Source organism: Carex rostrata, chromosome 14, assembly GCF_964058835.1.
Source record: "Carex rostrata chromosome 14, lpCarRost1.2, whole genome shotgun sequence".
NCBI classification, from domain to species: domain Eukaryota; kingdom Viridiplantae; phylum Streptophyta; class Magnoliopsida; order Poales; family Cyperaceae; genus Carex; species Carex rostrata.
The window spans coordinates 6,384,039-6,455,296 of record NC_135931.1 but is presented as its reverse complement, the minus strand read 5'-3'; the positions used below and the strand labels follow the sequence as shown (position 1 = coordinate 6,455,296).

The 71,258-nt window shown below is 35.5% G+C and overlaps 6 protein-coding genes and 2 long non-coding RNA genes across 16 annotated transcripts; 2 read left to right on the top strand and 6 right to left on the bottom strand.

Annotated features, from left to right (window-relative positions):
• Positions 1-2,898: 2,898 nt before the first annotated feature.
• Positions 2,899-7,032, bottom strand: LOC144565267 (putative carboxylesterase SOBER1-like). 2 transcript variants are annotated; one of them, XM_078314978.1, is made up of 6 exons: positions 6,692-7,025; positions 6,279-6,331; positions 5,912-6,035; positions 3,572-3,693; positions 3,161-3,268; positions 2,899-3,062 (listed from the first exon to the last, which is right to left on the bottom strand). In XM_078314978.1, exons 1-6 carry the CDS (start codon positions 6,834-6,836, stop codon positions 2,937-2,939), a joined length of 678 nt encoding a protein of 225 aa, XP_078171104.1. In that variant the 5' UTR covers positions 6,837-7,025; the 3' UTR covers positions 2,899-2,936. The 2 variants fall into 2 exon arrangements, with proteins under 2 accessions (XP_078171104.1, XP_078171105.1); XM_078314979.1 differs by lacking the exon at positions 6,279-6,331 and having other exon boundaries at positions 6,692-7,032.
• Positions 7,033-13,470: 6,438 nt separating this feature from the next.
• Positions 13,471-17,960, bottom strand: LOC144565062 (lipase 1). 3 transcript variants are annotated; one of them, XR_013514831.1, is made up of 9 exons: positions 17,734-17,960; positions 17,303-17,413; positions 16,699-16,839; positions 16,426-16,536; positions 16,018-16,161; positions 15,559-15,599; positions 15,320-15,399; positions 14,904-15,016; positions 13,471-13,961 (listed from the first exon to the last, which is right to left on the bottom strand). XR_013514831.1 is itself a non-coding variant. In XM_078314688.1 (9 exons), the coding sequence occupies exons 1-9, from the start codon at positions 17,905-17,907 to the stop codon at positions 13,636-13,638; spliced, it is 1,224 nt and encodes a 407-aa protein (XP_078170814.1). In that variant the 5' UTR covers positions 17,908-17,960; the 3' UTR covers positions 13,471-13,635. The 3 variants fall into 3 exon arrangements, 2 of the variants coding, with proteins under 2 accessions (XP_078170814.1, XP_078170815.1); XM_078314688.1 differs by having other exon boundaries at positions 14,904-14,999; XM_078314689.1 differs by lacking the exon at positions 16,018-16,161 and having other exon boundaries at positions 14,904-14,999.
• Positions 17,961-26,158: 8,198 nt separating this feature from the next.
• Positions 26,159-29,982, bottom strand: LOC144565662 (putative splicing factor 3A subunit 1). 3 transcript variants are annotated; one of them, XM_078315479.1, is made up of 3 exons: positions 27,713-29,982; positions 27,213-27,503; positions 26,159-26,599 (listed from the first exon to the last, which is right to left on the bottom strand). In XM_078315479.1, the coding sequence occupies exons 1-2, from the start codon at positions 29,234-29,236 to the stop codon at positions 27,234-27,236; spliced, it is 1,794 nt and encodes a 597-aa protein (XP_078171605.1). In that variant the 5' UTR covers positions 29,237-29,982; the 3' UTR covers positions 26,159-26,599; positions 27,213-27,233. The 3 variants fall into 3 exon arrangements, with proteins under 3 accessions (XP_078171605.1, XP_078171604.1, XP_078171603.1); XM_078315478.1 differs by having other exon boundaries at positions 26,159-26,586; positions 27,713-29,981; XM_078315477.1 differs by having other exon boundaries at positions 26,159-27,503.
• Positions 29,983-32,021: 2,039 nt separating this feature from the next.
• On the top strand, positions 32,022-33,464 carry LOC144565741 (uncharacterized). The gene is made up of 3 exons (XR_013514949.1): positions 32,022-32,373; positions 33,063-33,292; positions 33,372-33,464. It is a non-coding gene; the product is annotated as an uncharacterized LOC144565741 (long non-coding RNA).
• Positions 33,465-43,625: 10,161 nt separating this feature from the next.
• LOC144565614 (uncharacterized) lies at positions 43,626-46,406 on the bottom strand. Of its 4 annotated transcripts, none has more exons than XM_078315411.1 (5): positions 46,238-46,406; positions 45,461-45,522; positions 45,281-45,377; positions 45,115-45,202; positions 43,626-43,924 (listed from the first exon to the last, which is right to left on the bottom strand). In XM_078315411.1, the coding sequence occupies exons 1-4, from the start codon at positions 46,295-46,297 to the stop codon at positions 45,122-45,124; spliced, it is 300 nt and encodes a 99-aa protein (XP_078171537.1). In that variant the 5' UTR covers positions 46,298-46,406; the 3' UTR covers positions 43,626-43,924; positions 45,115-45,121. The 4 variants fall into 4 exon arrangements, with proteins under 4 accessions (XP_078171537.1, XP_078171538.1, XP_078171539.1 ...); XM_078315412.1 differs by having other exon boundaries at positions 45,115-45,193; positions 46,238-46,405; XM_078315413.1 differs by lacking the exon at positions 45,115-45,202 and having other exon boundaries at positions 45,281-45,387; positions 46,238-46,405.
• Positions 43,976-45,165, top strand: LOC144565616 (uncharacterized). The gene is made up of 3 exons (XR_013514919.1): positions 43,976-44,108; positions 44,167-44,268; positions 45,060-45,165. It is a non-coding gene; the product is annotated as an uncharacterized LOC144565616 (long non-coding RNA).
• A 487-nt stretch (positions 46,407-46,893) lies between the features above and the next one.
• Positions 46,894-49,242, bottom strand: LOC144565578 (uncharacterized). Its single transcript, XM_078315369.1, has one exon. The coding sequence runs from the start codon at positions 49,240-49,242 to the stop codon at positions 46,894-46,896; it is 2,349 nt and encodes a 782-aa protein (XP_078171495.1).
• Positions 49,243-59,717: 10,475 nt separating this feature from the next.
• On the bottom strand, positions 59,718-68,219 carry LOC144565861 (MADS-box transcription factor 51-like). The gene is made up of 5 exons (XM_078315704.1): positions 67,863-68,219; positions 61,311-61,404; positions 60,985-61,037; positions 60,807-60,903; positions 59,718-59,890 (listed from the first exon to the last, which is right to left on the bottom strand). Exons 1-5 carry the CDS (start codon positions 68,048-68,050, stop codon positions 59,831-59,833), a joined length of 492 nt encoding a protein of 163 aa, XP_078171830.1. The 5' UTR covers positions 68,051-68,219; the 3' UTR covers positions 59,718-59,830.
• Between the last annotated feature and the right edge of the window lie 3,039 nt (positions 68,220-71,258).

Below are 71,258 nucleotides of genomic sequence, written 5' to 3'. Positions count from 1 at the left end.
AGCAATCCAAGGCACACATGACTCATTCACACCGGATGACCTCTACGCACACTTCCGGAGCTTTGAAGAGAAACTACGACAATCCGGAGAGCTAAAACAAAACTCAAAGTCAAAAACCATAGCTTTCTCGGCACAAAACCGTAACTTTCCTAGCTCCTCAAACACCCGTCTCTCAAATGATCAATTTATAAACAAAATTGATCATGAATCATCCAAAGATGCTATTCTCTTATCCAAAATGTTCCAAGGGATGCTTGATTTTGAAAGAAAATACAACAAGGAACGAGAAGAGAAAAACAAAAGGGTAATGTGTTTTGCTTGCCATAGAGAGGGGCGTACTATCTAAACATGCTTCAAGCTATTTCCACAATTGAAGAATACGGATGGTGAAATGCAACAAGACCGAAAGTCAAGGCAAAAATATAAAGGGTACAAAAAGAAGAAAGCCAAAGCAATGCAAACCTTGTTTCCGGATAGCGAGGCAGAGCAATCTGACATGGAATCGGAGAATGAAGAAGAGACCAACCTTGCATTGATGACAAGTGTAGATGAAGGTCCTTCAAAAATTTACATGGACTCGATTATTGCAAGCAAGAACATCACTGATGAGACTACCATCAATTTCCTCATGGAGCTTGCTAAATCAAGGAATGCCAAGAAGGGAGATGATGAAGTCAAAACCTCAACAAACTCCGCTAATGAGGTACATTCAACTCTTAGTCTTGATGGTTATAAGACCGAACATGAATTCGTAAATGAGCATGATGGGTGAATTGAATTTCTTCTTGGGACTCCAAATCAAACAACTAGTGGATGACACCTTTGTGAGCCAAAACAAGTATGCAAAGGAGTTAATCAAGAAGTTTGGGATGACCGGGAGAAATACGAGCAAGATACCTATGGCAAAAAATGCAAATCTTGACTCGGATTCGAATGACACATCGGTGGACATCACTCAATGCCGAGCTATGATAGGTAGCCTACTCTATTAAACCGCTAGTAGACCTGATATAATGTTTGCGGTATGTCTATGTGCTAGGTATCAAGCAAATTCCAAAGAATTGTACATGAAAGCCGTTAAAAGAATTCTTAAATATGTCAAGGGTAGTTTAAATTTGAGATTATGATATGACAAACAATCAGATTTAGACTTAAAAGGATATGTTGATGCCGATTCTGCCGGAGACCATATGGATAAAAAAAGTACAAGTGGTACATGCCAATTCCTTGGTGGTTCACCTGTATCTTGGTCGAGCCGCAAACAAACCTCGGTTGCCCTTTCCACAACGGAAGCCGAGTATGTAGCGGCCGGTAGTTGTTGCACACAAATTCTTTGGATGGTCCAATCCCTAAATGATTATGAAATTCGCTTCTACAACGTACCAATTATGTGTGACAACACTAGTGCCATAATAATATCTAAAAATCTGGTTCTCCATTCTAGAACCAAGCACATAGAAATAAGGCATCATTTTATTAGGAATTATATTGAGAAAGGTGAAATTAAACTTATACATATTGACACCAAAGAACAAATTACCGATATTTTCACAAAACCCTTGAATACTCAATAACACAATGAATTAAGGTTTCAATTAGGCATGCTTGAACTTAGAGAATAAAGTATACAAATTTTCATGTCAAAATAACTCATAGCAATCAAAATAATTCATTTTAAAACTGATCTGCAAAAGCAAAACATTGAAAACGTTTATAAAACGTTATAATATTTTTATCAAATGTACTCAATAATCAGCTTAAACAGCTAAAACGTTGGTAACGTTTTGAAAACGTTAGTAATGTTTTAATTAAATTTTAAAAAATCTGAGAGTTCGATTGTTGCTCATTTTTTATAGGGCCAAACGTTATACAAACTGTGAAGTTATAAAAAAATCGATATATGCAATATGATAGATTTTAATAATATAATAATACCATTCACTGTTGTAGTTTTCTTAAAAAAAAATCTTAAAGATTCAATTAATGAAAATAAATATAGAATATTTATTATGTTAATCTAACTTCTAAGGAAATAAATCATATAATAACATATGACAGAGATATAGATTTTGAACAAAATAACTTTATAAAATATAACTTTTAAGGAAAAAAGTTGTGGTAATAGAGAGAGAATCAGTTTTTAATTAATGAAAATATTTAATGAAGGGTAAAAATATCTATATTGTAATATATATATTTTGATTATGTTGTGTTAATAAATTTTTTTGTTATTTTAATATCATCACCCAACAAGACCTTATTGCACTATACACATTACATAATAATTGAGAAGTGTTACTCAGATTAATTTTGTTTGCTCTACTGTATAAGAAAATTAATAAACAGAAACAAAATAATATGTCAACTGTATATGCTTATAAGTACTTGAATAAAATTTTAAAAAATAATAAATAAGTTAAACATCTACAAAATTACCGTCGTCCACCCAGTTCCATAATAGCATACAAACAGAATCCACACAAAATTAATTTTTACTTTTCGTAAAGAATACGGCAAAGATTAATCTTCAAAGCCAAGTCCAGAATGAGTGAACGAATCCACCACCAATAATTTTAGTATATAAAGAAATTTACTTCAATTTTGATCGATGCCACCGTATCTGACCCTATGAAATTATGAATGAACTTCCAAAACAATATTTTGAGTATCTCCATCGCAATTTGATACGGTAATTACTGTCATCTCCTTTGAATATGCAACATTTATCTCTTTAGAAACTTGCATACATTTTTACACACCTGAGAAAGCATCTCTTCCTTAGGTTTGCACCAGTTCCCTCCAGTCAACATAATTAATTTTTAACTCCACAATTATATTTAAGAAGAATGAAAAAAAAAAAAAAATAGAAGCATGAAGAAAGACTCAGTTTCAAAAACGAGAAAGAGCAAAATTTTCTTTCATCGGTTTAATGGTGATTACATTTGTGAACAGCAGCCTCTCTTGTGTTGAACAACTCCACCACTCAATAAACGGCTTCTAAGCCATGAAGAAAAATATTCCAATTCGTCATCCATCAAAGAATGACCAAGGCCAGGATAAGCCTAAAATTTCAGATCAATGTTATCCAAACAATGAATTCAGAAATACTGATTACATTAGCTAATATTGAAGAAGAAGAAAAAAAGGGGAGAAAGAGCACCTTAAACTCACAGCTCATGCCTAATTCTTGCAAGAACTTGCATCCGAATTCACCAGCCTCAAACAATACAATCTGGTCATCTGTACCATGTAGCCACAGTATGGGTGTCTGCATGGATCAAAATTTAAAAGTTTACATTCGATACAAGCAAATCAATAATTAATGTAATGAACATTATTACTGTGAGTAAAATTCTTTTCCTTACACTTAATTGGCATATTAATATAAAATACTCCTCGCATTAAATGTCTATGTTCATGATTTTTTGAACTAATTGTCTCTGGTCATGATCAAAGGATTTTGCAAATTATAGAAGCACAAAGTGTTAAAAGAAAAAGAGAACTTATTGTTGGATGGCAACAATATAATATCAAGTCGAGCAAATTTTGAAAATGAAAATTAAAGTAATGCCTTTGTGGCTTCAGTAACGACTTGTTCTTTGATAGATGGGTTTAGAGGCATAGATCCACTGAATATGATACCTCCTCCAAGCGTCCTCGGATAAAGCAGTACGCTTGCTATGGCCAAAGCTCCTGGCAAATAACAGCATACTTTTAAATACATGTTTCTCAAAGATAGATAGAAGAACCGAAAATTATTCTAGTAATTTCGGATATTCAAACAGGCTACTGTAGGGTAAAGGCAGTAAAGAAGTACAATGTGCTGCAGCAGGTCTTGGCATAGATCTATGATTACCAAGGTTCTAAATAGCGATTATAGCGGCATAGCGGGGAGATAAAAAAAAGGGAGAATTTCATGTATACCCCTCAAAACTTTGGAAATTACGTATTTCCCCCTCAAAAATTCATAATTACATATTTATCCTTCTGAACTTCAAAAACTCACAAATTTACCCATTTGAATATCTTTTCTATTATAATTCATTTTAAATTTATGAAGTACCTATTTTACCCTCTCTCTTTATCTGTTTGTGTCTTTGTTTGAGGCGTGGAAATTGGAAATTTGGTGTGCTTTTTTTTTTCTTTTTGGTTTCGCTGGCAAGAACTGATAAACCAGAAGCCCTCTTTTTTGTTGGTTGATTTCTGGTACAAAGGGTGAGAGAGGTGATTCTCGTCTGAGATGTGTTTTGTTTGTTTCTTGTATGAGATTTTTGCCTCTTTACCAGTATTTACTGGTTCTTCAGTTTACTGATGCCTTGCCCCTTTTTTGTTGTTGTTCCAGTTGACTGGTACGAGGGTTTTGTTATTTGTTCAGTGTCTGTCTTTGTGCAGCACTTGCTGGTACAAAGTGTGGATAAAATGAATAACATAATTAAGGCTTTAATTAAACTTAAGGAGCGAGGGAGAGAGAGGTGGGTTTGTACCGAACGACTCTTGTTCATTCAAATATCCCTGATCAACTGGATAATCCAAATTTTATCTAATAGGGTTCAAGACAGTTGCAATGAAACGACTATTATTTTCATCTTCCAAATGCATCATGATTCTGATGGAAGTTTCTGGAAAGAGAAAACTGATTTTGTTGATGCCTTTTTGTTTTTGTTTTTAAGCCTGGTGGCTTATGTGTAGAATTATTGAAATTAAATGAATAATAGCAATAGAGAGAGGGGGTATACATGAAGGGTAAAATGGGTAATTCATAAATTTAAAATGAGTTTTAATAGAAATGACATTGAAATGGGTACATTTGTGAGTTTTTGAAGTTTAGAAGGGTAAATATGATATTATGAATTTTAGAGGGGGAAATACGTAATTTCCAAGGTTTTGAGGGGTATACATGAAATTCCCCCTAAAAAAAAAAGCTATTGCGAATAGCGTAGCTATAGCGAAAGCTATCACACATAGCAATTTTTCCTTTTCAAACTATATATTCTATATTTCTACTAATTATCAACATAATCAATATTAGAGAATTGATGTAACAATTAAATGACAACTAATTTAAATCTATACTTTTTATCAATTACGCAAATAAGAAGGAAACAATCTAAAAAGTAACATTATTTAATAGTTTATACTTCATGGTATTACATATTATAATAGACAAAGAGCAATTAATTTTATAAAGTAAAGTAAGTCAATATACATATTTAAACATTTTATAATTATAATAATAATCAAAATCAGTTTTCAATTGAAACGAACGATAATAATTTTACAAATGAATACTATAAAAAGAGTAATCAAAATGAATAATTAGTATTTGAATATTTCTCGATATAGTAGAATAAATCACAAATAAAAATAGAAGTATATAGTTTGGTTTAGTATACTTATCGTAGAAGACCATGTAGCATTAGAAATAAGAATAGAACTACAGAAGTCCATATAAATTGCACAAAAAAAACCATGTAGCATAGCGGTAGCTATAGCGGATCTCATATAGCGGGTCTCATATAGTAGCAATAGCGGTCAGCTATTATAGCTATAGCGGTCGTAGCTGAGTTAGCGCAATTTTATCTCATAGCTTAGCGTTTATGGTCTGGAAAAGCTATAGCATAGCTATAGCGCCGCTATAGCTAGCTATTTAGAACCCTGATGATTACCATGCATTCTACCCAGAAGTACTACTGGCAGGCGATAGCAGTACCAGTTTAAGTTCTGATCATATTATTAGTTTTTTTTTTCTTTTAAATAAACCAATATGAAAATTTAGTATTAGTTGCAGCCCACATAAACTCACAGTTGCCAGGTAGGAGTACTGTGTCAGGTACTGAAACCCTTGTGGGTTATTATTGAAATCAACCAGAGTCAAGATAGTCTATGAATGAATAAGCCTTTCTTAATATACCTCCTTGGCTAAATCCACAGACAAATACATTATTTGGGTTGATGCCATTAGCTATCTGTTTGTCAATCATGCTATGTACATCCTTCACTGCTGAAAAAACCTCTTCGTCATGTCTGACACTTTTCTGTTAGCAATTAGAAAAGATTTAATTTATACACATATCATCAATTTGAGTTCCCTAAAATTGCAAATTATGTATTCTTTACTTTATTGCTTATTGTTTCTTTGAGGCAAGTACGACAATAATGAACTGGTACACTGCTGGTATAAAAATACTCTTTTTGTGGATTGAATCCATTATTGATTTATAGTGCAGTAAAACAATTTCACTCTTCACAAAAAGGGACATGGAGCAAATAAGACTTACCGAGGTAATAGGTACATCAGTAACATCAAACCATGCAGGCATTACAGCACCACCTAGTGCAAAGAAAATAAACATAAAACACAATATTTAAGATTATAACTTCTCAGGATAGTTACAGTGGGGCGTTGCGTTGGGGGTTTATGGGGAAGTTCAGATCCGATCAACTTGGACCGAAGGATCGAGGTAACTATATTTAGAGTTAAGGGATTTGGATATCAGGAAAGAATATAAGAGGACCAGAGACACCAGTTAAAGAAAAAAAAAAAAAGTAGCTTCGCAAATTTACCCTTTTAAGGTGGTTTATAAATGAAACCTTCTTCTCTGTGAAACCCACAGAATTTTTTTTTCTCGAAGAATAATCACACAAATGATAAAAGAAAGATTCAAAAGGTAAATTATAAAAGAAATCATACGGTTGACAGTAATGGGCCGAGAAGGGGCAGTTGGCAACCCCCATTTGGTGGTCTTAAAAACAGGATCCGTGAAGTGTTCTTTAATGGATTCATTTGCCGGACCCGAATCGCCTGACCCGTGAAGCCATAAAATGAAGCTAGCCATGGCTATGATTTAGACTTAGGAGGATTCTCAGTTGGCGAAGAAGGAGAAGACAGCACAAACTATTAAAAGAGATGTTAATTATTAAGGAGATCAGGAAATATTAGAGCGGGGTTAATGGAAAAAATAATGAATCAATGGATAATACAACGCGGATTTAAACGTGGCAAGAATGAAGGTGTGGTTGACTGTTTGAACGTGTGTACTTCAAACTACAGAGTTCAAACAAAAATAGAAAAACAACAACAGAGATTTCAGATATGTACTATAAACAGGAGCCATTAAATCTGTATAAATTTAATATTTTTGCGAAGATCATTTTTAATGAAAAAAAAAATTGGACAATTTTATAATCGTATCATTCCTTGCCAGTTGCCACTTGATTATTATTTTAGTTCGGATTCGTAACCGGTTACACCGGAGCAGTTGACCATAGCAAGCGGTCCCATCACAATTCACAACAACAGTTTTCTCTCTCAAATGAAATGTTTACAACAGTTACAATATTAAAAGATAAAATATAGAGAAAAGGTCTTTGTCCACTAATCTTTGTCCACCATTTGTCTACAGAGACTTATCTACTCCCGTTTAACTAATTTTAACGGACTCTACCTTCCTTTTATAAACCAGATTTTTTTTCTCCCAGATCTCTGCCTCTCTACTTTTTTCCTCTAGCAGCTTCTCTGTCTCTGCCTCTATCTCTCTCTCTCTCTCTCCCAAGTATCGAGATAATACTGCAATGCTATTCAGCTGAAAAATAGAGACGGGACGAGTTGAAGGTAAGGGTATGATTAGGGACATGGCGCGGAGATCAAGCCTTCAATTATTTTAATAGCATGGCCCGAGTGCCTCAGATTTTTGAAGGAGATTTCTAAGGAAACTGACATATGATTTTGTTTAGTTTTAGGATTCTAGAAATTAATATGGGTAATGTATTGGAGTTATTGTTGCATTTCTTTTCTAGATGTTTGAAAATTTGAATGACATTTTTTATAAGATTTGTTATTTAAGTTACAGCATTGAATGATGAATTTTACAGGATTGGTGCAAGTGAAATGACAGATTTTTTGTGTGGTGAACATATTTTTGTTGAACAGATGATGAATGTATGTATAGATTTAGAAATTTTACAGTATACATGATATTATTTTATGGTTTATATTTTGAAATTTTACAGTATACATGATTCTTTGCATGTTGTAGTTTAAGCTGGAATGTAGCATTTTTTATATTTTATCTTACAGTATACATGATATTATTTTATGGTTTAGATTTAGAAATTTTACAGTATACATGATTCAATTTTACAGTATACAAGATTCAATTGAAAATTTTACTGTATACAAGATTCAATTTTACAGTATACAAGATTCAATCGAAAATTTTACTGTATACAAGATTCAATTTTACAGTATACAAGATTCAATTTTAAAGTATATAAGATTCAACCCAGTGCAGACGCTAATAACTAACTCTAACTGCCAATAACCGCTAATAACTAACTCTAACTGCCAATAACTTCCTATAACTGCAATTTTTGAAAGTACAATTTGAAAGTACATTTCTTTTCTCGTTGCAATCTTTTTCTAACTATCATGGGACCACTTCAAATAGTTGCTGGATGTTTTGTGATTAACTGATATATTTTATGTGATATATTGTAGAATTATATAGCATGTAGAAGTAATTTTACAGTATTCACGTAAGTCAAAGCTGTGGACAAATGGTGGACAAAAGGCTGTGGACAATTAGACTCTTCCTAAAATATATACTTGACTCTTTTATCTTTTGGATGGTACTATTTCTTAGAGCAAGATTTTGATTATTGAGTTGAAAGAAAATTTTATCTCTTTATATTCAATTTATTCTTACACCTTTTTTTTAAATATGTTTTCACAATAAATTCACAACACACCAAATTAATAAAGAAAAATACAAGAAAATATATTGCAATGAGATACAAGTAAATGTATTTCATTATTTGTCCATCTTTAATAATGAATACTTAGTACTCTTTTATGCTCGCACTCATGCTTAGAAAAATAAAAATAAGAATACGAAAGTTAAGGACAATTTAGATATCCCCAATTTAAATTTGAAGAAAATGATAATTTAGATGTATATAGCAGTTGATTTATGAGTTTCAGTTCTCTATAAGAAAATATATTTTGTGATATAACAATTAACTCTTACTCTTTTTTTTGAAGATATTAACTCTTACTTAAATAGCAAATTAAAAATTTGAAATAAGTTTAGTAACGATTAGTATCATCATTCTCCATTGGCCAAAAATTAAATATAATTGAACATATTGTAAACATACAGAGAAAATAAAGTAAACTGAACACATTGTAAAATTCTTCTTGTGTATACTTACGTTTTGCATTGTAAACTATTTCCATTACGTTGTTTTTTTAGATGCATTTTTTTAATCTTGTTTAAACATATTTTGTTATTTCCTTTTGTACTGTCTATTTATTGTGCAAGATATAATATGGAAACAAATTGAAGGACAAATTAAGTACAGAGATAAAATTTTCTCTTATTTTTCCATTATTTTTTTTTGAATAATTATATGAAACCCCCCACTCCCATCCCCTCATTTTTCCCGCACTCTCTTTCTTCCTTAACTGTCATATATCCCCCCACTAATTTCGTTAAAAGTTTCTTTTTACCCCGCATTAAATTAGATTGTCATTTAATATCAATCCCCGCATTAATTATGCATTCCTCTAATGACAATTCCCGCATTAATTATGTTAGTTTGTAATAATCTAGAAGTCAATAATACGATAAATTATCATAAAGCTTTGTTCATGAATTGAATGTTTATTTATATATCATTTTGTTGCCTTGAGTATTATTGAATTTATGGATCATTTCGAGTTCATGACTGAAATTGTGAAACTCCATAATATAGATAATATATACTCTTAAAAGGTCACTGACCAAGGTAATTAGCAGGAACACTAATTACCGCGATAAGGTTAGTATGTGGATTAAAAGATGGTTAAGTTTTACAAACCACCTGACACGAGATGTCATTTTAATCACATAGATACATGTTCTAGGAACATGGTATTTGACAGACCCCGAATAAAACATTAAATAGAATTGTGTTCGTGTCATTTTATGTTTTCATTCAGTGTCAGGTTCTACAGTATGAGGTATTTATCGTTCCCACTGAGAAATATGTATGTGTGATTGTTATCTACCGCAGTCCGTAAAAAGCAGTCATAACAGTAGCTTTTCCATATGTATAGCTTGGCTAAGGAAGTGATAGTTTACCAAGAATACTATTTGTCCCTCGTATCTCTATACGAGCTATAGCATCACTGGACCCCTTGATAGAGTAAGATTATCTGCTAGCGGTATAATTACAAGAGTAATTATATTTGATAATCTGCTCAAGATCAAGAAAATATTCAGTTAGCAAGGATGACACACATCTACCTTGAAACTGATCTGATAGCTATGAGACAGAAGAACAGACACAAGTAAATTGTTTACTGGATCGTGATATTGTACAGTACAGCATCATCTGTGTAATTGGATGGTCATGATGTGTTGCCAGATGCCACCCATGATTATAGAAGTTAAAACAGTTTTAACTCTATTTACCAACATAACACAGATCCTATTGGGTCACACCATATAGGAGTTAATCGGAGAATCTTATTGTGATTGATTATAAATTGGTTATGATCAATAGTAAGATGGTTATAATTAATTATACGTGTTATAATTAAATTATAAATGTTATGTAAAAATAACAAGCAAAAACATTGGTTAATTTATAAACGTGTGTGACACGTTGTATAAAAGTTAACCAGTTAATTTATAAATGTGCAGGACACGTTGTATAAATTACCGAAACATCAAACCGCAAGAAAAATATATATATAATTGTTCAGAATAATTATACGAATATTATTTGTGTTCGGGCCGAGGGCATTCGGGTCTTTTCAGATTCGTCCTTATCCGCATGACATGTCATTGATCCTATCCAGATGACATGTCATCAATCCTATCCACAAGGGCAAAATGGTCATTTCACACCTATGCCACCTTGCATGTGTAGAAACATGGAGAAGAGTGTGGAAGGGTGTGGAAGGGGTATTTTGGTCATTTCACATATAAAAAGGATGAGGTGTCAATGGCATACCTTGTAAATAGGGCGAACTTGGAGGGCATTTTGGTCTTTTGCAACCGACCCTAAACACTATAAATAGGGGTGGAGGGGTAGAGAGAAAATAACTAATTTCATTCGTACCGTTTCGTGTCGAAACGGATCGATATTTTCTCTCTTTCTCGGTTTCTCTCCCAAATAGTGTTTCGGTTGAGAAAAGAAAGTTATACGTAGTTGACGTATAATCTTGCGGGTTGTTGTGGAGTATATTTACGGGATCGATGAATAGTGTTTTATCGAATTTAGCGGTATGTCAGTTTTGCATATTGATGAAACTGAGCAACCGAAAATTCGTGTTTACGGGTTTTCGTCTTTTCCCCATGAATAGTGTTTTTGCAGAATTCCGCGGTTTACGGTATTTCTGGCAGAAGAAATAAACCGCTCTCCGGTTAGTCCTGGTGGATAACCGATAGAGGTATCACACGTGTGATACTCCGAGTCGATTCCTTCCCTGGTGAGGCTCTACTCGCTCGGTCTGCATTCCAACTGTGATTTGGAAACAAGGTATAAATATGTTATATTAATCTATTTAATTGGTAAGTAGATTAAAGTTTTAGAAATCAATCATGGAGTAGATCTGTAAAAGGATTAAATTGGGTTTTGATGCCAAAAAAATACTGAAGGTGGACCGCCTTGGAAAGTTTCCTGACATACCCCGTTTAATCCTGAGCTTAAGTTGGCCGTAGAAATTTTTGTTCTACGGTCATTCCGCAACTTGAGTCTAAACGGTTTCCGGTTAGCACCGCGTGAACCCCAACAGATTATTCATTTAAAAACAATCTCCGCATTAATTATATTGTTATCTAATAACAATCCCTGTTAATAAATGCTTATCTGTTAATTGATGTTCAAAAAAATATTTATCATTATTTCTGAGAAGTATTTACCCTTGTAACATAGATTATTTATCCATGTAACATAGAGTATTTATCATTATGTCTGAGAGTATTTATCATTGATGTTTTACTGAAAGTTGCAAGTATGCCTGAGAAGTATTTATCCATGTAACATAAAGTATTTATTCATATAATGTAAAGTATTTATCTATGTAACATAAAGTATTTATCATTGGGTGAGGGGATTGTTTATTTAATGGTTTCCAGTTGTGCGGGGATGATTCAAAAAAAAAGAAAATTTTGTGCGGGAACAATTAATGGATTGATTTATTATTTCGTAAATATAGATCATTGCATAGGGTTTAATACCTGACAAATTCAAGTTAAATATTTTGATGCTTCAAGTTAAATACCCGCAGTTTTTTAAACGCTCATTAATGATTGAGCGGCCCCCCCATGTTTAATGGTCCCCAGTTCTGCGGGAACGATTCAAAGAAAAGGAAATTTTGTGCGGGGACAATTAATAGATTGATTTATTCTTTCATAAATAGAGATCATTGCAGAGGGTTTAATATCTGACAAATTCAAGGTAAATACTTTAATGCTTCAAGTTAAATACCCGCAGTTTTTTAAACGCTCATTAATGATTGAGCGGTCCCCCCATGTTTTTTTTGGCAGTATCTGCGGAGATAAATGCAGGGTGAAGACTACGGAGATTGTTATAGCATTTTTTTTTTTTTGATTAGAAGGCCGAAGCCCATTTTCCATTAAAAGAAAACATAGGTTAACTTATCTTTCAATTATCAAAATGACGCCCTCGAATTAACAGGAACCTTATCTTTTACTAAAAAGAAAAAAAAAATTCTGAGTAAGAAAGTTCAGAAACGTGCTTTAATGACAATTTCTGAGAAAGTTCAGAAAAAAATAAAAATAAAACTTTCTGATGGAAACAACGTGGCTCTCATGTTGTTGTTAGGTTGGGACGTTGGGTTAGGTGCTCTACGAGAATAATTCTTGGGATTTTTTTTTGCTTCTCATTTTAAGTTTGACTTTTTGGACAAAAGTGAGGTTACTTCTCACCGATTTCTATGAACTCAAATGTAAAAAGATTCGAGTACCAGTTGTGAAATCAAATGTAAAACGGATCAAGTACCATACAACTGGTACAAGCTCCTTACAGTTATTACAAAACAAACACTATAACTTGTCCCTAAAAACCACCAAACAAACAGAAATTTAAGGTTGACTTTTAGAAAGCCGGTTCTTTTCTTCTTTTCATTATACAATAGCAGCATGAAACATGCTCGTGCACGCACATACACACAGGGTAGAGCCAGTCTTTCGAACTATGGAGGTCAAATACACATCATCAGATATCAATCACATAAAATTTTCATACTGAGAATGGGATCAATTTACATTACCTATGGTATTTTATCCTAAATTATATAGAAAATCATATATAAATACAAAAATTTTAAAAAAAATGGAGGTCAATTTGACCCCCCATTCATATTACTTAAATCTGCCCCTGCGTACACGCACGCTATCGAAATGGGAAACAATACTGGTGTTTATTTATTATGCATCCATAATAAAGGCCCAGGTCATCTAATCCAATTAATGCAAATGCATCCCCTTTCAAATCAGTGACTTCAGCTTTATTACAATCGCTGGCCACATTTGAAGAGTAGTTACAAATATACAAAACCAACATTACCTAAAATAATTACAAGCGACCGTGGAAGAAGAGCATTCCAACTTTCACTCCATCCCATTATGAGCTACTTCTTGTGCCAATCGTAGATTTCAAAAATCGAATCAAATCTCCATACACATCACCACTAGCCTTGGGGCTCAGGATGAAATCAATATGACCATAGTTGTCAAGGTACAATAACTCGGGCTCAGATCTTAACTCACTTAAGGTGTGTTTTACATCAGTCACGTCAGCTAATGCATCTAATCCTCCGTAGCCAATCCAAAGGGGCAACGAGTCTGGTATGTCGTTTAGGTCAAACGAAGGCGGATGTGACGCACCGTAGCGTTGTAGGTTTCCCCACCACCCATAATCGTACTTGGCAAATGTGCCCTTCCTTATCACTGAGTAAATCCACATTGCGGAGGGGTAAATGATTAATATTCACATTTTGACTATATAGCAAAATGTTGTACCTCCATCCAAAATATAACCAACTCCATCCTTTTCAATTTACAGCCTTGTTCCCCAAACTGTCAAATTTTGCAATATTTTTTTGCCCACCTCCCGTGTATCTTAATCGGAGGTTTGGTGCTAATGCAGAATGAATTATTAATTAATATTTTATTCGAAAAATGACACATTTCACATCACTGACCACGATTTCTGACCATGATTTGACTGAGGTGATCATAAGGACCCAAATAATACAAATTGGTCCAGGGACCAAATAGGAACATTTAAAGCTCCTGTGAGCAACAGGGGAACTAGAGGCTACTTTAAGAACCATTTGAGTAATCTACTTTCTGGCATTTAAATTGTTTAGTTCAAGAAAGAATACAAATTTAGCATTTGGAAGAAATTGAGTCAATCGTATTTAAACAAAGATGTTGATTATAAAAACAATATGTTAGTAAATAGTACCCAAGGTTTTCTTTTGACCATCTTTGCAAAAATGTCCTGATATTCCTCATATTTGCATATACAATCAAAACATTTTGGACCATTTTGAAGTAACTCCCTCAAGAGAGAATAATTTGGTGGGAGCCTAATTATGCAATTCCAGGTTTATTTCCTGACAAGACTAAGTCGAACTAAAATCAAGTCGGCAGGATATATATCTGTTGTGATGTATTCAGGTTAATTGGCACAAAAGGGTTACGGGTATTAGTAAATTTTCACTTGAATTACCATCAAGTCTTGGTGGTATATTATTAGCAGGCAACCCATAAAAATCTACAGTGTGTTAGTTGTAGCATGAGAAATGTTAGGTTTCATTTGCAAAGAGGGTCAAATATTGAGTATAAATTTTCCAAAAGGAAAAAAATCTTCAAAAGAATACATACTTTGAAAAAGATGGCGTAGATTCTTCGTGGATGAAGGATGAGGTTCATATTCTAGGTAGTACTCCACCCGAGATGAATTGAAGCAACAATTGCTTCCTGAGCAAAACTTTCAACTATTAGAAAAAGGGTTGGGGTCCCATGACAATGGATCAAGTTGACAATTTCAATAACTGTAAAAAAAAACTTTAATAATTTTTAATCCAATGGTTCAAATGTATTCTATGCACATAATATATATGAAACAATGATTAATTTTGTTGTAAGTTTTACCATTCATCAAATGACTTGAAATTTTCCAACAGTCTATACAACATTTAATGAGATATTAAATGAAATTCAAATTGCATCAAAATCTTAAAGAAAGACTCTCATCAAGCAAAGAAATGATAAAATATAAGACAAAGAAACAAGAGAACCTGTTATTGAAGAGAGCAAGTTGCTGCAGTCAATATGCTCATCATCACAGAGAGAATCTAGTATCTGAACGCCCATGTTACTGCCTCCAAAGAGGTATTTCAGTACATCAAAATTAATATAATAATATCCATTAACTAGCTAGTAAAAGCAACTATACAAGAGGGAAAGAAGATTAAGAATAACAACTCCTATTAGAAAAAAAATGATTGTTAATGGAAAAAACAAGATACCCAAGTACCTTCTGAAATTCAATTGATGGATTCCCATAATCTCAAGCATCTGGAAAAATAAAAAAGATTTTATTGAAAATAAATATTAGTTCTATTTAAGTGCAGTGCCCACAATTTTTTATTTTAGTTACAAAATTATCAGCTCCCATAACTAAACACCCATCTAAGCTTTGAATTTAGCCACCAAACTTTCTATTTTATAAAAAAAACTTGTGAAATATCAATTGACATCTCCTCTAACCACCATGAAAACAGCTCTTTGAGAAGTAGGAGAGTTGTATTGCAATAGAAGAGTGAACCTGGTCCCTTTCATGTCTTGATGCGATTTCACAAATGAAAATTCATACAAACCCCACGAAAGGAAAAAGAAAAAACCTTGGTGCGTGACTGAAATATTAAACAAAATGAGAAATTTGGGAACTACTAGGTAAAATAACTCTTTATATTTTAAAAATTCAATGCCTTACTTGATCAATATGCAGTGCAAGTGCACGGCGAACAAAACGGGAAGTAAGATGATTGAGATAGGAAATGGGGCACAAAAGTGCAGCTGAATGAATCAATTCTGCTATTTCTGGCATTGTGAAAGCAGCCAGACCCATTATAGTTCCCTGAAAGCCAGTTGACAGCTATCAGATGAGAACTCTCTGAAACTGATTTGAGAGAAATAACACTTTTTTTACGGCAAACCCATTATTATAAATAACTCTTTTTTATCAATACATCTGTTGCTCGGCAATTGCCGACAACCTTAAAAAAAAAAGTATTAATTGGGTTCACAATTCATGATGATGAAATTGGAATGAAGAAATATAATAAATTTTATACACAAATAGAAAGCTAATATTTTCAACAAAAACCCTGAGTTCACCTACCTGTGAGTGACCAACATAAATAACTTTAGATTGAGTTTCCAAGTTAATGTAGCTCAGTGTAGCAAGCAAGTCATACTGAGCTAATTCCTGCCAACTCCAATCCCAAAACTCCTGAAAGAGAAAAGGTCGAAATATATTCAGTTAAACAAAATAAGAATGTTTCATTAACCAACTTATGCAACCAAACACATTTCACGGCACAAGTAGACAAATATCTGTACTTTTTTTGTTGCTTAACTGATTAAAATTTGCTTAATTAAGTTATCAAGTTACCTTGTCATGAACGTTATAAGAGGCATGATTTTTACTCCAGCGTGTACCACGTACATTCCCCACCCAAACATCAAAGCCATTATCAGCTAAGATGTACCCAAGAGACTGTTCGCACGAATTAATGAACCATGCATCTCCTCCCTGTCATCAACCCATCCAAATTCATGTTACTGTTACAATATTTTTATAACCACTGAAGCCTATTATCTTTCCTTTAATATTTAGAAAGAAGTGAGGTCAACACAATAGATACTCAAGAATCCCAACAGTGCAGTACAAAAGGTAATTCAACATTTAAAATAAAATACACACAACAAAGATAAAATATAAAACCCATAAATACATGAATAACACAGGTAATTCTCAGTACAATATATTTTCAGTCCAACTTCCTGTTACAAATGGTTGGATGAGAGTAACATAAGCTTATTTGTATTATTTGTTTTTATAAGATATTTTCCTATTATATCAGACATTAGCTATCATATGCTTTAGTTCTCATTGTAATAAAATATTTCACTTATACTACTGCACATTGGTAAAAACAAAAACTTGTTTGCCTGAATAAACAGTGCCAGGAAACTTTAAGGAGGGAAAAAAGCACCTGAAAGAGGCCATGTTGAAGATAAACTGGAGGCCCTCGTTTTTTTCTCAGAGCATTCTTACCATATGGTATATTTTGAACAGATAAAATAAATCCATCCTTTGTCTCGACCTAGACAAGTACATAAAAGTACGTATACAACGTTAGGAGGATTTTTATAGTAAAATGTAGAAACTTGTTACACCAACAATAGAAACCAAGAGCAGTATGGATACAAGGTAAATAAATACAATACTGTACCCAATCTTGTGTTCGAATTTTAATAACAGAACTCAATCAACATAATACACTAACAACTCTCCTTGATCATTTTGATCAAAATTCATAAAATCAATGACTCATTTTCTTCCATAAAAAAAACTCTCAATTCAAATAGAAATCCCCTGCTTATCTTAGCATAAAATGACAAAAAGAGGCGATTATTCCCGTACAGTGTGTTCAGTGCACGGATAGCCAAGCGGCAGGAGGAGGAGATCGCAGAGTCCGGCGGCGTAATTCGGCGATGACCGGCGGAGAGCCTCAAAGTGGGAGCAGCTGGCGTGAGCGAAGAGAAAGAGAAGGTAGAGCAGAGGGAGGAGCTTGGTGACGGGTAGATCCGCTCCCATTTGGGAAGTCCCTGTGAGGGGATAACTAAAGCAAGAGATGGTCCATGGGCTAGAACTAGAAGTATGGTTTAGTCATTATCTGTTCTACGACTATTAATAGCAGTAGGCTAGAAGCCGATTTTTTTATTATTTAATAATGTTAAATTCGGATTTAATTCTTTAGACAAAAGAGATAAGTTCGGGATATAGAAAAAGACAAAACAAAAAAAAAAATCTGTTTCATACTTATTAGTTATTATTATTTGAAAAGAAAAAAAAAACAAAAAAAAACAAAAGGATAAGTATTTAATATGAAAAGGGTTCAAAATCTTCATTTTTTCAACTCTAATGTCTTTTATTTTATTTTTTTTTAATAATATTTTTTTAATTTATATATCAAAATAATCATTAGATTTGATTTATATTTTTTTTCTACATATTACATAAAAAATATCACTTTTTAATTTTGACATTATATTAATAAAATCCAAATTTTTAAAAGTTAAAAAATTAACGTTATGAATTTAATATATTAATGTAATTTTACAAGTTCTTGATACTAATTAAAACAAAATTAAAATGTTTTTATTTATTACGTGTGTATAAAAATATAATATAGATCATCATATCTAATGATTTTATTTTAATATTAAATTTTAAGTTATTATAATTTTAATTAAAAAGATAAAAAAAAAAAGACATTTGAAACCTTCTCATTTAAACTTTCGTTAATTCAAAGACGAATAATTAAATTTTCCGTCTTTTAAAGGATAGACATCAGAGAGGAACAAATCTACTGCGATCAGAATTAGATGAACAGTATTCTGAAATTTCTGTTTTTCCAAATCTAACTGTCAATTTGTTTTGAGATGCGTGCACAGATAAACTAGCCATTTCGAGATGTGTACACAGAAAAAGTTGAACCGTTAGATTTAAAAAAGCAAAAATTTCAGAATATTGTTTATCTATTTCGGATCGCAGCAGATTTATTCGAGAGCCCATCCCTCTACCTTTTCTAAAAGAAGACGAAAAATAGAGCTTAAAACGGACTTGAAAATTCGTCCCATTCACGAAACAGAATTCAATTATACATCGTTTTCTAAGAGCATGGAGATGACCCCTTTTTAGAGTGTCATAGGAAATGGATAAGGATATTAACTTTTTATTAAATAAAAATTGATGTTCCTTCATAGACCTTGGTTATGAGGTAGGTTTTGCTTGGGAATTGGATTAGCGAGTATAGCTCTAATCGGAATGTAATTGCACGAGATTAATTTGTTTTATTAAAAAGGTTCAATAGAGATTAGAATTAACATTTTATATCAGAAACGATATTGAATGAAATTAAAATTTTGAAATCAGAAAATGACTGAGCATCTCTGGCTAACATTTAGATCCACCCACCAATATTTACAAGAGGATCTAATTACATTCTTTTTTTATGACACCGAATTACACTTTTCATTTTTAAAATTTTTAAATTTCAAACAATTGATCTAAATCATTCAACATAATGGATATGTTAAAATGTGCTTGCAAATCAAATTTTATATTTTTGGAATCTTTTTACTATTTATTAAATATTTAATAAAATCGCTATATTCAGACCGTTGAATTTTTGTACCCATCTTAATAAATAGTAAAAAAATTCAGAAAAATATAAAATTTAATCTGCAAGCACATTTTAACATATCCATCAAGTTGAATGGTTTGAATCGACTGTTTGGACTTTGTAAACATAAGGTGTAATCCGATATCACCAAAAAAAGTGTAATTGAATCCCTTCTCACAATTGATCTAGCTAGACCTATGTTACGAATTTAGTTTGAAAGACATGGTGGCACTAATAACTGAAAATAAATGTATAATAGAAATAAAAATAAGAGAAAAGATCTTTGTCCACCATTTGTCCACAGAGCCTTATCTACTCCCGTTTAACTAATTTCAACGGACTCTACCTTCCTTTTATAAATCAGATCTTTTTTCTCCCAGATCTCAGCCTCTCTACTTTTTTCCTCTAGCAGCTTCTCTGTCTCTGTCTCTCTCAAGTATCGATACTGCAACGTTATTTAGCTGGAAAATAGAGACGGGACGAGTTGAAGGCAAGGGTATGATTACTATAAAAGGGACATGGCGCGAAGATCAAGCCTTCAATTATTCTAATAGCATGGCCCGAGTGCCTCAGATTTTGAAGGAGATTTCTAAGGAAATTGACATATGATTTTGTTTAGTTTTAGGATTCTAGAAATTAATATGGGTAATGTATTGGAGTTATTGTTGCACTTCTTTTCTGGATGTTTGAAAATTTGAATGACATTTTTTATAGGGGAAATTGGTTCCATGCCACTCCAAAATAGTGAATTTAGAAAAATGCCACCCTAAAATTTCGGTTTTGTTAAATGCCACCCCAAATTTTATTTATTAAGAAAAATGCCACATTAAATAGTTAATGACTAAAACGCCCTCCTCCTCTTCTCCAGCAAAACACACACACCCTCTCTCTCTCTCACGCAACCCAGCTCTGGCGCCACCTCGAACGATGAACTTTCTCTCGGCGCCACCATCTTCCCGATCCTCTCCTTCTCCAGCGACCTCTGTCCTCTCGGCACCACCTGACTCACTAAAAGTCCAAGCTATAATTTTTGACGTCAAAGATAGAGAATCACTCGGTGGATCAGCGTATGGGGGTCAACGGAAGTTCACAAATGCACTCAGTGTCACCATTGTGTTATTTGTTGCATGGATTTGTTATGAGGTACTGGTCTTCTCTTTAATGCAACTAAAAAAAATCAAATTTATTTTTTGTATGGACAAGTTCTTTCAAGTGGTCAACTTATCCCAGCATAATCAATGGTGTGACAGTTACCCACAATTCAATCAAATGCTAAATAAGAAATAAAAGTGTTTGCAAGAAAAAAGAAAAGTAAAGAAAATTGCAAGAAAAAAGAGATTTTTCCCCCTTCCTTGGTGCTGCAGCCACTTGGTACCAGTATCCTCCTCGGTAACAGTACTGTGATTGGTACGCTGGTTGTGCTGCTCCAGTGGGATAGTGTATGCCCCATACTTTTATTTGAGATTATTAATTGACTCATGTTAATTAATTTTGATTTTTCTGCTGCATAGTGTATGCCCCATACTAGTCAGCTAAATTAAGAAATATCTTTGTTTTTAGTGAGCTCAAGTTATTTTATTGATTTTCTGTTCTTGGTTTCAGGTCAGGTGCAGGGACGAGTGTTGAGCCTTCTGTACTTGTCAATTCATCAAGCCACAAAACTGATGTCGGGAGGGTGGGAGTTGATTTGTTCATGTTATGAGAAATTTTAAGCTGGAAATTTGAGAATTTTGTATTTAGATGATAAATGAGTTTATATTTTGTCAAGTGTTCCCTTTTTTTTTTATGCATCTTTTCCTATGTTTTTTGTATTTAGATGATAAATCAATTTCTTTCATGTTTTTTGATATGCATATATCTGGAACAATAATGCATAATTTTCATGAAGAATAACTAATCAATTTCTTCAAAAATGCGGCGAGAGTCAGATCTGCTTCTGTTTCTGCGCTGAAGCTGTTGCACAGTGAGATTATAGGGCGCATATCCTATTTAATTAAGCTCTTTCAAGTTTTTGAAGCTGTGTGCATTTTGCTGGAGAAGAAGAGGAGGTGTGTGTTTTGCTAGAGAAGAAGAGGAGGGCGTTTTAGTCATTAACTATTTAATGTGGCATTTTTCTTAATAAATGAGATTTGGAGTGGCATTTAACAAAACTGAAATTTTGGAGTGGCATTTTTCTAAATTCACAATTTTGGAGTGGCATGGAACCAATTTCCCCTTTTTTATAAGATTTGTTATTTAAGTTACAACATTGAATGATGAATTTTACAGGATTGGTGCTAGTGAAATGACAGATTTTTTGTGTGGTGAACAGATTTTTGTTGAACAGATGATGGATGTATGTATAGATTTAGAAATTTTACAGTATACATGGTATTATTTTATGGTTTATATTTTGAAATTTTACAGTATACATGATTCTTTGCAGGTTGTAGTTTAAGCTGAAATGTAGTATTTTTTACTTCTTATCTTACAGTATACATGGTATTATTTTATGATTTAGATTTAGAAATTTTACAGTATACAAGATTCAATTTTATAGTATACAAGATTCAATCGAAAATTTTACTGTATACAAGATTCAATTTTACAGTATACAAGATTCAATCGAAAATTTTACTGTATACAAGATTCAATTTTACAGTATACAAGATTCAACCCAGTGCAGACGCTAATAACTAACTCTAACTGTCAATAACTGCTAATAACCGCTAATAACTAACTCTAACTGCCAATACTTCCTATAACTGCAATTTTCGAAAGTACATTTCTTTTCTCGTTGGAATCTTTTTCTAACTATCATGGAACCACTTCAAATAGTTGCTGAATGTTTTGTGATTAACTGATATATTTTATGTGATATATTGTATAATTATACAGCATGTAGAAGTAATTTTACAGTATTCGCGCAAATCAAAGCTGTGGACAAATGGTAGACAAAAGGCTGTGGACAATTAGATGCTTCCTAAAAATAAAGAGGTGAAGAGAGAGAGAGAGCACATCTTGTAAGATTTAGAATTATCACGCCCGAGTTCTATGTAATACATTGCTCCCAAACAAATTTTTTTAATCTATACACACTGTCAAATTCAATTGATTTTTTTGCGTAATTAAGCACACTCCTTTCGTCAACATAAAATATGGCCAAACCAAATCATCTTTACTCTACCAATGCATTAAATGGACAAAGAGGTGAATTTTGAATCACTTTTACATTTGAAAAGACAAAACAGTTTCTAATAATCTAGCACACGCTGAGAATTTTTTTTATTCATAGAAATTATTATAAAATAAGAGAGAGAAAAAAAACTATCTTTGAACCGGAAAAAATAAATTACCACTCCAAACTTTAAACCAAAAATAATTCTACCGGTCTAAATATTTTTTTTTCACTTGAAAAGATTGAAGGAACTTTTGTTGTTTACTTCTTTACTTTTGAATCAAACAAACATAAAAAAATCACATAAGATCCTTCAACATTTTTATTTGGACCATTTCGATTGAAGATCTTTTGTGATTTGCTTCCTGAGTCTTGACTCAAACAAATATTAACAATATAATACCAACTAAGAAAGACTTTATTAGAAGCACAAAAAATTCTCGATTGAAAAAAACAAAATACAGAAAAATGTTTGGACCGGAAAAAATTCCTCCATATTCGAAAAATAAAAAAAAATTCTCTTTTTCTCTCTTATTTTATAATAATTTCTTTGAAAGAAAAATTATTGCACACGTTAGCCTCACTCATTAATTTTTGTTCTATGATCTCATACAAAGCAAATTTCAATTTGTTCGACTTTTAGCATTCACAGAACAAACTCCAAAGTTCACTTTCGGACTAAAATATAGTTTAAACGACTAATTCAAACTATTTAAATGACTCAAAAGTTTATTCTCAAACTAGAATGAGTCATACTAGTATGGCATTGGTGTCATATGATACCAACTCTAAAATTTATTGAATAGATTCAAACAACCAATATAAACTGTTCAAACCGATTTATTTTATGAGTGATGCACTTACATGCGATATTTTTATTTTTTCGAGTTATTTTAGTATCAAGTTAAGCGGTCAAAAATATTGAAAAATAAATACAATAAAATTAACTTAAAAGCTCCAAAATTTGACTGCTTGACTTGATACTAAATAAATTCAAAAAATTATAAATTTTGCATGTAAATGCACAACTAATGAGATAGATTGGTTTAAATAATTTAGATTCACTGTTTAAAGTTGATCCGATAGACTTTTGTATTAATGACACTAATATCATACTGGGGAGACTCTTTATTAATTAGTTTGCTAATCTCTGTCTGTGGGACCGTACATGTATAACATAGCATGGTATATTCAATTTTAAGAAGTACATGGAATTTCATAAAACTTGGCGTTACTATGCTAGGTGTCTAGAAAAGGCTACCATCAAAGCCTGAAAAGTTGCCATTTCGTAAAGCAATTCGAGAAGTAACTTGAAATTTTTACATCACGAGGAAAAGCAATCATTTTATCAAATAATCTTCAACTGCTAAAATTGGTATTTTACCAAAATCACCTTGTCGGCCACATAATCTTGGGCATGGGAGTGCCGAAAGAATTCACATCCTCTCCAATACCTGATAAGGGAATCTTTTACAATTACTAGATCTGAACCGTACTTTTTAACTTGGCACAAATCTCAAAGCCCAAAAATGGGCCCCCCTACAGTGACCCGAATCCCAAGCCGGTTGAGATTTAATCTCAAACCGTAAAGTAAGTGATCCTCTGCAATAATTGTGCAATACCTGAGAGGATACGGGTTCGTGCCAAAAGAGACAGTTTTACTCACATTTTTGTTCATCACCACCAGCAACAAAATGTTATCTTTATAGTGCTTCAAGTCTTCATTTTTATATTATTGGTATGATTTTCTTTAAACAACAAAACCTTCTGATTTGATTGTCAATTACATTCTCGCAGGTCCCAGGTTCCACTTGCAACACTGTTTAATTATCCCGTTACATCAAAAACACAAAGATGTCATTTAATCATTGTCACGCGAACAAAAGATTGTAGAAAAATGGTCTAACAAGGAGTTTCAAGGAAAAGAGTAAACCTTACAATTGGAATAGAATGCTACAAAAATAAATAAAGAAAAAAATAACAGAGAATACATATGCTTAGAAATTCAAAGACGGCTGAAAATTTGCCCATTAAGAAACCTTGTATTATTACATAGGTTTTCATGGCAATAAGGTTATCATTCAGAAGTTTATTATATCATATTTACCCTTCAATCATTAAAACTCACATATTTACCCAATTCATCAACTGTATCATTTATTCTAATTCGACAACCCTTCTAAATTCATAATTCCCATTTAATCCTTATAAGAATTAAAAGAAATTGATGCTAGCTTCTACATGCATCTCCCATTTTACCCTAATAAAATTTCACAAAGTATAACATGACATCTCAAGTTAAATTGATTTCATTGAGCTAAAAAATAAGCTATAAAGTACATTGCCGTGAAAACAAATTCCAGAAAGAAGTTTGACTAACAGCAAGTTGACTAGAATTTGCTCTTCCTTTTTAATCGATTTCATCATGCTGGCTTATGAATAGTACGTAGCTTTCCATCATAGGCTATGATTCTGATAACGGTCTGAAAATAATTTATTCAGACTTGAAACTAATAAACCTGAAACATAATAGTTAGATATCATAAAATTATTTTGCCTTAATTACCTTAATCAATTTAATAATCATAAGTATCCATACTGACATCAGAAGAGATCAGAGCTATTTGTCTGTACATGCGTTGAATATTCAGTGAGTGTGTGAAGATCTCTAATAAAAAGGTTAAAAGTAAAATTTGAAACAAAAAGGTGGCCTCATTACTGAACAAGCATCACCAGAAAAATACTAAAATCTGAATTTTTTGAGAACTGAGTTGCCCTTGCTTTAAAGAAAAATACTATATTCACAAATATGCTTCTAGAACTGAGTCGGTAGGAACTAGGAAGACAATTGTTGAACAGAGAAACTAAACATTACTGAATCGACAGTTTGTGTTCAACTGGTACAGGTCAACCCAGAATGGCCATCTAACGAGCAAAATGTTCAATTAGTTCATGAAGAGCAAGAGGGAGAGGGGCAATTCAACCATATTAGAGAGAGAGAGAGAGAGAGAGAGTTCAACCATATTAAAGAGGAATAAGAGGGAAGAAAATGAAGGCGGAAGCATTTGTGGTTTGGCGCACAGTGAAGGCAATTAAGTGAAGAAAAGGGAGGGTATAATGGTCCATAGTTTAACTACTATTGTGCTTAGAGCTTCAGAGTCTTAAATATTAGTACTATTCTAGTACTTTTGGATATATATGATTATATTGGGTAAATATGTGAGTTTTAATGATTTTCAAGGGTAAATATGATATTATAAACTTTCGAGGGGGAAATATATAATATTGAAGATATTGAGGGGGGTACACAAAATCCCCCCTCAAAGTTGAAGTCCTATACATCTCAATTATCACACTGAACTAGTAGGAGGGAGGAATAGCATCATTTTAGAAACAATAACTTAGTACTAAAATCCAACAAAAGGGAAAAGCTGATCAACAAGTCATGGGATATGGGAAAATAAAGAGGTGATTACACAAGATCATTACCTGTAATCTTCATCTCCTCTTTGATCTTTTCATCGATTAAATGATGCACTAACTTAAAGCTATTCGACATCAAACAACACCAAGAAACATTAGCAATAATGATGGCAATTCTATCCTTACATATTAGTCCAGTTAGACTCATCACAGGAAAAAAATATTGTAATGAAAAAGCAATACTTGACAAACCTTAAAATTACTGTCCTCATTAAAGAGTACAACCTACAAAAAAAATAAAAGTCTCAACACAAGGGACATGACCGATGCATGGCATAAAAGTCAATTAAGTAAATTTGTATTGCTTTCAACAAAAAGCAGAATTATCGTTTCCATGCAAAATAGAAGTAAAGCACATTATAGCAGGCATTGACTTCTCATCATTCTCCGTAGTATGAAAGCTTCCATTATCAGCAATTGAAAATGATATGATTAAAGATAGCAAGACCTGTCACAATAGACTATAACTCCTCATTAGTAAATCAGTAAATACATAAATTGGTGCCATGACAACCATTGAATATTTGAATGCAGAAAATGCCTTCATTATTTCGGTCAGAGATTTGTTAGCTTTGGAGTTTCTTCGTCTCTCTAATAAAATTAGGGCAATATTTAAGTCTTTCGTTTGTATAATGGGCTTTAACTTCAAAGAGCGTTAACTGATGCTGTAATGAACTTGTATGATACAGATAATTTCTTTTAGTCAGATCAGATAATTGTGTCAAGGAAACTCAGCTTCCAATAGTCACCATTACAGTCATCATGCAGTGGTTTGTCCTTATATCAAATCCAACAACTGTACTATGACAATCTCAGCTTTACTGGTCAGATCAGATACCTATACGCTCTCAGCTTTTCATACTCAACCAATACTGCTATGTGCTACAGAAGATATTTATTGGGTATCTTTTCTTATGGTGCTTATTAATGAATTGATTTTTCAGTCTCTCTACCAACCAATGCAAGTTGGTGAGGTGGTACAAGGCAATTCAGCAACAATTTAATGCTATCACTAATACCATGTATTACCATGAAAAGCATGAGATATGTCGGAAACAGGAGACAGAAATTAACCTTGTGGCACAATAGAGTAGCTCATTTCTTCCTGCCACCACGCTCCCTCAAGGCCAGCGTAAGAGCCTCACCAGGGGCAATGTTGTAATAAGCGAGGGTGTGGTTCTCTTTGAGGAAACCGGCCTTCCCACTGATCTTCTGCTTATTAGCTGGCAACTGGACTTCTCCGGCAATCTTCTCCTTCAGGCTGCTGATTGTCTCAGAGAGTGACTGCACTGATATCTCCAGCACTTGGCCCTTCAAATTCCCTTCTTCCAAATTAGGAACTGAGACCGAGATGCGAGCAGGTCCCTGCATACCAGGACAATTCCAAATGCAAAAATTAGGAAAATGGAAACAGAAAATTGTTAAAGATATCTCAGTTTTAGCTGACCAATGACTAGTATTATATAACAATTGTCGAGGAATTATTGTTCACCTTTCTTCCCTTTTTAATATTGTTGCGCAAAGACATGTTTATTAAAATTACACTCTCTTTTGTTTAATGAAAACAAATTTACCGGGTGTTGAGCAAGGAATTGATCCTCTGGCACAAGGGAAGCATCGTCAATCTTCTGCCTCTTGGGTTCTGGCTCATCAGGCAGTGGTGGCGGGACTTCCTCTGGTGGTGGCGGTGGCGGCATCCCGAGTGGGAGTGGTGGTGGTGGTGCTGCTGGAGCCGATGCCATGTTAGGCATTGATGGTGCAGACATACCCATGGGCATAAAAGGGAGTGGTGGTGGCGCAACTGGTGTATACTGGGACCCAGGTGGTGGTGGCACCATTTGGGGCATGACTGGGCGGGCCATCATCATGGGTTGTGGCTGACCTGAACTGAGGGGAATGGATGTTCTCATGGTTTGCATAATCTGTGCGGGAAAAGGAGCAGCACCACTAGAAGGTGGACCTGGATATGGACCTGCAGGTGTTGGGATACGCGGGATATTCGATGCAAGACCTGGTGGCAGAGGCAATGGACGAATAGTGGGGATATTGGGCCGAGGAGGGGGAGCTGCAGGACCTAGTAGGTTAGTACCGCTCGTGTTAGTCTGCTCCTCTGTCTGCATGTTCTGTGAAAGGGCTTGAGAGGCAGTACGGCCAATGCTACCAGAATGGCCATCCCAGATAACTTGTTTGGGCTGCTCATCATTCTTCTTCTCAATCTCAGCTTTGACAGCATTTGAAACCTCCTCCTCAGTTGTGCCAAAGATATCAGGTCGGGTCCTTGCCAGCCCTACAATATTTTTAGATATCTCATCATCAGGAGCAAGGGTCGTTTCTTTGATCTTGGCCATCATCCTGTCCTTCTGCTCCTTATATTTGGGGTCAATTAAAGAAATACGCATGTGCTCTGCCATCTCATTGATTGGTATCAGCTCTCCAGTAATAGGTGAGACCACAAACTTCGTCGGGTCCCACTCAGCCGGGACCCGGTTCTCTGGCCGCTTCCAGTTTTTAACTATCCGCATGGGCTCGTCAGTTGGAGACTTTGCCTCAGGCACACCATCTCCAGTGCCATCAGCATTTTTGTCATCCAATCTAGCCGCACGCATGCCTTCTTGCACAAGTTGGATCTCTTCTTCATCCATGTCAATCTCCATCTCTTTTCCCGGTTCAGCAGCCTCAATAGGTAACTCGGCTTCCTCCAAAGCTGCAAATTTGCTTCTCCTTATGACCTCTTCTAAAGTCATTGGAATCGGCAACTCTTCGTCCTCCTCCTCAGCAAATTCAATGGTTTCTACCACAATAAAATCGTGCCAATCGATCATGGCCATCTGCATCCTCTCCTGTTCGATCTCATCCTCAGCCCGTTGTCTCTCTTGCTCTTGTGACTTCTCCCACTCCAGCCGGTGCAAACACCTCTCTAGCACCACTGTCAAGCCACTCGCTTTCTCTCTCAACTTATCAGTTAGACCCTTCTCTGGCATTAACACCTTTGAATAAGCATCAGCAAGAGAGGTGAAGAAGGTGTACATGCTGTGAGTTGGCCGTAGGAATTGAAATTGTGGCGAACTAACATCCACACGCTTTATCAGCTTCTCCATAAAGCTTTTTCCATTCCTTGCAACAAACTGAGCCGTCAGCTTTATGACATCCAGTTCCTCTCCAGTTATTCCCTCGGGCAGCCGCACAGTGTATAGCTCAGAAGACGGCGGCTCAAGGATTTTCTTTGGAGCGGCTCGAAACTCCTCATTTGTAGATGGTTGGGTTGAACTGGGTCCAGAAGCTGAACCCGATTGGGTCGAATCATCCAGCTTAGATGCAGTGTCAGTCGGTGCAGCACCAGCAGCAGGCACATTTTGGAGCAGGATTTTGTGTTCCGACACGCGGTTCTGGTAATAGGCATGGTACGGGTCGGATGGGATAAGAAAATTGAACTTCGGATTACCTGCGTTTTTAGCTAAGATCTGGCGCTCAAAATCTGACCCGTTTTTGGCCACATACTGGGCTGTCTTCTCTACAATTGCTTTGATATCGGGCGGCGGGTGGATTATGCCGATGGTGCGGGTATGAGTCGCGATCGGATCAGGCGGTTACTCCTCGGGTGGCGGATCCGCGTTGCTTCGTTCGGGTTGTGGGTCATGGGAAGAACTAGAATTGTTAGCTTTTGTAGAATCGGGAGAAGAGGGAGCTGGAAGGGTAAGAATCGGTGCCAGCATAGGTCCTATTGGATCGTGTGAGGAATGATTAGAAGTGACGCGTTCGAGAAATGACGGATTTGGGAGATCAGGGTTTTGCAGGGACAAGCAAGAAATGAAAATAGAATTTAAGCGTCTCTCACCGTCTCACTCACCTGAGCGAAGTAATTAGGAGAGAAGAATTCAGGAACTCGCGCGAACAATGGAGGTGGAGAATTGGGAAATAAATCTGCTGTGATTCTTTGGGATCGCAGGGACCTTGCAATTCCACATCGGCCCTTTTAATTATTTTGAGATTCGTGCAAAGAAAATAATTACTTTTAAGATTCGTAGATTCCACAAAATAGATGGTGAGATTTGAAATTGCAGGGTCCCTGCGATCCCAAAGAATTGCAGCAGATTTATTTCCCAACATATGTGGACTATTTAAAATTCGTTGAAAATGAAATCATCCGCTAAAGTATTTTGGGGGAATTTCACGTATACCCCTCAAAAACTTCAAAATTACGTATTCCCCCCTCTAAAATTTAAAATTACATATTTCTCCCTCTAAACTTCAAAATTTATTGTCTTTTCTATTAAAACACTTCTAAATTTATAAAATATCAATTTTACCCTTTTATTAAAAAGCATAAAACACCCATCTGACTCAAATTTGAATCTAAAGGTTCCTATACCGTCTGAATTGCTTTGAGATCCTTGCTCGCTAGATCAGCACGAATCTTGAAGCGAACAAACACTGAAATTGATGCGATGCACACAGATCAAAATTGCTTTGAGATTCGTGCAGGCTAGATTAGCACGAATCTTGAAGCGAACACGCAATAATCTTATTGCAATACATGCGGATCGGACGGTAGAGAAACCCTTCAGATTCAAATTTGAGTTCGATGGGGCATTTTATACTTTTAATAAAGGGTAAAATAGGTATCTCCTCTATATTATCCAGTGTTCTAAATAGCGCGCTATAGCGTTTTTGGACCCTAAACGCTACGCTATGGTATCAAAACGCGCTATTTGAGTTACGGGCGCTATAGCGGTAATAGTGGTCCGCTATAGCACATAGCGTGTAGCGCAAATAGCGCGCGCTATGCAACATGAGCTTTTTTTTTTCTTTTCAATTTATATGGGTTTTAAATAAAGGCTCAGATTGGATTTTAATCGTGATTTTTATTTTTTGCAATTGACGTACTAAGTTTTATAGTAAACTATTAATTATTAAATGAGAGATCCATCAAACGAAATCAAATAAGGAAACTATTAATTTTTTTTTCTTTTCAATTTATATGGGCTTTAAATAAATGCTCAGATTTTATATATTAAGATATTTCTTGAAGTAACAAAATGATACTTACTATATGGTAGTTTGAATATTTTTAATAGATATAATTAATTATGTCATGATGTCTACGTTATTTTGAAATTTAAATAGAAAAAAGATAGATTATGTGATAATGCTGAATATATTTTGAATAGAAAAAGATTGATAGTTTATGATATTAGTATTACTATGGATATTTTGAGTCGCAATTTGGACTTTGTATTTGTTCAATATGAATATTATAATTTTTTAATCAATTTGATGTTATTTATTGTTATATGAGACTTAGATAATGTTGATATTTAGTACAAATATATGATATAATTTTTATAAAAATAAAAAAAATGCTATGTGGCATAGCTTTCGCTATAGCGACGCTATTCGCTATAGCTTTTTTTCGGCTTCCCACTATGACGCGATAAACGCTATTTAGAACCTTGATATTATCTCCTCTATATTATGCATCTTAAATTAAATTGGTAGTCCTGAAACTGCAACGGCTGGGATTGATTGATTTAAATTCGGATTGAATCTGAACCCTCCAGTAAAATAACCTGTCTTCCTTTGATTAAATACATCATTGTAATGTGTAGAAGTCTAAATTTAGTTAAAATTGTACCTGCCACACACAGCGCCACACATATTACCATACATATTTTCATTCTCCACCGTTGGATTTGAATCAAAAATCGTGCAAATTATATAAGATGTGTACATTTTTTTCGCTGGAACGCTCGTCGCTGGAGAACGCCCATCTTCCTCCCTCCCCGAGTAACTCTATTTCTGTCTGTCACCGCGCCTCTCTCCTTCCCAACACCTTCTCTCTGTGTGTCGATATCCTTTGTCTCCTCCCCTCCTTCTCCCGCCGCCGCAATCGACAGAGAGTCCCAAGGAAAGAAGATCCCTATCCTCGCAATCGACAGAGAGATAATGCCTTCCTCCCTCCGCAATAGTCCTAAGGAAAGAAGATCCCCATCCCCGCTGCTAAGGACTTCGCTGACCCGCAATCACAACTGTCGGAAGAATCCCCTGCACCAACAGCCCGCCCCCTCCTCTTCCATTTAATACTGCCCCTAGAGTCTTGGCCGCCATGGGAGATCCATGGCACTTTCTCGCAATTTGTTTCCCAATCGGTACCAACTTCTCATGATATTAATTGATGATACTTTGTGGGAGAGCAAGGGACTGGATTAACTTCCAGCAATCTTCTTCAAAAGAGCAGGTACCGTGTTGACAAATTATTAAACTATGATTAAATATTTGAAATTGAGTGACTGGATTAATTTGCTGACAAATTGTTGAACTATGATCAAATATTTGTTAATGTTTTTGCAACCAAGATTTTTTATGCAATTTAGAAATTAAAAGACTACAAAGCATTAATTTGTTGTCCTTTTAGCAAATAAGAAATTCAATGCTTTTAAGGTTATACACATTTTGCACCACTACATCTTTAGGTACCTAATTCAATGCTCCTGTAATGGTAAAGAGAAATTAAAAAGTTAGAATTGAGTGACTAACTGCTTACAATTTATTTAAAATTTTAATTTTAGGTACACTTTACCTATTTGGAATGCACCTAGAAACACTTTATTTATGTAAAACTCTGCTTTATGCAGAGTTTGTAATTTCATAAATTTGAACTTTTCATGAAAAGTATATTATCTTTTTTGTTTTTCTCTCCTTAAAATAACAACTTTTTTCAACTTGGAAAAGCAAAAGAATCCAAGTTAAAGAAAAGGGCTGGTCCTTAACATGATACCATGTGCCTCTAGCTTATTTTTAATTTACTCAAAAATCTTTTCTCAGTATATATAGTTTGCTTACTAGCTACATATCAGATTTGATTAGCATGGATGAAGCATTAACTTATGAAGTGATAACTTAAATTATTCTGTCTAGAATTAATAGGTGTTGAAAGTGTTTTACTGGATTATGAGAATAACAAAATCACAGTACCAAGAGAAGCAGAACCATGGAAATTAAAGGAAATCATAGAATCAAAAATGAAGAAAAATGTGGCGATAATTTCTCCAGTGAATCCCCTAAAGAAGAAAGATGACAGTGAGAAGAATCTGGCAACTACTGTTAACAGCGGCACCGATCAGAAAATGAAATGTGATAGCAAAAAACCAAAAGAGGTAATTAGTAAATGTTAAATGTAAAATATATATGCATAACAATACGTTTGCTTTGAGCTAAGAAACTTTGATCAATTAGGTACCGGAGCCGACGGTTGTGCTTAAGATCCAACTCCATTGTGAAGGATGCATCAGATGATAAAATAGACAATTCACAGAATAAAAGGTAATAGTTTTTTTAAAAAACTAGATATTTGATTAGATAATTAATTGGAGCTCCTAATTGGGATTTATATCATTTTTTTTCATTTTAACAAGAGTGAAAAATGTGACAGTAGATGAGAAAAAAAGACTTAATTACTGTTACTGGCACAATGGATGTAAAATCATTGCCAAACATGCTCCAAGAAAAACCAATGCACGATTTAATCATTTTTTATTGATTCTAAATAATCAACTGTTATGGACTCTTACAACCTGGTACTTCATTTCTTGCTTCTTTATTATTATTTCTTTTCATTTTTCAATATTTGACAGGCATTAATATAGTACACTGATGCAGCTACTACTATAGAGGCAAGAAACTTATTGTATGGAAGAAGCATACCAAGGTTGTTTGTTAAAACAAAGAAAAGAAAATGCTTACCAGAGCTGTGTACCAATGTACCAGTCAATGATCAGAACCCCCTGCATGGTTGAAATGTGATAAAACCAAAAGAAACTCAAAATTGGTAAATTATGATAGAAAGACCAGTAAATAAGAGGAAAATAAAAAAAAGTCAAGCTTCTATTTGGAATTGATTCAGGAAATTCATAGATATATAAAGCATGGTTGGACAGGCATGATTGCACAATTTTTTTTATTTTTGGGTTAACAAAATATTTTAAATGAATTATTATGAGTGGGTATCAATGATGTTTAGTTTCGTTAAATATGCATTCCAGGTTTTTTTCTTTTAATATATTTAAGCTGGTATAAGAAATTTGTATAACCAAGTACTGTTGCATTTTCTTGTTTGTTTAGGAGTTTGTTTATTTGCTTATTTACTTTTTGGAAAGAATCTGCGTGAGGTTACCAAACCTGCATCTGGTTACAAAAAGTATGGAAGGAGAACAGGTTGTATAACCAAGTGATGTATCTCATAGGTGAAAATGAGGTGTTTAACTTTTCATCATTAATATTTGAGAAATTTAGATATATGCCCATCATAACTTCATTACTTTTACTAGATAGGGGGCATGTCGCCAAAAGAATGGGTCAGTCGTTTCATTTGTAGTCTGGTTCATATGGAACCAATGCAATAGAGTACTGTTTGGAGAACAGCAGGTCAGCGCTCAGATCCTTACCGGTAGATGTATTCAAGAAATGAAAATGTGGCCTTTGTTCTGCTAAGTGAAACGATACCAGTTGGTAAGACAAACGGAGGCAAGTTTGCTATGTTTGAGGATGAATAGACAAACGGGGCTGTGACTTCAATTATTTCTCTATTTAATTTTTTGATGTATTATTATTCTCCTTTTGAAATGTAACACTCGGCAGCTTCTGCCCAGTTATCACAAAAAAATGAATATTTTAGTGATGTGCTATTTGCAATTTTAAAAGAGAGGGCTTATTGAATATAGTGTATTTGGAATTTACTATTTCTTAATCATCTTTGTTTCTTCTTATTAGTTGCTTATGATAATTTACTATTTTAGTGATGTACTACAGTCATTGTAATTGAGTTTAATTAGATTACAAAGGGGCTGTAAATAGGCGATTTTATTTTAATTTCCTGAGATGTAAATAAATGATTGTAAAAAAATATTCTTTATTAATGAAAATGCCGGACCTTAAAAAAACATACTTAAATATCAGCAAATAAAATTAATTAGTTAAAAACTTCTGAGGGGTTGGCCTTGATAGAGCATCCTGCAAATACATTACAATTTTGAATAATTTGTTTCTCTTTATCTACATTTTATTTTTCTGGTCTACATTTTAATTGAAATGTAATATCTGATTACTATTGTACATTAATTAGAAACTGTTTGATTATAAACTCCCCATATTTTTGACTTGGAGATAGGAGGGAGGATTTTCATATCTTAATAGAGGGTAAAATAGGTAATTTATAAATTTGAAATGAGTTTAATAAAAAATTCAGTAAGTTGGGTAAATTTGCGAGTTTCTAAAATTTACAAGGGTAAATATAATATTATGAATTTTAAAGAGGTAAATATGTAATTTTGAGGTTTTTTAAAGGTATATATGAAATTCCCCCTTACAAAAATGATGCAAGTATTAGTTAAACTAATTAATATAAATAAAAAATTCTTTCATATATTATTGAATCTTATAATATGTTCCCGTTGTAACGCATGTGCACGATACTAGTTTTATATATTTAGAATGAGTTTTAATATAAAAGACAATGAAATGGGTAAATATGTGAGTTTTTTAACTTTAGAGGGGGAAATACGTAATATCCAAATTTAGAGGGGGGAATACGTAATTTTGATGTTTTTGAGGGGTATACGTGAAATTCCCCCAAGTATTTTGATCAACAAACTTCAAATCAAATCATCTCTATTGAAATCATTTGAAATTTTACAAGAAAGGCGGCAATAAGTCGGTTAATGGGGCGGCCTAATAGTAAACATGGGCTCTGTATTGGGCCACATCTTTTTTACTTTGTTATTATTTATTTCGGTCTCTTTTCATTATTATTTTTTCCAATAATCTGGCCCGCGAACCTCTTTCTAGTGACAAATTCATTTGAAACTTCGTTCTTGTGCTTTGAATGTGCTTGTCTGGACAGAACACATAAGGAGAATATTAATGAGAAACTACTGTTAAGCTTATTTTAATAGATATATAGAAAATTGAAAAATCTTCGCTAGAATTACAGGAAAAGATGAATAAAAGGACATAATAATGTTCCAAGCCCGACCATTTCTCCATTGTTTTCTTCGGCTCTTGGTTGCCTGCTACTTGTTCGTGAAAATTAATTAATTAACTATAAGAATGGGATAGTATCCGCTAGGATAAAAAATGACTATCCACGAGAGTATACCAACATAAAGATATTTTTTCTGTTAACGACGGTAGTATCCGCGACGTTATACCGACAATATCCCTCGCAGATACTGTCACATTCTTGTAAACACCTCAATGAAAAGAGGCTATTATATCCATACTATATCACTGCAGTTCCGCGATTAAAAAAAAATGCTTTAGATAGCTTAACATCCTCGTATCGACTCTATATTTTCACAAGGAATAGTGATTAAATTGGTGAGACCATCAGAGACTCAAGAATGTAACATACAGAGTTGTCAGGGATAGCCATCGACTTCCATCTTGAATCTGAAAGGAAACTTGAAACTTGAAAGAGTAAATAACTAGAAAAAAAAACAGCAATTCATAATCTTGTTCAAAGATCAGTTGTGTAACTTATTTTGATACTATTAACGTGTTAAACTAATTCAAAAGTTAGAATGTATGAGAGAATAAACACATTAATTTAATTCAAAACTTGATTATTGGCAGAGATTAAGCAGAATAAATTATATCATATTAATTTCATGTTGATATGGAGTCAATTTTACAATACTCATTGCATTTTACTCTAAACTAATATAGAAAATTATCATTATATTTTAAAATAAACCAATATTTTTAAATGCGGTTCTGTTCATGCATGCGAAAGACTACTTCATACCACATATGCAATTTTAATGCAAAAGTACATATGCATTTTTAATCTCTCTAACTTAAAACCTAATTTACAAGAATATGAATTGTTAAAAAAAAGTATAAAATAAAACTAACTTACAAAACAAGAATGTTCTAACTTAGTTTGTGCTATTTACCACACTCACATATATAATGTGTTCAAGAATCACGATTCCACAAATGCAATTTTTTCTAGATATATATTTTTTTTTTGGATTTGAGAGTAACTAGCAAAAATCCACATGGAAGATATTGCATATGTGGTCAATATATACAACCGCATTTAAAATAACAACTTTAAATTATATAAAAAATCACTTATAAGCACATAAATTTTAAAAATATGTCAATCAACCCCATTTGCTCCCATGTAAATCTGCCCAATCTACCCCTGATTTTGATGAGAAAGTTTCCAATTACAAGACTCTTTACATTTTAATGAATGTATACCCAATTTTATCTAGTTTCTAGTTGCTCTCTAGATTTTTCCGCACTCTCTAGAGAGGAATGAAATCTGCTCCTTTTCTTGAAAAAAGGAGGACTCTCCTATTCTCCAATCCTAACCGTTTAAAATCGATCAAACGGCTTCAATTACATCTGATTTATTTATGCTTTGAGATTCGTGCCATGTTAAAAAGAAATTGAAGCCATTTGATCAATATTGAATGGTTCGGATTGGAGAATAGGAGGGTCCTCCTTTTCTCAAGAAAAAGAGCAGATTGGCTTCCCTCTAGAGATACCCCATACGAAATTTAAATTAGTTCCTTGTAGATATAACAAAAGTAGATATAACAAAACGACTATATTCTACACCTAGTCCAGCTTCTTTTTCATTGGTCTTGAGGTGCAACTCTCGCAAACGTAATATATTCATAATTCATTCCTTTTTTTTTTTTTGAAAAAAAGGCAATAAAGTCCTTTTCATTTTCATGAAATCAAAGGTTAATTTACAACCAGTTCAACCATGCAACCAACACTGATCTTCTAATAGATCATTCAGCAAGTTAAAAACAAAACAAAAGATAAATGCTCGACGTTTAAGCACCCACCACAACACAGTAATAGAGAAAAAGCTTCCTAAGATTAAGCCACTGACATTTGGACTGAGGTAAGTATAAAATCCATATAATGGAGCAAAACAAAATATTTTTGTACTCATCGTCATGCAACTGGAGACCCAGCATCCTTGTCTAACGGCAACAATAAAAGAGTCTGTTCACCATGATCACTGTCCTTGTTCGCTTACAAAGGTATGCTACAAAGTCTCAGGTACAGCTAGCTGTACCAGTTTAAACCTTGGATCTACTCTCGTCTAAGGTTGCAAGTGCACAACCCTATCCGTATAGTATAATAAGGTATCGATCCTCAGGGACGGTTTAATTTGATTCTAAATTCCTACAAATCCAAGCTAGGTACTAGAAGTGTGAAAGGTTTGGTTTGAATTCGTTTCAATTTCTCAATTCAATAACAAAAGATTGCAAAAGAAAATAAATGTTTGTTTCAGTCAAGTTTAAAATGATGTTTCCAGGGTTTCAGATTTCATCCTCAGCTTTGCCTCTCTGGACCTTCACTCGACTCGCATCATCTCTGATGCGACCCTAGTGATGCGACCCGCATGGTCTCCCATGCGACTCGCATGGCCATCGAGTGAATGCAGCATTTCACCTGTTTCTGAGTTATTCGATTGTGCAAGGTTCTACTGACCCTACCCACGATTCCTGAGCCTCAACTCTCGTTTATTAGCACCAGTAACCTAGTAGGGAATTGCAATTTCACCTTCTTAGATCTACAACTTTCAACTCTCGTTTATTTGTATTCAATCTAAGTCAATTGATCGGTTTGCTAAAGGTATCCACTATCTCTCAATAAATGGAAATCTCACCTTTCGGTTCAATTGATCTATCTTTTCAGATTTCTAACCTACCTCAAGTGCTTGATTAAATTGCAAGAAAGATCAAGATCAAGATATTAGAAGAGATGAAAGATTCATTCAACAATAGTCAATAAAATGCAATCACACAATCTCAATCAAGCTTTAAAAGAAAGATACACAATCAATTGATCACAAGAACAACTCAAATTCAAATGCAATTCATACAATCAAAGCCTTAGACTACATCAACCCTAGAAACAAGAAAGATCTACTCAAGAGACATCATAATAAAAGAGGAGATAAGAGGAAAGATCATGATAAAACCAAATGAAGCAATCTTCCAAAGATCTTCTCTCCTTCTTCCTTTTCTTGCACCTCACTCCAAGGATCTTGAGGTTTTGAATCTTCAAATTTCGGAACTCCCTCTCTGGTGACAGAGGCGGTCTATTTATAGACCTTTCAAAACGGTTGCTTCAATTCTGGGCCCTTATTGGGCCTTTGCTGTCTGCTCTGGAAGCTCGCGATGCTACCCGCATCGACCCTGATGCTACCCGCATTAACTCTAATGAGGGTCGCGTCAGATGTGAGGAGGGTCGCGTCAGATGTGATGAGGGTCGCACCAGATGTGATGAGGGTCGCATCAGATGTCTCAGAATTCAGTAACTTCCCTGATTTCGCCCGTTTTCTGCAACATAAGAATGAAATCGCAGCAGTACCACATTCTATGGATATTCAATATAAAATACGCGATTTGGTGGTTTAAAACGCAGATTTTGGTACAAGAATTGGTCGGAACAATAGATCAAATATGGAGATATCAGTCCTCATTATGATAATCCATCACCTGATTTTCTGGATTCCAAACCCTCAAAGAGATGGCAAGTATATCCTCAGGAAGCCACTCAACAGCGGCATCTTTGAGTCTTTTATCCATGTTACCTGCCTAATATGTAACAACAGAGATAATAAGCAAAATAATTGATCTAACTGTCTTACCTGGACTCTTTTGAAAACAAAGTTCATTTCGATGTTTCCAAATAGTCCAGCAACAACAACAACAATAACAACCAAGTCTTTAGTCCCAAACAAGTTGGAGTAGGTTAGAAATAAAATCCAATCACAATCATTATCTATGGGTTTTATTTCATAAGAGAATGACTGTTTTTCGATTATTGATCTATCGTTGGCTCGCTAAACCTATCATGACCCTCCTCCTTTATCCTGGCTTTAGTCCCAAATAGTCCAACAAACTGCACTAAAAACAATTAAAAATCCCATTTGTTGAGAAGGTTCAAGAGTATTGGAGAAGTGAAAAATATCAAAACAAGAGTGCCACTCTGAGAAAAAATTCTGACTTCGGCCCAACCAAAACCAGATTTTTTTGAGCCTATTGACAGTGAAGAAAAAGGTGATGAACATCCTCTTGAGAACTGCAAAAATGACACAATAGACTACCATTCAGTGGCATAGCCAGAATTTGAATCAGGGGTGGGCAGAAATTGAATTCGGGTATTTTTTTCTGAACGGGTTCAGATTCAAATTTCCTTCATAATTCTCTTCCTACCTCCACCCACCTACCAAATTGCATCTCTGTCTATCGAATCAGTTGTAATCTTTAATAAATTACTAATTGATTCCAAAATTACTAAAACAATTACTTTTAATTTCGAAAACAATTGATATTAATTGAGCGGAGGGGAATCACTACTCCGAATTGAACAAAGAATTCAAAATACATTTCTTTCATAATTAGATTAAATGACTCACAAACCATCTATAAAGTATGAACTAACAATTGCTACTCCAAATTGAATTCAGAGGTAGGCAAAATCAAATTCAGGGGTAGGCAAGACTCATCGAAAAACTTAGTCAAAAGAAAATACTAATTATGAACCTTAGTTAGTATCCTATTGTTTAAAAGCAACCAAATGAATATCCTAATTTTGGGAGGAATTGGTCAAGTCCATATAATGACATATTTATTATCATTAACACCCCTAAAGTTCAATATTTTGTAAATGGACCTAACTGTAAATATCCCTGATGGATCCCATCGCCATGCTACCTTATCTGTATAATGAGTAAAGCTAGAACTACTAAGAATATATAGTATTTCTTCCCATTCTACAGCTAAAATACCAACAAGGTTTCTAGTGAATTGTATATTGATATCTTGAGAGATCATTACTGCACTAATCGTAATATTTTTGTTAGAGCCAATGTTATCAGAACCGAACCGGATATCGACTCGGTGAAGCTTTGGTTTAACGGTTCACTGGTTGGACCGCTGATTTTTTAAATACTTATACATTTATGAGATGTGTACTATTATTAAAAGATATATATATTTTTATAGTGAAAATTACACATACATATAAAATAATTACAAATTTATAGATTAATTAAAAATTTATCTCGAAATATAATAAAACTAATAATTTTGTCAACAAATGACAAACAAAATTTTTTTAGGAGATAAAATATAGCATCCCACCATTTAACTTTGTATGATAAGTTTACTAAAATTATAAAGATTTACGGCTATACAGTACCAAAATTTATAAAAATATAAATAATAGCAATAATTATATATATATTATTTGATAGACTCTTTTATAATATTTAAAACATAAGGGTCTCCATATAAACAATACAAGGGTCTCCTGTTGACATAATGACATGTACACACTCCTAGTAACCTCTTGACAGTACGAACATGTGAGATTCAAGAAGAACATGTGATACTCTCTCTTTCTTTCTCGTTATGTGTGAAAAAAAACAGAGTATGGTTTAACCGGGTTTTTTTCTCATATTATTTTGCGGTTTTTTGAATAAAACCGGTTAATTAATTCAGTTTTTCGGTTCAACTGCAGAAGCGGTCTTTTAAAGGAACCGAACCGGACAGGTATCCGGTTTCGGTTTTTTCCGGTCCAACCGTCCGGTCCGGTCCAGTTCTGATAACACTGGTTAGAGCATATATCATATAAATTTGGAAATCTATCAGCTAGAGAACAATTTTCATACCAAATTGCATGCCAAAATTCTATCTGTGATTGGATTCTTGGTTTGTATGCAATACTCATTTGGCCTAAATTGTGCAATTTACATATATTTTTCCAAAAAGGGGAAGCAGGTAAGGAAGTATTGTTAGAACAATACTTGCAGTAATAACAGTTTTTTACAAAGCAGTATATTCATTATTATTAAATCTCCACCACCATTTCAACAATAAGAATATATTTATTTCTTGAAGATTTAGAATTCCTAAACCTCCATTATTTTTAGCTAAATAAGCCTTAGACCATTTGAGTAAAGCATATTTTTTCCTAGATGGTCCTGATCCTTAACACAAAAATCTATTTCTAATAGTATCTAATCTTCTAGGTACAGTTTTGGGGGCTCTATATAATGATAATGTATAAAGGGGTATGGCTGACAATACCGAATTAAGTAATGTAAGTCTACCACCTAAAGGTAAAAGTTGTCCCTTCCAGAATTGTATTCGCTTCTCTACTTTATCTAATAAAAATTGCTAGTCATCTACAGTTAGCTTGCTATCTTTCAAGGGAAGTCCTAAATATTGTAAAGGAAACTATCCTATTTTACATTGAAAAGCATGAGCAAATTCAGATCCCTCTGTATGAATAGGATATAGTTCAGTTTTGTTTAAGTTCATTTTAATTCCAGATAATGCTTCAAAATTAATACACGATTGGAAACTATATAACCAATCCTTTATCCATCGATACCATCAATTACCAAAACCTCTACTAGATAATATTTCTAAAATATAATCCCAATGGATCTTGTCGTACGCTTTTTCAAAATCTACTTTAATCACTACTCCTGATTCTTTCATACTTCTACAATGATGGATAATTTCATGACTAAGTATCACATTATCTTAAGATAAATCTATGTTTAATAAATGCTGATTGACTTTTATCTATTATAGAATTCATGATTGGGTCTAATCTATTAGTCAGTATCTTAGAAATAATCTTGAAACTACAGTTAACAAGGCTAATTGGTCAGAATTTACTAATGACATGAGCATCATTTTCCTTAGGGATCAGGCATATAATGGATTTGTTGAGCTTATGTAAGTCAAGTCTACGCTCATAAAAATGTCTACAAAGAGTTACGAGGTCTGCTTGAACTAAATTCCAGAAAGTTTGGTAAAAGAGGAAAGAGAATCCATCAGTGCTAGGAGCACCTTGTGCTGATGAATTAAAAACAGCCTCTTTGATCTCCTGTACTGTTATAGGTTTTTCTATTTGTATTCTATCTGCTTCTAGTAATTGGTCAGCTGGGTCCCAAAAATTATCATCTAATCTAGCAAATTTAGTGCCTGCAACTCCCAATAGTTGTTTATAATAGTCTACTGCATGTTGTTTCATATCTGCTACATTAGTCGTAGATTGTCCTTCTATATCTAAAAAATTTATTCTACTTTTCTTACTCCTATGAGATGCAACAACATGAAAAAAAAAATTGTATTAAGATCACCAACTTGTAGCCACAGTTGCTTGGATCTATTTTTCCAGTAAATCTCCTCTTCTAAGTATAAGTTATCTAGATGTGTTTTAAGTGAAGCCCAATTAATATATTCATCTGCAGTTAATGACCTAGATTCTAGATTCCTGTACTATTTCTAGACCATGTAATTCTTTGATTAATGTTAATTTGGTTCCCTTTTTTTCCCCTTAAAAATTTCTAGCCCATCCTCTAATTTTTTTCCACATATATTTGAGTTTAGCATTCCAACTCTTAGCTACATTGACCTCAGAGAGAGGAATATATTCATTCCTCTTATTCAAATTTTAATAATTCAGCACCAAAATTATTTGGAAAAAGAAATCAAAGCAATTTTCAACAGAAACATCTTTGGAACACAGAATGTTTTGCATTTTTCCCACAAGGAATTGCACGGAGAAACTTTCGGCCGAGGAAAGTGAGCCATTCATTAGTCTCTCCCCGCCACGTGGCAGCAAATGGTTTCACACATACTAACGTGTCAATCCAAGAGAGGTGCCACCTCACCTTGAGCTATGGTTGCTTCGTCTATATTTACTCCCGCTTTTCTCCCCTCCAGTGCGATCTGTTTTTTCCCCCAAGCGATAAAAATATCACAAAAAGGTCAGTGTTGTTTTTATTCCTAAAATTTATTTTACTAGATTTGGAAATCAAACTGCTATGACTATTTCAATACAAAATGTGCAATTGCTCTCCATTTTTTAGATGAAGAAATACACAGGAATTATGCAATAGATTTTTTTTTAAAGGTGTATACCTTTGTGAAGCATATATATGACAATAGCTTTTATACAATAGTCATAGCAGTTTTAAAGGTATACAATAGCTTTTATTCATATCGCTAAAATTATTTGTGAAGCATATATATGACAAAATTACATTGCATGGCATACTTCAGTTCTATTAAGGGTCTGATCGGAATAGGAGGATAACAAAAGTTCACTTCATTTCAGTAGAATAGAGTTGAAAAGAGATGATTTGAAATTGAATTTTAGTGATTAGAATGATTAAATTAGAAAGAAGAATTGATTTGAGAACTAATCAAAATAGTCAAAAATTTGATATTATTTACGATTATGCCATTGAATAGTTTCTGTCCCAGCAGTGCCACTCCCATTCGACTCATTTTCTCTCCCTATTTCTTTCTCTTCCTCTCTGTAGCTACTCTTAACCCTCTCCTGTTCCAGACTACTCTTTCATTGTTGGTCTCGTTGCAATCTCCCTCTCCACTACTCTTCCGTCCATTTTTTACTTCTTCACTGCTCCTCCGTCCCGACCTTTGTCTCTCTTCCCTACTCCGTCTCAACACTCAGTTCCAGATCAGAAAATATGAGGGTACAATAGACCTTTCACATCAGCTAATTGAATTCTCGTCAAATACCTTACTTTCTCTCGTGATTTCTCCGCAGGATTTAGCGCTCCTCAAATCCAGTCGAATCCTTTCTATTCTTTTTTGTCTCAGCGTTCTGATCAGGTGATTAAGAAAGAATTCTATTTCTATTTCCAGTTTAAGGGAGAATACTCGATTCCGATCAGACCCTAAGTAAATGGACAGAATTTGTTTTTTGATGGTTGGTTGCAATTGCTGCCAACGGATATATTGATTAAAAAAGGTTTAATTACAAAGCTTTTACAGAAATGAAATATAAACAAGCTCCTCCCAGGAGCCAAGGCTGCGACTCCCTCCTCCCCTTTTACAGAAATGGAAAGAATTTGACCATAATCAAGAAAAAAATGCAAATAAAGGGCATGAACCTCAGGCTTAGCGCAATGATGCGAGCCCCCAATCTATCTCTCCATGGAGAGGCATATGTTCGACTATCGAAAAAAAAATCTGAAAATGCTGGGTTGTACCATTTAATCAAGAAAAAAAGAAAAAGGGCATGACAGGAGAGCTAGAGAGCAACTGGCAGTGACTTACCTTTCTGTGTTTGATTTGTCTAAAAGCCTCCAATAACGTGGCTTCAAACTCATCTAATTCTCTAGCATCCATCTGATTTATATCTGTACCATTTATCCTACATAATACTTGTTTCATATAAGACTTGATTACATGTTATAATCATTTTCTTTTCTAGATCAAAAGAATGTATTTTTGTACCAGCGGGAAAAATCACTTGGATTATGGAATTTGGTTGAGGTGGAAGCATCTTCGTAATTGATCTGTAATATCGAAATAATTAGTTTATATAATAAGATAGTGTTTTGCCAATAGAACTTTACACAGCTGCAAAAACGAAAACTATCAAGCCCTCAACTGAACCATCGGCTTTTGAACATAGCAATCCAGCTTTATAGACATTTTCCAATTTGACCTCAATAAAATTTATTAATTTGCTTGGCTTCAATTTTCTCTTTATGTTTTCCAGGGTTTACTTTGGAAATTACAAAATGGGTATAATGTACAGAATTTTCATTTGTGTACTCCCGAGCTTTTTATTCGTTGAATATCTTCAAGCCCAAATTTTAAAATTTGATTTCATTATGAGCATATGTGTAAGTATAATTTCTTTTCATGCCAAACATTACAAGATAATGTAATTTATAACAATATACCTACAAATCATCAGTATATTCATATATTGCTCAAAGCTTTGAGATATGCAAAATAGATATAACTAAAGAATTTTTATTTGTATACCCCAAACTCACCAAAATAACAGATATATCCCAGGTTGTAAAACGTTTGACAGAACTATGTATGGTTTTCAAATTTTTTAAACCCAGAAAATTAGTGTTATCTTTTAGATAAATCCAAAATATATGAATAAAAATTTCTTCTGGCCCCAAATTTACATGTTGATTTTGTATGAGTATAATAAAAATATAATTTCTCCATACCAACCATTACAAGATAACGCACTTTATAATAACATACCTGCAAACCTTCAGTATCTCCATCTATATTTTCTTTATCAGCGGCACCTTCAACTAGCATAAATTGCTTGTACCGGGTGTATGTGGTGTCAATGCTGGATGGACCAAAGCAGTAAACCCAGTTCAAAATTAATTAAGTAGAAGTAATGATAATTTTTTACAAAAGTACTCCACAAAAACTATATGAATATTTTTTGTTAACACTGAAAATCAAATATAAATTCAAAGACCATCTCTTTTAGGGCAAAGAATACTCACAAGCAGGGGCGGATGCAGGATTTCTGTCAGGGGGGTCAGAAATCGGATTCAATTAGCTTATTGGATTCAAATCCATTAGCTAATAGGATATAATTCAACATAACATAAAAAAAACATATCAATCAACATAATAAAAATACTAAAACTTGAAAAAAAAATCAACAATTCAACATAATAAAATACAATCAACAATTCAACATCATAATGAACCATTAACATAGCAAAAAACATAAATTACTTGAAGAAATCAATAATCCAACATAACAAAAAACAATCAACAATTCAACATCATAACAAACAATAAACATAACAACAAAAAAATAAGACAATCTTACATGATAAAAACAACACTTCTAATATCCTTTTACATATTAAAAAATAACATTTCTAACAACACTTCTAAATGAGGATTCCTCGACGAGCCTTCATGTTTTGAAACCTTTGCATAATTCTTTCATTGCTCACCCTCTTGAACAAATCCTTCTCAATAAAAGTAATCAAACAATCGTTCATCCACTGATCTCCCATTCTACTTCTCATACTGGTTTTCACAATATTCATTGCCGAAAATGCCCTTTCGACACTAGCTGTAGCTACTGGCAATATCAATCCCAATTTCACTAACTTGTAAACCAAGGGATGAACATTGTGCCTATTCGTTTTCACCATTTTTTCAGAAAGTTCAAGTATGGTGCTTACCTCCAAAAAAGCTCTATCATCTTGCACATCCAAAATGTAATTCTCCAATTGACTATTTAGGACGGGAAGCTCGAATTGGTTGAAATCAGAATGATAGAATTGAGCTAATTGAACCAACTTTTCTATGTCAAATGCTGAAAAGGAGTTTCTCGGATCTAAACATGACATACAAATAAGAAGTTGAGTATTGGTTTCGTTGAATCTATCATTAAGTTCCTTCAATTGCATATCAATAACTGTGTTAAAAAGATTCACACGATAATAATGCAAATTAGTTGTGCCTGTTTGGTACCTTGGGTTATCGAAGTACTCTTCCTCCATATTTGAAACTTTAATACCGTGTTTCTCACAAAATGCACACACTTTTTTTAATAATAATTCCCAACCACTATCCCTCATGTGTTGCAAGCGTTGTTTAGCAATATTCACCAACCGAATAGCATTCACCATATCTTGACTTTTGCATTGCAAGGTTTGCGATAGATTATGTGTGATGATTAATGTATCCCTCATGAGAAGCAACACAAATACAAATCCAAAATTTTGTATTTCTCTACGTAATCCACACGCCTCTGACCTTTGCTGCCATGTTGACCCATCCATTTCTATTTGCTCAATTACCTTAAACGTAGGTAAAAATAGTACCACCAAACTATTTAAAGTGTTGAAATGAGAACTCCATCGGGTATCACCGGTACGTGCAAGGCTCGATTCTTGTTTCAAACCACTTCCGGTTACTATCTCTTCACTTGAAATAGCTTCCACAACATTAATTCTCGCCTCATCACGTAATTGATCACGTCTTTTACAAGATCCACCAGTAACATTGAGCAATCTAGCAACCATTTGAAAAAATAATCCAACCCGAGCATGATTATTCGCTACCGCAACGAGAGTTAGTTGCAATTGATGGGCAAAACAATGCACGTAGTATGCGGACTCATTCTCATTCATGATCAATGCTTTGAGACCATTGAACTCCCCGCTCATGTTACTAGCCCCATCATAACCTTGACCACGCAATCGACAGAGAGATAGACCATGCTTGCCAAATAAATTCTCAAGTGCCGCCTTCAAACACAACGCTGTAGTATCGGAAACATGAACGATACCTAGAAACCGTTCGACAACAGAACCACTCTTGTTCACAAACCGAATAACAACCGCCATTTGCTCTTTGGTTGAGGCATCTCTTGCCTCATCAATTAAAACCAAGAACAATTCATCTCCAAGCTCTGCAATTATATCCTTAGTTGTCTCCTCTGCACAAGCATTGACTATATCCTTTTGGATTGTAGGTGCAATCAACTTTAGGTTTTGGGGAGCCTTATCAAAAATCACCTTATCTATTTCTTCATTATGATCTTCTAAAAATCTCAAAAGTTCATGGAAATTTCCTTCATTAAAAGAGCTTTCGGACTCGTCATGTCCGTGAAATGCCAAACCTTGCCTGCAAAGGAATTTAACACAATCTACAATAGCCCCTAACTGTATTCGATAATCCTTCTCTTGTCTAACAGTTTGTTTGTCCACCACAGCACGAATGCTTTGTGCTTGGTTCATCAAATCTAAACATTTCTTTCGAGCCTGATTGTGCCAAGAGAGAGAATCACCAACATGCTCCTCAAAAGATTTTATAGCCTTTTTCCAATTTCTAAAACCTTCTCCTACAAAGTTTGTCCTTCCACTTGAACCAAGATTTTCTGGTCTAAATAAATAACAACAAAGGCAAAAGGTCGCATCCTTTTCAATACTATATTCCAACCAAACTTTGTGTAGACCAAACCAAGAGGGATTAAATCTTCTCATTATACCACTAAAATTTCTTTGGGGAAAAACATGGTTGTGAGGTTGACATGGACCATGCCCCTCGATTAGGTAATATCGACGTATGCGATCACGCTCATTTGGGTTATAATCCAATATAGGTTTTCTTTGAGCAGGATCAGACGGAGGGTCTTGTTCATTACTAATAACCTCATTTATTGAATTAGAACTCGAAGATGAATCAAATGGACGTTTGGGTACTCTCTGATAGAATTTGTCCATTTCTTTTACCCTATATATTGAAAAAAATAAATCAAATAAATTAGGGTTCAAGTCAATTTATCCTAATTCAAGTAAACCCTAAACCTTAATTCAAATAAATTTTGGTTCAAGTCAATTTATTCTAATTCCATGAATAAATTAGAGTTCAATACAATTTATCCTAATTCAATAAATTAGGGTTGAATTCAATTTATCATTATTCAAAGAATTCATAGAAATTAGAGTTCAAGTAATTCAAGGAATTCAAGTAAAGTTCAAAATTAAGAAAGAACCAAATTTACCATGAGATTCGATATCGCTCTGATGTGTTGCCGAAGTGTCGCTGGTCTGGTGTGCTGCCGCGAGTCAGAGAATGAGAGAAAGGCTTGGTAATGGTGTGCTGTGCCCGTGTGCAGTGTGCACCATTGGACGCTAGTCACTGGTCAACTTCGAGTCAAAGAGAGAGAGATGGCGAGTCAGCGAAAGAGAGGGTTTGTTTACAGGGCAAGACGGCGAGTCAGCGTCTCAGCGAAAGAGAGGTCTCAATTTTCACCGAGGGTCGTCGATTTCGTTTTGAGAGAGAGAGAGAGAGTTGTGTCAAATTCGAATGAGATTTCGATCTGTCATTTTCAATTTCCAGAGAGATGGGCTCCGCTAATTAAAATTAATTGATTGGGCTCTGCCAATTAAAATTAAAATTGATTGGGCTCTACCAATTAAAATTAAAATTGATTGGGCTTCGCTAATTTCCAGAGAGATATATAGTTTAGATGGGCTCCTCTCTCTTGTATTAATTGGGCTCCGCCTGTCCGCCAAAACTGCTTATTTCAGTTCGAAATCTCATTTCGAATTGAACAGCGCCTCGCGAGTTTAGTCAGCGAAAATTTTGCGGCTCCACTAAATCTATTTGGGCTTCAGATTGAACTATAGATATTTTATTTTATACTCTAGAGGGACAATTTAATTTCCAGGAGAGTCAGAGCTGAAATAAGCAGAATTTTAGCACTATTTTTGAAAATCCAGGGGGGGTCAGTTGACCCCCCCTGTGCTACAGTAGATCCGCCCCTGCACGTCGGTCACGCAAAAGTTGAGATATCTCAGAGGATACGCACTCAAAGATTGTCTCGGGCGTCAATATATATATTATGAATAGTTCTATGTTTTAAACGATAAAAAATAATATCAGATTACAGTCAAAGGCCAGAGTGGTAATTTTATCAATAGCGTCTACGACTACTTTTTTTGGTGTTTTATGCTCGTAGGCCCTTACATTTCTTAATTTCCTTCTTATTGTCACATTAGACATATATATTTTCTCATTCTGTTCATCCTATTACAAGTCCAACCACTCAACGCTGGATTAAACATAGGTAGTGTAAATCTCGTATAACTCCAACTAATAACAGATAGCAGTTAGAAGTCAGTTTATTCAGTTTAGACAACTCTTTAACAGAATTAGTTAATATAGTTAGCCAACCTACTGGAGGAAAACATATGCCTATATAAAGGCCATGTAACAGAGATGTAATCAAGAAAGAATTAATAAATATTAATTGACAAAGAGGAAATGGTTCTAAAAATGAATTGTATAGATTCCTGTGTTCCTTTGGGCCTATATAGACGGTACATTTTGCATACACAACCCTACAACTTCTATAATACCTTTCTTGCCTATATAACCCTACAACTCTCATAATACGATAAACATACATAATTCTCAACACTCCCCCTCAAGATGGGCAAAAGATATCCTTCAAGCCCATCTTGTCACAAAACCTATCTAGATCTATCGAGCTAAGTCCTTTGGTGAGGCAGTCAGCTACTTGATCTCTAGTAGCTACATGACTCAGCTCCAATAGTCCACCCTCTAGCTTTTCCTTTATGAAGAACCTATCGATCTCCACATGCTTGGTTCTGTCATGCTGCACAGGGTTGTTGGCAATGCTAATCGCGGACTTGCTATCGCACCACAATTTCATCTTAGCTCCGTTATCCACCTTGAGCTCTTCCAACAACCTCTTCAGCCACACCATCTCAGCAACTGCCAATGCCATAGCCCTGTACTCGGCTTCTGCTGTCGATCTCGCAACAACTGGCTGCTTCTTGCTCTTCCAAAAGACCAAATTGCCCCCTACAAACATGCAGTAGCCAGCTGTGGACCTCTTGTCATCAAGAGAACTAGCCCAATCCGAGTCACAATAGCCCTCAATGTTCATGTGCCCATTCTGCCTGAAAATCAAGCCCTTTCCTGGTGCACTCTTCAGGTACCTCAGAATGTGATACACTGCGTCCATATGGCCCTTCCTAGGGTCATGCATGTAGCAGCTCACCACGCTCACTGCAAATGAGATATCGGGACGAGTGTGGCTCAAATAGATCAATCTGCCTACCAGTCTCTGGTACCTCTCACGATCAACCTGTTCTCCTGCCTCTGCACTTATTTTGGCATTCACATCGATTGGAGAAACCACAGGCTTGCACCCCAACATGCCTGTTTCAGTGAGCAAGTCTAGGACATACTTCCTTTGGGATAGAACAATTCCCTCTGCTCCACGAGCCACCTCAATTCCAAGGAAGTACCTAAGCAGTCCCAGATCCTTCACCTCGAATTCCTTCCCCCAATCTTGCCTTCAACTGTGCAATCTCCCCCTCGTCATCCCCGGTAATGATCATATCATCAACATACACAGCTAACATAGTAATGTGACCGCCATGTTGTCGAAAGAACACCGTGTGGTCTGCATTGATCTGCTGGTAGCCCATGCCTACCATAGCCTTCCTGAACCTATCAAACCAGGCCCGAGGGGACTGCTTCAACCCATACAGCGACTTCTTGAGCCTGCACACCTTACCCACTGTCTGGTTCGTGCCAAACCCTGATGGTATCTCCATATACACCTCATCTAACAAGTCACCATGAAGAAACGCATTCTTTACGTCGAGTTGGTGTAACTTCCATCCTCCATTCGCTGCCATGGAAACCAGTGTCCTCACTGTGCTCATCTTTGCCACGGGTGCAAAGGTCTCATCATAGTCGATTCCATAGGTCTGACTGTACCCCTTCGCTACCAACCGAGCCTTGTAGCGCTCAACCAGACCCTCAGGATTCTGTTTCACTGTAAAGACCCACTTGCATCCAACTGCCCTCTTGCCTGGTGGTAGTGACACGAGCTCCCAGGTTCTGTTCTTCGCAAGGGCCTCGAGCTCTTCTAGCATGGCTGCTTTCCACTTCGGATCTTCTTTAGCAACCTGCCAACACTTAGGGATAGAGACAATGTCTAATGATGCAATGAATGCTCCATGTACAGGTGATATGTGTGAGTAAGAGACAAACTGGGCAATGTCATGTGGGAAACCATACCGGTCAGGAGGAATGCCTGCATTCTCGCGAGGAGTCCTCCTTACCGATAAGGGAGTGGGAGGAGTAGAGAGAGGAATCATATCACCTGTGTATTATGGGTCTGAGGTGGATGGTGAAGGTGTCTCAAGAGTCGGAGCGGGCAGGGACAAGGGACTTGGCACAATAGTAGGCACTGTAAGCACGGTTCACTCATTCTGCTTCTTTCTCCTCACATACACTTCACCATATCTCGACTAGGGCCTGAGTTCCACCACCCTCGGACTCAATCCTCTCAACTTCTGGCTCAACTCTAGCCGAAGTCTCCTTTTCCGGCTCAACTCTAGCCGAAATCTCCTTTTCCGGCTCAATCACAGCCTCGTCGAGTATGGGGCAACCCATACCACCCACACTCACCATCCTCCTCTCACCATCACCACTACTCTCCTCCTCTCGCCTCATACCTCCTGTATCGAGCGAGCTTTCAAATGGTGATGTTGCTTCTGAGGAGTAGTATGGTTCAAGCTCGTGAAAAGTAACATCCATACTCACAAACATTCGCCTCTCAACTGGACTCCAGCACGCATACCCCTTTTGAGTGGCTGAGTATCCCACAAAGATACACCTCACGGCCCTTGGATCAAGTTTTCCCACATTGGGCCTGTTGTCATGTACAAAGCACACACACCCAAAAGTTTTGAGAGGAAGAATATCTCCATTCTTACCTGTCAGCATCTCAATTGGAGACTTCCAATCCAATACCCGTGAAGGCATCCTATTGATCAAATAGGCTGCTGTCAGAACTGCTTGCCCCCACAAGTGCTTTGGGACTTTCATCGAAATCATCATACTCCGAGTTACCTCAAGGAGATGCATGTTCTTCCGTTCCGCTACCCCATTCTGCTCTGGTGTGTATGGACACGTGGTCTGATGCTGTATCCCCTGAGATGACAAGTATTCCCCAAACGCCTTATTGGTGTACTCTGTCCCATTGTCAGACCTCAATACCTTCACAACTGCACCGTATTGAGTCTGAACCATCTTGTGAAAATCTTTAAAGCAAGCAAGCACATCACTCTTATTTTTCATCAAGTAAAGCCAAGACACACGAGAAAAACAATCAATAAAAGACACAAAGTATTTAAATCCATTCAAAGTAGTTGTAGGACAGGGTCCCCATACATCCGAATGAATCAAATCAAAACTACAAGGCTTCCTACTCCCAGAGCTAACATAAGAGCTTCTGGTGTGCTTGCCCAACTCACACGCATCACACACCAATTTTTCTTTATTCGCCTTTTCAAATAAAGACTGATACATCCTACTCAAAACTGGAAATGAAGAGTGACCCAATCGCTTATGATGGAGCATCAGTAGGTCTTCCACACTTCTCTCAACAATGGATGAGAGGGCCGAGCTCATACCATCTTTATCCATGTACCACAGTCCTCTATGCATTGTGCCAGTCCCAATCTCCTTGCCCGTCCCCTTCTCTCGGAAGATCACCTTGGGATTATCAAACAAAACAACACAGTTTAGTTGTGAGATAATGACACTTATAGATAGGAGATTCACAGGAAAAGCAGGAGCATGCAAAACATTAGACAAAGTCAAAGTGTTGGTACATTTCACTGTACCCTTACCAACCACCGGCTGGGCCGTACCATCGGCTGTCCGGATGCTCTCTGGTACCGCTAAGTGAGTATAGGAAGAGAACTCCTTAGCAGCACTAGTCACATGGCGAGATGCACCGGAATCGACTATCCAATCTGGTGATCTAGCGATGGATCTAGAGGAAAGAGCAAGTATATCATTAGTACCTGCAGTCGAGTGAGCAACAGAGGCAAAATTACCCCTGACATCAGAAGAGGAGGAGGTGGATGCATCATCGCGCACACTCTTCCCATCACCTGTCGATCTCTGCCTGTTCTTGAGCCCCTGAAAATAGGCCTCCACGAGTGCCTGATCCTCCTGTGACAAGCCCACACCAGCTTCTTCTTCCCCCTCAGCAACCATCAGATGTGCCCAGTTGCCTCTTCCACCTCTTCGGCCTCCACGTCCGCGACCACGACTCCCAGACTGCCCCCTTCCACCTGTGTCTCTCTCCTTTGGTGGCTTAGGGCAAGTCTGCTTCAGGTGACCTACCTCACCACAGTTGTAGCACTGTCGAGTCTCACCTCTGTACCCAGTGTTACCTGGGTTGGAGATCGCTAGTGCTGACCTCACTCCTGGAGATCCCCCTGTCCCAGCCTGTAATCCCATACGGCTCTCCTCCTGTATCATTGCCGAGATCGCCTCATCCAGTGAGGGGATCTTCGACATGGCTAGCAACATAGCGCTCCTCTGCTCGAATGTTGAGTCCAAATGCCTCAGAAAGTGCATAGTTCTCCTCTGAACATCTCTCACACCCTTCTTGCAATTTGGATCCACACAGCACTCAGCAAGAGAGAAGTGGTCGTAATCTGCCCACAGTCGCTCCAGATCTGCGGCATACTCTCCAATCGACCTACCTCTCTGTGCTACCTCCTCGATCTCTCTCTCGATCTGAAACACCCTCATGTTGTTGTCAATCCCCGCATAGATCCGCATCAGCTTCCCCCAAACATCACTCACGTCCTCTATTGCATCAACCGTCTTGGCAATAGAGGCATTCATCGAGTTTAGGAGCCAAGTGTGCAGCATACTATTGGTAGACCTCCACACACTATACTCAGCCGAATCCTTTGCTGGTACTTCCATCTCACCCGTGATATACCCATCCACGTTCTTCCCTACCAGAGCTCTCTTAACCCGACGCGACCAGCTCAAATACGAGGCTGGCCCATCCAGTTTTATGTCCACAGACTGAAGCTCCAACTTCTGCGACTTCGGCTTGCTTTCCACAGGAGTTTGGCTCGCGGCCAACGCTCGCACCATGATAGCAAGCTCATCAGGAGTCAGCTTCGCGCAAGCCTTCGCGAACGGGTTCTCGATCTCCCCTTCTGACATTGATCCGACTTAGATCTACGCCTCACGTATTGTTCTAAGTCCGAATCACCTCTACAAAATCGAGTTCTTGACTCTTCTTGACCCGATTTAGATCCACATCCACATCATCTCCCCCTTTCTTTCTCTTCCTCTTGTCCCGATCTTGATTTAGCGCATCAAGACTCGAGCTTAAACCCAATCAAACCCAACCAAGAACCCGCTTCTCGGGTACTGTGGGATTTAGGCCTCCCACGCCGGCCAAATCAACACTCGGAACCTACCTTTGGTGGCTGGCCGGCCCTAGAAGTGGTGGCACGGCCTAGAAAAGAGGAAAAAACAGCCAAAGAGAAGAGAAAGAAAAGATGGCTGGTGGTCAAGGCGGAGCTAGGCGGAGCTACAGTGCTGCTCGGCCAAGAGAAAGGGAAGGCGGAGCAGAGAGAGAGAGAGGAGCAGCGGATCTAGAGCTGGACGGCGGATCTAGGTCAGAGAAGCCTAGATCATGGCAGTGGCGGTAGAACTAGGGCGGGGCAGAGCTCGGCGGCCGGACGGAGCTCAGGCCGTGACCAGGAGGGTCAGGCGACCTGAACGGAGAGAGGCGGAGCTCAGGCAGTCGGGCGGAGCTGGGCGGAGGTGGCTCTGCCTTGAATCTGTGAAATCGCGGTTACTGTAGCGCGCGGTTACTGTAGCGATTTTAGGGTTTCGTTTTTTCAGCTCTGATACCAAATTGACAAAGAGGAAATGGTTCTAAAAATGAATTGTATAGATTCCTGTGTTCCTTTGGGCCTATATAGACGGTACATTTTGCATATACAACCCTACAACTTCTATAATACCTTTCTTGCCTATATAACCCTACAACTCTCATAATACGATAAACATACATAATTCTCAACAATATTCATTCTCAGTTCTTCTGTTCTTCAGTTACCTTTACAATTCTATCACCAACCCTGCCTTAATGCCTTTTTCCCAGTTTTGCCAATTGGTCAGCCAATTCATTTTGCGACCTTGAGATATAGTGACAACTAAAATCTGGGTTTAGTTTGATATGCATCCATGCCGTATAGACCTGCTGTGCAGCAGTTCAGTCAATACTGGTAGGGGTTTCCAAACTGGTAAAAGTCCCTGAAATGCACAAGCTAATATCCTCTCCTTGCACAAATTCAATTGCTTCTACCAGGGCCGTTGCCTCTGCCTAATTAAAGGGTCATGTAAATCTAAATATATAGTTATCAATATAATTTAGAGTAAAGATGTTGTCCCCCTTGAATCTGTCCCCTATCTGTCCCCCTAACAACTTTCCTTTTTTGTTCCCTCACGTGGTCAAAATCTACCCTCTTCAATCTTCAATCTTTTCACGTGGCGAGGAGAGCGTGGTGCACCGTCGAGATCCGGCGAGGAGAGCGTGGTGCACCGTCGAGATCTGACGAGGAGAGCATGGTGCACTGTCAAGATTCGGCGGGGAGAGCGTGGTGCACCATTGGAGAGGGTCCATGCTAGCCCAGCGAAGGTTGTCACAATGCAACATATGAATACTTCATTAGTTAGATATGAATACTTCAGTTGTTAGATATGCGTACTTCATGTTACATATGAATACTTCTTGGAAGAGGTGGGATGAGAGAGATGAATCTGACTTTGAATTTTGAATTGTATAAATTATTTCGAACATGTATGAATACTTCGTAATCGTCAGTATGAATAATTCTTTAGTTAGATATGAATACTTCATTGTTTTAGATATGCATACTAGTATGTTGAGAATATTTCTTGGTCCCAATCTGGGCAAGTGTGAATATTATTAGTGTCAGATGTGAATATTGTTAGTGTCATGTGTGAATACTTTATTAGTTAGATATGAATAGTTATATATATGAATATTTCATTTGTTATATATTGAGTACTTCATTAGTTAAATATGAATACTTCATTTGTTATATATGCATACTTCATGTTAGATATAAATACTTCTTGGAAGATGTGGGTGAGGGATGAATTTGATAATGAATTTTGAATTGTATAAATTATTTTGAACATGTATGAATACTTCGTAATCGTCAGTATGAATACTTCTTGGAAGAGGTGGGGTGAGAGATGAATCTGACTTTGAATTTTGAATTGTATAAATTATTTCAAACATGTATGAATACTTCATAATCGTCAGTATGAATACTTCATTTGTTTAGATATGAATACTTCTATATTTAGATATGAATGATATATAGTTTCGCTATAGTGGTCCCCAATCTTGGCAAATGTCGCTTTCAGACGATTGCGGTCCCCAATCCAGGCTGTCACAAGACGTCAGCGGTCCCCCTGGTTGTTACTGGTCCCCTCCAGCTTGTGTTTACATATGACAAATAGTTATGATAATAAGTATGAATACTATAAATTCGTAGGTATGAATACTATACGTTTTGACTATTAATAAGATAGCATTAATCTTGCTCTTTGGTGGTAGTTAACACGTTTTAACTATTTTTTTTGTCTTTTAGTGCGGGGGACAGATAGGGGACTGAAGTAGGGGGACTGTTAGTCGATCCCTATAATTTATTATAGATAAAGCCGAAAAGGAAGTTCAAATGTTCAATTATTCAGGTATTAGCTCAAGCATCCTAATAGAAGTTGCGAGAGCTTCAGGTGTTCATTGGGTTCGGTTTAATCAGTTTTAAATCGAACCGAGATAGTTTGGTTTAAACTGTTCGATTTTCCGGTTAAATAGATCGGTTCGGTTCGGTTCATTTTTAAAACTAGTTTTATAGTTTGTTCCGGTTTAAAAATTTTAAAAGTGATTAGACCAAACTGACCGAAATTTTTGAACTCATCCCGTCCGAACCAAACATTTAAAAAAAGAAAAAATTACGACAAAAATGTATATTGCTTGGTTCGGTTTGAACCGGTTAAACCGAACCAAACAAATTTTTTTAATTCGTCTTTTAAAAAATTCAAAAAATTAACAAAAAAATATTTATTTTATATAATTAATATCTTATTTCGGTTCAACCAAACAAATTGAAATTTATTATGATTTGTTCGGTTCGGTTCTTATTCGGTTTTAATTATATTTCAATTCAGTTCGGTTTAATATTTGAAAATCAAATAAAATTTTGGTTTTTTTATTTAAGTTCGATTTGGATCGAACTGATGAACACCCCTAGCGAGAGCCTCATGATTCATTAGATCCAACTATTTTGGTATCAGTAAATAAAGATGAGTTAGCGGGTTGGATTTGGCAGGGTATGTGGAACTATGGATATCTGTCCTCATGATCGAACAGTTGGAAAAGAAAAATATGGTCAAGTTTTGCTCAGTTTGCGTTATGGGGAATAAAGCCGTTTCAGAAACGAACACAATTCGAAAGGTGTAAATGAATGAGAAATTTCATGGAGTTGGGACGAGTCAATAATGGGCCGGTCATCAGAACTTGGGCTGTGTAGTTAGCCCAGAAGTTTCCACACGCTACCTACAATTTCTTTTCTTTTTTAAAGGAAAGATGAAGGTCGTTTTTTAACAGCCGCCGTCAAGTTTCCAAAAAAATATAAAAAGAATAAAAGACAGATGTCAAGCTTCTAAATGCCAATTTTCATTAACCTGACAACATTGTCAAAATTATAGAGTTTGTGGTTGCTTTAAAAGTAATGTTGTCAAAATTATAGAGTTTGTAATTGCTTTAAAAGTAAGATTTCGGCCAAGCCAGATATAAAATAAAACATTTTCAAAAGTTGATATCTTATTATCCAATTAAAAGCACCTCTATTATAATTCTATTATTATATATACAAATTCCAGGGTTAGGTTAATTATTGACTGCACAAATTTCAGTCAATAACAATGTTGAGAAATCTTGTAATGTATTGGAATTTAGAGGTGTTGTAAATACTTGTCTTTTATTAATAATATAATCGTTGGGGGCATCAAGCCCGCTAGCCTTAAAAAATAGAAATAATATTTTTTTTTAATAAAATTGGAAGATCAAATCATCCCACAATTTAATATCCACAACAAATTGTTACTTCTATATTTCGAACCAAAATGAGTATTAACGCAACAACAAGATGAGATAAAGAATTTGAGATTAACCACAACGATTATTATCCAGCAAGATTTTATATTGTCAAATGCGACAGAGCAAATTCCCAAAGACTTAGGTTGCAGAAAAGAAGACGGTTGCATTTCTCTCTCCTCTCCACCCGTCAGCGAATGGTGTTAGCACAGAACCCCAAAAAATGACGTGTCAGCTTAATAGATAGGCTAGTTTGCTGTTGTATTCTTTTGCTTGTTCGTTCTTTTGAACAAACTTCACAGTTAATTATCCTCTGGGTCTTCATTTAAATCCAGTGCTCTTCCAGTCGGTGAAACCTGTGTCTTCTCCCAAGCCAAAAAGATCATAAAAACAAAGGTGAGTTCCCTTTGACCTATGCTAAAAAACTAAGCTTTATTTCTCATTTTAAAAATTGAACCACCTCGAGCATACAACTAATTGCTTCATATTAGGAAATTTTCTGAGTATTTATAGATGTTCCTTCATAATTATCATGGAGCATCGAACACAAGTGTGAAAAGGTTGCAAGGGCCAGCCATGCATGATCCTTGAGCAACCAACATATGTATAAAAGGCTTTTATATCACATGTAACCTTCACTCTCTCTATTTCATAATTTATACTTAGCGAAGCACCCACTGACGCATTCAGCCAGGAAGGAAATATAATATATATATATATATAGAGAGAGAGAGATGAGCTACGGTGAGCAATGGAGTAAAACGCGTTTGTACTCCACGCCGTATTTTCATTTTGAAAGTCCAAACGACCGATCCGAACCGTTAGATGTGATCTCCATATTGAAATGTGCTTGGAGACCAAATTTTACATTTTTTAGAATATTTTTACTATTTATTAAGCAATTTTGAAAATTGCTGTTTTGCTGTTAACGGTAAAAAAAAGTAAAAATTTCTGGACCATTGGATCAACGATTTTCAAAATTGCTTAATAAATAGTAAAAAAATTCCAAAAAATGTAAAATTTGGTCTCCAAGCACATTTCAATATGGAGATCATGTTGAGCAGTTCGGATCGGTCGTTTGAATTTTCAAAATAAAAATATAGTGCTATGAAGCACCAACTCATTTTACTCCATGGTTCACCGTAGCCCATCTCTCTCCCTATATAACCCACACGGTATCCAAACATAAATGCAAATTCATAAAAAAATAGAGGTATTATAGGAGAAATATTGCCAACTGGTACATACTAGTACATGAGGCATCTGACTGTGTATTACCTTTTTGAACTTTATGCGCCTCAAAGCCTCCATTAAAACTGCTTGCAACTGGTCCAATTCTGCAGCACCCATCTGATCTATATTTCTACTGGTAAACCTGCAACACATTTCTCATGTATAACCTAATTCTTTAATCATCGGTACATTTTTGTAGAAACAGAAATATGTTATTGTGTACCAGTGAGCGATATCACTTAGGATGTTAGAGTTCGAAGAATCTTCACAATTATTCTGCAATAGCATGAGATATTAGTTTACATAAATGCTTTATAAATACTTTGTGCATGCGTCTCACTGATTTGTGACATTTCTAAAGGGAAAAGGATATTTACTGACAAGTGCTTAGCAGAACTACTGCAGTCTAGCATGTATCCAACCAAATAAATACCTTTCCACTAGACCTAGACTATATTTTAAGTGTCTTCACAGTAATTTTCAGTTTGGTTCTTCACAAGTTTAGATTTTATATTTTCATGAGAAGATGGCATAATTATAATCACATACCTGCATATTGTCAGCATCTTCATTTACATTTACGTTGTTAGCATCTTTTTCAACTGACATAAATTGCTTGTAACGGCTGTACGTCTTTTCAATTCTGGATCATACAAAGCAATAGTCAACGTCACAAAGGTCCAAGTAGTAATTAGTGTAATTTTGAATTTACTGTTATTACTCAAAATATACAGCTTGAAATAAGATGACTCTTTAGATTCAAAAGCTCGGAACTGTATCTCCAAGTATGGGTTCTCTGAAACACTCTTAAGCAGAGAAATAAGTAGCAGCATGTTTTTTTGTCAAATAAAGAGATGCTTGTATAACAAAACAATGGTCTACCACATAATCCTTGAACAAACAAAAGAATGAAAGATAAAGCTCTGCTCAGCACCAGACTAATATGCAATTTATTAGAACTGCACTATACATAGAAGTACCAGATACATTCGTGTTGCAGCTAATGTTCCATCTTTTTACAATCTGAATAGAAACTTTAATCTGGTTCATACAGTCAGTAGCTTGGGCAGTCAACAGATCGAATTCAGTTAAGATCCAAGTATGAATTTGAATGGTCAAGGAGCTGAAATAGTGAATTTATAACAATTACATAATAACATGAAATCTAATATATCACTATCCACGAAAAGGACAAACGTTACAATTTTTTAATAAAAGATTTAAAAAAATACATTTTATTAGATAAAAGAGTGATTGAAGAGATCTATCTCCTTCTATCCAAATCAAATCCTTACTGATTTTTAAAAATATTTAGGGAGCTATGCACCCCTAATCCATTACAAGCTCTACTCCTGAATTTTGTGTTGGACAAAGAGAGGACATCAGAGCAGAAGTAAAATTAACAAGGGAAAGGAATTTTATGTTCTTATCAAAAAAACAAAGAGGGAACTTTATATTCAGCCAGCTCACCTGCCCCACCCTCTCAAATATGGGTGTTTATAGAATATATTTGTGGGACAACAAGTCTGTTTCAAAATACAGCTCAGTCAGAATTTGATCCAAAACTAGCTTCAAAATTAACCTCTTCCATTCAATTTCAAGTGTACTCTAACCGAGCTAGCTGCAACCAACTCAGTCAAATAAGCTCAATATTTGTATCAGTGAATGCTAAACCCTCATTAATTGGGCAGTAGTACTAGGATGGGTGACCTCCTGGGAAGTCCCTGTGTTGCTGATTTCAGTTGGGTTTCATTTCTAACCTACTCCAACTTGTTTGAGAAAAAGACTTTGAAGAAGAAGAAGATTTGTATCATTGAATGCACACTTATTAGTACAAGTGCTAAATAGCTGTTTAGCTCATCAATGCTTCCCTCCATCAGGCTTACTATTACATGCAAATTAATGGAGTAATTAGAACCTTTTCTTTCATCTTAATTCTAATTAAATATCATATACTTTCCTTCTTAAAATCCCATTGCATATTTTCTTTGCTTTATTCCATAACCTTTAGTTGTAATGTTGCAGTAACTTCCTGAAAAGCCCTATGTCTTTAGGGCAATAAATGAAATGAGCACAAGGTAGCTAGTAAGCAGATTTGTAGCGTCAACCATAACGAACACAAATCCAAGCTTGTCATTGGCTCCTTATAACTTTAGCCATAACAACCCAAAGTTCAAACTTGAACTTGACTTATGCCAGCTCGAGCTAATAAACTAGGTTCAAATCAGAAAGAATATAGCTCATAGGTTCAACTATATCTAGCAAGTTAAAATTGAGCTCGTCAGTGGCTTTAACTAGCTCAGTTCGATTCAAGCCAAGCTGGCTTGTATATTCACCATAACAAGCTGAAATCTGCTGTTCAACTAGCTTGGTTCTAATTCAAGCCAAGCTGGTCTGTAGATCACGAAGAGCTAAAATTAATCATTGAAATAATAGCTTATGGTAGGAGAGGAAATATATAAAAATCTAGAATATGGGAATATAATTTTGCCAAGGTCAGAATTTAGAAAATAGGATATGATATTTAGGAAATTTATATTAATGCATGATTTAATCAGGTTCAAATTTGTAGGAACGGAAAATTGGAAATATCAATTCCTGTCTGCAGTCTATTAATTCTCCAAATGTTCATATTGTTTTGATAAAACATATGATTAAAGATCTTTCAAACAAATTTATCTCATAAGCTATTATTTCAATGTTGTGACAGTGTATGGGGCCAAATTATTACAAGCACTACCAAAAATTCCAGTGCACAGCATGAAGGGTTGATAGCTGATCCATCTGATCTAGAGATCCATTCAGCATTGATGTCACTTGGTGCAAATAAATCCCCCGGGCCTGATGGTTTTAATGCTAAGACCATACAGGAAAACTGGAGCTCTTTTGGACCCATGCTGTTGAGGTAAGTGAAAGATTTTTTTAATTCAGGTAGAATGTCAACAAGTGTGGTGAGGTCTAATTTAATTCTAATACCCAAAACTGAAGAACCATCAGAAGTAGGTCATTTTAGACCAATTTCAGTGTGCAATGTGATTTATAAGGTGGTCTTAAAGGTAATTTGCTCAAGGCTTAAACCATCTATAGGCTATTGTATTTCGTATGCGCAATCAGCTTTTGTGCAGGGTAGAGATATCTCGGACAACGTGATTTTGTTGAGGGAAGTTCCTCACTCTTTCCGATCTAAGGACTTTCGTAAGAAAAGCTTTTGTTTGAAGGTAGATTTATCAAAGGCTTTCGATCGAATGGATTGGGACTATTTAGAGTAAATCATGCCTTTTTACGGATTTCCCTCGAAACTGATTATGTGGATCATGGGTTGCGTCCGTTCAGCAGAGTTCTCAGTGGTATTGAATGGTGTTGGACCTATTATGTAGATCTCTAGAGAATCATGCTTTAAATGGATTTCTGAGAGGGTTGCGGATTGCACCACAAGCTGAGATTCTGACCTCTTGTGTGTAGGCCGATGACCTTCTACTGTTTGGAGAGGCAAGTAGTGGTGAGGCCGAAATTATCAAGCATCTGTTGCATTGCTTCTCTACTGTTTCGGGTCAGCAAATTGGCCCACAAAAAAGCAGTATTTGGTTTAGCAAGTGCACGTCGCAAGAGACTAGGGTTCAAATCTCACAAATTTTTGAAGTTAATGAGAACATTGAATCAGGAAAGTATTTAGGTGCACCGGTGGTTTCATCAAGAATATCTTATGAATTTCTGTTGAGGAAGGTGTCCTCTAGATTACAAGCATGGAAAGGTCGTATTTTATCCCCTGCTGGACGAGTAATTATGATTAAGTCCGTACTTCAAGCATTGCCAATCTATTTCATGTCGACGGACAAAACTCCCGAGTCTGTGACTAGGCAGATCACGGGTCTGATGAGAAGGTTTTTTTGGGGGGCTCTGGAGAAGGATCGATATTTGCCGTATGTTGCTTGGAGCAAAATTACAAAGCCGGTTGACTTAGGAGGTCTAGGTATTCGAGATTTGAGCAAAATGAACAAGGCTTTAGTTATGAAATTGCTATGGAAAGTTGCGTTCAGAAACAGTGCTTTGTGGGTCAATTTTGTTCGGGCAAAATATATCCCTAGAAGTGAGTTATGGCTTGCAAAAAGCACTTACAAATGCACTCCCTGCTGGAAGGCGATGATGGCTGCTAGGGTTCAGTTATTGCCTAAGATAATTTGGTGTTTAGGTGATGGTACATGCAAAGCAATGGTGCAGCCGTGGTTTCCAGGGGCTGTTGAGTGCCCGGTTTTGTCAGCAGAACAGAGAAGATTGAGTCTCAGAGACTTGGTGGTAGATGAGTCAGGCACATGGAATGTTAATCTCTTAATCCAATTGTTTGGTCATGTAAACTGCATGTTCATATTGGCAAATGTGTTGCCTCCAAGAGATGAGGCAGGGGAGGACAAGCTTGTTTTCTCATACTCGTCTTCTGGCAATTTTTCAGTGAAGTTTGCATACTATCACTCAGGATGGCCAAGAACTGATGGGTAGTGAGGTGTGGAAATTAAGATAAAAGTTGGACTCGCAGCTGATATAGTATTAGCAACATCACACTATGTGAACAAGTGTAGATTGTGGTAACTGTGCCACTAGCTGGGTTCACACTTCACACCCATATTATTTTTTTTTTATAAATCATAATTAGAAAATTTGTTTTTACCAAACCAACATAATTACTTTTTTTTTAATAACAAAGACCGAATAGCCAATTCGGTCCCGCATTTTTTTTTTGAACCAAATTGGCAATTCGGTCCTCATTTATTTCACACATTTTCGTACTAAACGGTTTGGTGTAAATGCCAATTTTTTTGGGACCGAAATGACAATTCGGTCCCAGTGTGTTTTTTCAGCTGGAACATTTCGGTCCCATTTTTTTTTTATAAATACCCTTCTTCTATAATTGCCATGATCTTTGAATAATCATAGATAATTTCAACAATTGACCGAAAGGACATATATTGAACAATCATAGATAATTTCAATGATTTTTGAATAATAAATGAAACCGTAATCCATTAAAAAAATAAGCAAACGCACACAATAAATAGTAAATATATTTTAAAATAATTATATGGATAATTCTATTGAGGTCATACGAGCAAATTCGACTTTTCTAGCTAAAGTTATGGTTGTTTAAAGTTTTTTAAAAAAAATAATGCTTTCGTGCAAAAACACCGATAACACACCGATGCTTTATGCCCAGCTTAACGACGGCAGAAGTGCATGAAAAGTTTTTATTGCCAAAACATCAATAACGCGCCCATGCTCTCTAAACGGCCATAACTTTAAAATGCATTTACAATTTATTGTGTGCGTTTGCTTATTTTTTTAATAAATTATTGTTTCATTTATTATTCAAAAATCATTGAAATTATATATGATTGTTTAATATATGTATTTTAAATTTGATAATTTGTATTTTAAGTTGGATATTAACAAAAATGACAATAAATTACTCTACATGCAAACTAAAAAATTATGCAATTAATAATTACACTACAGAAATCTAAATAAAACTAAATAAAAACCTAAATCACAGTTTTTCCAACACACGGTCACAGAAAATTCGAAAACACCCTAAACCGAATTCAGTCCCTTGTGGTTTTGGATTTTCTGTGGCCGCGTGTTGGAAAAACTAGAGTTGCTACTTTTACCCGATTACCCGGACCCGATCCGGAACCGAACCGGATTCGACCCGGAACCGATCCGGATCCGATTAATTTGAATAGGGTATGATTTTAAAAATATAACCGGTTAAATTATGGGTATGGTTACAAAATTAATAATTTAATATCCGAACCGGAACCAATACTGTAATGGATAGGATATGGGTTTCATTTAATTATCCGACCCATAACCTAACCCGACCCGATACCCGTATAAATACCCGATAAAACATATATTAATAACTATTAATATATAAAAATACAACTTTGTATATTAATTTTTGCACAAGCCGTGGTGAGTCCAGTACTTTTTTGAATATGAGAAAATAGAATGCAGTGACATATTCGCTATGTTTATACACATAGATGGATGCCAAATTTATTCCTTCTATAACAGCCGCATTAATTTTTTAAATAAAATTTATTACTATGGATACATCCTTCAATATTTGCCTTGATATCATCTGCATAATAATGAAAATTTATTGCTCTCATTGATATGTCATTTCTACAAATTATTAGTATTTTATTCATAGATTTTTTGAACTATAGAAAATGAAATCGTCATCTCTAATATTTTACTTTTTAAAAATTATATCTCTTCTTCAATATTTTTTTTTCAAAAGTTATTCTCTCCATTCTCTTGATTTTTTTGTGACATATACCCGCTCCAGATCCGGAACCGTTCCGTATCCGAACCAGACCCGACAATCTACAAACAAGTTATAGGTATATATCTATCCGGAACCGAAAGACTGGACCCGAAATATCTACGGATAGATAGATACCCGGATCCGGACCCGACCCAAATTGAAACAGATAAGTGTATGGATCGAAATTTAGACCCGAACACTTTTAGGGTACGGGTCCAAATATAATAGCATCCGAACCCGACCCGACCCGACCCGATAGCACCTCTAGGAAAAACTGTAAAATAATTGGGGACCAAATTGACATTTCAGTTCTAAAAAAGAAAAAAATTCGAGACCGAATTGGTTTGGTCTTTGTGGTTTTTGTAAAAAAAAAATAATCATATTAGTTTGGTAAAAATGAATTTCTAATTATGATTATAAAAAGAAAGTCCTAACAAAAGACTAAAATACGTCAGGAAGTGATTAATTCTTTCCTTGCAACTCAGATGACAAAAGAGGCAAAGACACCTGGAATATCAGCTCACAATTTGGGAAGCCTAATTACTACATTGAGATCAGTCCATGCAGCAACACGTGTACACTGTACAGGCACCGCAGGGCATGCACCTAGTTTCCCATAGCAGAGCAATGTACGGCAAGCTCCGCGTGCTATACATCTCACCTCTCTCAAAGGAAAACAATAAAAGTCTATCTGGCATCCGACCGAATAATTAGGGACATAGACACAACCTAACTAATGAAGAATAAAACATAAGAATTGCTTAAAAAGGGAAATTAACCTGGATGAGCTGGAGTACTCATAGAGCTTTCCGCCGGGGGAGAAGACGAGGAGTGCCACCTCAGCATCACATAAGACAGCCAGCTCGAAGGCTTTCTTGAAGAGGCCGCTCCGGCGCTTGGAGAACCTCACCTGGCGGCTCGTCTTGTCCTCGATCCTTCTCAATTGCACTCTTCCTCTCTTAGACATGGCTGGATCTAGCTAGCTAGCTCTAGAATCTCTAAAGCTTTGAAATTGCCAGAAAGCTAAGGGAGGAATCTATCTAGGGGTTTCTTATTTTTTTTTTGGTGAGGAAAAGGGCGATAGGTGAGTGGAGACTGGAGAGGAAGGAGGCGGGTCCCATCTGTCAGATCTGGAAATGCAATTATCCAGTTTTCACTTCATTAGTGAGTTTCCTCAAAAAAAAAAAAACTTCATTAGTGATCACACACACAGTGACACAGACACACTTCTAGTGTACTGTGGACGTCAAGTCGAGTGCGTATCCTCTGAGATATCTCAATTTTTGCGTGTACGACGTGTACGTTGCCTATTCGGAGATAGCGTAGAGGACAAGTATTATTTGTGCTTTGATATTCGTGAGGAACTATTTAAACGGTTGAGAGATTCTCACTTGGCGTTTGAGATATCTCAGACGATGCGAGTTCCACAAGTCTGGAAGGTACTGGGGGCTCCCACTTACGTTTCATTATTCTTACTATTTTCTTTATAGAGAGAGTTCAAATGCTTTCTATTTTTTAAAACTTTAATAATTTAAAACTTAAAAATTAAAATAAAATCGTTGGATATGATATACATCATTTTATCTATACACATGTAAAAAATTATGACATTTCAATTTTATTTTGATTGTCATCAAGAGCTTGTAAAAAATGCACTAATTTGAATGATTTCTAGACGTTGATTTTTGAACTTATTGATTCACATAAAAACAAAATTTAAATGTGATAATTTTTTATGAGGACATAGAAAAAATAACATAGATCACATCTAACAGTTTTATTTTGACTTTTAAGTTTTAAATCTTGAGTTATTAAAGTTTTAAAAAATAGAGACATGATGGAGGCACAAAAAATGAAGGCATTTTAACCCTCTTCTTTATACAGGTATATTCTTTCGTTTTGTTAGGGGATCGTTTGTTTCGAGTAGATAAAGTATTGGACACGCGAGGGCCAGTGTGTTAATTCTAGCCGATATTTTTATTAATATTCAAAACTAATTATAAAATAATAAATATACCTACCTTATTTGGATTTTTATAAAATTGTCCAGACCGGCCATTAATTAAATGACCGATTAAGAATTAGAAAAAACAGATAATATAGATATATTTATTATTTTATAATTAACTTTAGATATTAATAAAATATCGATAATTCTAGCAATGGGCTCTTGTTATTTGTTTATACCGCACCCAATGACTGGTGTGTTGACCACTTGACTAAAGTTTTTCGACAGTCCCTCGAGCCTCGAGGGATTGGGGGGAAACTGACACGTGCATTCAGTGGGAATAGGTCCAAGAGGATGTGAAGTTGTGACCAGATTAGTGTTTGGTAAACGGGCCGGGCCGGGCGGTCCGGGCAAAACCCGGGCACGGGTACGGGTAGCCACGGGCACGGGCGTCACGGGCACACGGGTACAACGGGCCGGGCATTACGGGTTTTTTTTTCAAAAATCCTGCCCTGCCCGTTTAATACCCGTGCCCGTCACGGGTTCGGGGGCGGGACAGTCCGGGTAGGGGGGCCGGGCGGTCCGGTCCGGTTTTTTTTTTCCTATTTTTTTTCTGTTTTTTTTTCTGTTTTTTTTTCTGTTTTTTTTTTCTGTTTTTTTCTGTTTTTTTTTCTGTTTTTTTTCTGTTTTTTTTTTCTGTTTTTTTCTTTTTTTTTTCTTTGAAAATCAATAAATTGTAAATTCAAATCTATATCAATTAAAATTCATTTGACATGGTTGTATATTTGAACTCAATAATTTTTATTATAATCAAATATAAATAAAAAATTTCTTTTTTTATTGAAATATAAATAAATTATAAATCCAATTTCATTGAAACATATGTAAATTATAAATAAATAAAAAACAAAGCAATGTACTCATGCAATTAATTTTTTTTATTGCTTTTAGTGTTTGAAAATAAAAAAAATATATATATCAAATTAATTTATGAGATAGATCAAATAAAAATTAATATTCTTGTCAATATGATGTTTTGAAAATAATTTCATTAAAATATATGAAATTATCATATATCTATTAAATTGCAAATAAAATTGTCATTTAAATTATATATTTTAGTCACTTATATAAAATAAATTTATGCATGTCTAATATAATTAGTTTAAAATATTATTTTTTATGTGAAAATGAATTGGTTTGGAGGGAATTTTCAAAAAATTTGAAATTTGAAAAAAACGGGTACGGGTACATGGTCACGGGCACGGGCGCACGGGTTCACGGGCACGGGCACGGGCGTCACGGGTACGGGTAACGGGTACGGGGGTCCGGGTATGCACGGGTTTTTTTTTTAAAAACCGAGTCCGGCCCGTTTAATACCCGTGCCCGTGTACCCGTGCATACCCGTGGCACGGGCACGGTCCGGTCCGGGCACGGGCGGACCGGTCCAGGTTGAGCCTCCGGGGGCATTTACCAAACACTAGACCAGATAGATGGACGTCATTGATAAATGATAACTGTATCAGCCTTTTGTAACACAACATTGTCCGAATTTTTTTTTCTTAAAACCCGTTAAAATCCTAAATGAATACCACCCAGCTATTAAAATTTAAGTTTCCGCTACGAACTTGGACTGAATCTGCGAACGGATCTCCAACCCGTTCGCGTACTAGGCCTGCGGACCAATCCACTCGCATACTGGGCCTGTGCACTGATCCGTATCGGCGCACCGACCCGTTCGCGTTCCCAGTTGGCGTGCGTGTTAGAAACCGATATAACACTCCGCGCACTCATTTTTTTTATGGTAAAAGCAATCCTAGCGCGCAGCAGAGGGTTCAGCCGTCCAGAGCACAGTAAAAAAGGTAATTTTTTATTATTATTTTTTTAGTTAAAATTTGTTATTTAATTTTATTATTAAGTAGTTTAGTTTAGTTGGGTACCAAAATAGTAGTATATTATAAATTAGACTAAAATATTTTTGTAGTTTTTAGTTGGTACATTTTTGTGTAATATTTGTGTAGTTTAGTTTATTTAAATAGCAGTATGTTGTAAATATTTGTGTAAATTAGACTAAAATAGTAGTATATTGTAGTATATTTGTAAATATTTGTGTAATTTACAATATACTACTATTTGTGTACATTTTTTATTGAATAGTAGTATATTGTAAATATTTGTGTAAATTAGATCAAAATAGTAGTTTAGTTTAGTTGATACATTTTTATTA

Coding starts and splice junctions, on each gene's coding strand:
- LOC144565267 (XM_078314978.1), bottom strand. CDS start 6,836: ATGGCTAGCTTCATTTTATGGCTTCACGGGTCAGGCGATTCGGGTCCG. Junction 6,332..6,691: donor TCGGCCCATTACTGTCAACC/GTATGATTTCTT, acceptor TCTTTGCACTAG/GTGGTGCTGTAATGCCTGCA. Junction 3,269..3,571: donor TCGTTACTGAAGCCACAAAG/GCATTACTTTAA, acceptor TGATCCATGCAG/ACACCCATACTGTGGCTACA.
- LOC144565062 (XM_078314688.1), bottom strand. CDS start 17,907: ATGGGAGCGGATCTACCCGTCACCAAGCTCCTCCCTCTGCTCTACCTT. Junction 17,414..17,733: donor ATCCGTGCACTGAACACACT/GTACGGGAATAA, acceptor GTACTTGTCTAG/GTCGAGACAAAGGATGGATT. Junction 16,840..17,302: donor TTCAACATGGCCTCTTTCAG/GTGCTTTTTTCC, acceptor GGTTGATGACAG/GGAGGAGATGCATGGTTCAT.
- LOC144565662 (XM_078315477.1), bottom strand. CDS start 29,236: ATGGAGAAGCTGATAAAGCGTGTGGATGTTAGTTCGCCACAATTTCAA. Junction 27,504..27,712: donor AATTCCTTGCTCAACACCCG/GTAAATTTGTTT, acceptor CCTGGTATGCAG/GGACCTGCTCGCATCTCGGT.
- LOC144565614 (XM_078315410.1), bottom strand. CDS start 46,297: ATGCTAGTTGAAGGTGCCGCTGATAAAGAAAATATAGATGGAGATACT. Junction 45,523..46,237: donor GAGATACTGAAGGTTTGCAG/GTATGTTATTAT, acceptor TCGATATTACAG/ATCAATTACGAAGATGCTTC. Junction 43,925..45,280: donor GACAAATCAAACACAGAAAG/GTAAGTCACTGC, acceptor GGGAAAAAACAG/ATCGCACTGGAGGGGAGAAA.
- LOC144565578 (XM_078315369.1), bottom strand. CDS start 49,242: ATGGACAAATTCTATCAGAGAGTACCCAAACGTCCATTTGATTCATCT.
- LOC144565861 (XM_078315704.1), bottom strand. CDS start 68,050: ATGTCTAAGAGAGGAAGAGTGCAATTGAGAAGGATCGAGGACAAGACG. Junction 61,405..67,862: donor GAGTACTCCAGCTCATCCAG/GTTAATTTCCCT, acceptor TGTATGATCCAG/AATTGAAAAGACGTACAGCC. Junction 59,891..60,806: donor GGCGCATAAAGTTCAAAAAG/GTAATACACAGT, acceptor GCTTGGGAGAAG/ACACAGGTTTCACCGACTGG.